Source organism: Myotis myotis, unplaced genomic scaffold, assembly GCF_014108235.1.
Source record: "Myotis myotis isolate mMyoMyo1 unplaced genomic scaffold, mMyoMyo1.p scaffold_m19_p_1, whole genome shotgun sequence".
Classification (NCBI taxonomy): Eukaryota; Metazoa; Chordata; class Mammalia; order Chiroptera; family Vespertilionidae; genus Myotis; species Myotis myotis.
In genome coordinates this window covers 158,926,757-158,997,165 of record NW_023416313.1, presented here as the reverse complement: position 1 = coordinate 158,997,165, position 70,409 = coordinate 158,926,757, and the positions used below count along the sequence as shown (strand labels likewise).

The 70,409-nt window shown below is 50.2% G+C and overlaps 2 protein-coding genes across 8 annotated transcripts; both read right to left on the bottom strand.

The window, feature by feature from the left end:
- Positions 1–36,972: 36,972 nt before the first annotated feature.
- Positions 36,973–40,513, bottom strand: CHST14 (carbohydrate sulfotransferase 14). Its single transcript, XM_036297362.1, has one exon. It carries the CDS (start codon positions 38,869–38,871, stop codon positions 37,741–37,743), a length of 1,131 nt encoding a protein of 376 aa, XP_036153255.1. The 5' UTR covers positions 38,872–40,513; the 3' UTR covers positions 36,973–37,740.
- Positions 40,514–40,655: 142 nt separating this feature from the next.
- Positions 40,656–67,546, bottom strand: BAHD1 (bromo adjacent homology domain containing 1). Of its 7 annotated transcripts, none has more exons than XM_036297332.1 (7): positions 67,359–67,546; positions 49,420–50,859; positions 46,977–47,359; positions 45,885–46,044; positions 45,422–45,498; positions 44,626–44,726; positions 40,656–44,185 (listed from the first exon to the last, which is right to left on the bottom strand). In XM_036297332.1, the coding sequence occupies exons 2-7, from the start codon at positions 50,843–50,845 to the stop codon at positions 43,996–43,998; spliced, it is 2,337 nt and encodes a 778-aa protein (XP_036153225.1). In that variant the 5' UTR covers positions 50,846–50,859; positions 67,359–67,546; the 3' UTR covers positions 40,656–43,995. The 7 variants fall into 7 exon arrangements, with proteins under 7 accessions (XP_036153225.1, XP_036153206.1, XP_036153196.1 ...); XM_036297313.1 differs by lacking the exon at positions 67,359–67,546 and adding an exon at positions 67,092–67,330 and having other exon boundaries at positions 46,977–47,356; XM_036297303.1 differs by lacking the exon at positions 67,359–67,546 and adding an exon at positions 67,092–67,329.
- Positions 67,547–70,409: the final 2,863 nt, after the last annotated feature.

The following is a 70,409-nucleotide window of genomic DNA, read 5'->3' as shown; positions in this document are numbered from 1 at the left end:
ATAAAACTATTAAAATAAATACTTTAGAAGAGAATACTCAGGTAAAATACAATCATAACAAACTCTGGATCCATCTTTTTTTAATAATATGTTTTTATTTATTTCAGAGAGAGGAAGGGAGAGTGTGAGAGATAGAAACTCAGTGATGAGAGAGAATCATTGATCAGCTGCCTCCTGCACGCTCCCTACTGGGGATGGAGCCCACAACCTGGGCATGTACCCTGACCAGGAATTGAACCGTGACCTCCTGGTTCATAGGTTGTTGCTTAACCATTGAGCCACACTGGCTGGACTGGATACATCTTAGTTAATAAAAAATAAATAGATATTTAGTAGGTGCCTGCTGTGGGGAGGCACTGTTAGGCACTGTGGGTAATATAAAGAAATTGAGGGGTCATTGTTCATGTTTACCCTTTAACATTTACTATAATTTTATACTTCTTAATATGACAATTTAGGTATTAAGCGATCTTTCTAAGTTATTTAGCTGGAAAGTCATCCAGAAACTTTGGCCAAGAGAGAGCAAATATGAATAACCATTTAATTTTTGTTACTGAAATTGAAAAAGGAAGAAAGATGACTACTTCTTTACCAACTCGAAGGTTTATAAGACAGAGACTACAGCCTTCCTTGAATTGATTGACCTTTCCTCTTTCTGCATCTGCCCCTTTAATGCAGGGAAAAGAGGTAGAGGCTGGTCATCTTGTCACTCCCTCCTTTATCCTCCTATGACTAACTCATTCCGTCTGGGGGTACCCTTTTATGATCATTGCCTTTGGTGCAATAGCGCAGTGTCCCTCTAACATATAAGTGGTTACAGTCTTTTATTATTTCTGTTAGTTTATGCAATGCATTTTAAGTGTTATTTAATGTGTTTGAGGGCAGTGATAATGGGTAATGTTGTATGCTGAAGTATGAAAATACATCTAGACATTTTTGCGTTAATTCTTATGGAAATAATTACCATTTATTAGGCAGTAGGAATGGAGAGCGGACTATCAGACTTCATGATCCTCTTTCACAGTATAATGTATTCTAGAAAGGGGCTTCCCACACAGGAATTGTATTTCTAGCTTCCCTTATGTCGGGTGGGACCGTGTGCTCCATTTGCATTGATGGAACGTGAACAAACGCCATTGTATACCACTTTCAGGCCCGGCTGAAGGACTGTGGTGCTTTTCCCAAGCGCTCTCTTTGCTGGTCGGCTGAAGAGGAGGACAAAGTCCTAGGAGATGGCAGAGCCAGGCGAGGGAAGAAGCGCCCGGGCCTGAGCCACGGGAAGGAACTTTAGCACTGCCCTGCTACGTGAGGGAGAAGCAGCCTTCTGCGTGTCCAGCCTCTGCAGTGGCGGGCTTTTGTGTGACATAGGTAGTGTTGCCCTCGCTACAGCAAAAATAGTTTCCATGTAAGTTGCGATGTCCTGTAATAGAACTCTAATAGGGCATGTAGATCAGTCCTCTTTTTAGCTCTGTGAGTGTGGCCCCCTGTCCTAACGGAGGCTTATAATTTAGTTGCTTGTTCTGTCTTGAGTCCTAGTCTCATTGACTGACCTGAATGAACAACAGGAGGTTTAAAAGAAATCTCAGAGGGACAGCACGATGCTTAAGCAGAGTATCAGGACCCAAAGTGATCTAGACTGGAATGATGGGTCAGAAGTAACAAGATGAAATGTAGGCATCACTAATATGATATGCTTTGATAGGCTGTGGTTTGAAACAATGATTCAGATATTTCAGATATTATGACTTGGGACAACCAACATTTGATTAACAGTAGAAGACAACATTTGATTAAATGGGGATCATTTCTATTATGTGTAAGGGAAACATGATTCTTGTACTCCATGACATGCAGCTTACTGCCCAGTTACCTGAATAAAGAATCTGGGTCAGGCCTGGCCGGCAGTTGAGCATCCAGCTAGGGCCACATATGTTGTTTTAACTTTCTAGCAGCCACATTTAACAAAGGAAAAAGAAACAGGTGAAATTAATGTTAGTATGCTATCATTGCAACATATATTCCATATGAAAAATTAATAAAATACTTTGCATTTTTCCTCATACTAAGTCTTCAAAAATCCAGTGTATATTCTACACTTGCAGCAAATCTCAATTCAGACTAGTCACAGTCCAAGTGTTTCGTAGCCACATGTGGCTGGTGGCTGCTGTATTAGCACAGTTCATCCACATTGCCTCTTTTAATCCTCACAGAAACCCTCCACCATAGATAGCATTTACATTTTGCAGATAATAAAACTGTTTGGGGGTTAATTCTCACTAGGATATTTTTCCATTATTTTTTTAGAGAGAGTGGAAGGGAGGGAGAGAGAAAGAGAGAGAGAGAGAGAGAGAGAGAGAGAGAGAGAGAGAGAGAGAGATTTGAAAGAGACAGATCAAGTGGATCAATTGGTTGTCTCCTGCACAGCACCCGACCATGGCCAGGGATGGAACCTGCTACCCAGGCACATGCCCTTGACTGGGAATCAAACCTGCAACCATTCATGTGAGGGATGATGCTCTAACCATTGAGAAACACTGGCCAGGGCAAACTTTCATAGAACTGAAGTAATTATTCCGAGGCACACCGCCGTAATGGAAGAACAAGGGCTCAAACCCAGCTTTCCTGATGGGCAGTGAGTGTGTCCCAGGGTTAAGTGGGTCCATGTGGAGTCAAACAGATCTGGTTTCAAATCCTGGCTCTGACATTTGCTCAATGTGTTATCTCAGGCACACTTTTTTTCACTCTGACTCTTGGTTTTATTACCTGAAAAAAGGTGATGACCAGAACGAACCCTCATAGGCTATTGTGGGATTAAATGAGATAATGCATGCAAAGTGCTCAGCGCAGCAGTCACCTATGGCAGCCCATAACCTTGACCACATGCTCCCAGGAGCTTTTCCTTCCATTCCCCGGGCGTTCATTCTTGAGGTGTGACTTGTACTGAGAACCAGTGAACTGGATAATGGTTCTCACTCTAAGGCCAGCCTCATCCCTCTACATCACAGCTGCTTTGTTGTCATTTGGGGTCAAACATATTGTTGTCATCTTCCAGCAACACAGGGTGTGATGACTCGACAAACCACAAGGCAAATAGGGAAATGTTTGAAGCCAACCACAGTTCCCTGCTGAGATCCCTCCAAAGGGCCACCTCATGACTGTCGGGATCGTAGGAATAGCTGCCAGTTGGTTCTGGAACTGTCCACCCCTTCTTCAAGTCCTCTGCCATCCGCACAGCGGAAGGAAGGAGGTAGAATGTCCCCAGGCGGGAGCGAGGGCCCCTTGCAGCCTCCTCCCCGCCTGGCACTGGTGCCCTCACTTATCTGCAGTGCCGTAACATGACCCTTTCCCCCAGAGCCAGGTTTAACTTCCCGCCAGCAAGCCGGTACCAGAGTGTTTTTTACCATTCTGAACGAAATACTTTAATAAAATATGGGGCTGGAGTATCAAACCCACACGTAGCAATATTGTGGTGCTAACGCATGCAGTGCATGCTGGTTAATGACTGCTCCCCAGAGCGTTTTGTTCGCCATCATAGAGAAATGGGTTTATTGAAGACAGGCACTCAAAAGATGGACACATCATGAAGAGAATCATGGTTTATCCACTCAGCCAACACATGCTTATGGAGCCCCTATCATGGCCAGATGCTGTGCAGGTGGCTGGGGACACAATGGTGGGCAAAAGAGACAGAATTGCTGCCTTCGATGACCTTATCTTCTAGAGGGGGATGTAGATAGAAATCAAATATAGAATTACAAACTGTAGTAAGAGCTCCCGAGGAGAGGAGAGCAAAGCACAGAGCGATCCGATCTGGGCTGCGGGTCAGAGGAGGCTCCCCGAGAAAGTAACCACTGCGCTGAGGAGGCACAGACCGCGCGAGGGTGAGGGGACAGGAGAGTCTCCGCAGCGGGAAGAGTGCAGCTTGGGTTGTGCTGGCCACCGCAGGGTCTAGGGTAACAGAGCTGGTATCGAAGATCTCCCCCCACTCGAAGGCCCAGCTGTGTGTCCCGGGGGAAATAGCAGAAGCCTCTTGGGTTCAAGGCTGGGCTCTGGACGCTCCAAAATTAACTCTCCGGAATAAGAAAGGTGGAAAAACGCTGCCCCAGCCCCACCTGGTTGCTCAGTGGTTAGAGCGTCGGCCTGAATTCTGGTCAAGGGGTACCTCTGGAGGCAACCAATCAATGTGTCTCTCTCACATCGATGTTTTTCTCTCTGTCTCTCCCCCTCCCTTCCACTCTCTCTAAAAATCAATGGGAAAAAATATCCTCGAGTGAGGATTAATTAAAAAAAAAAGGAAAAGAAAAATGCTACCCCAATCTTCAGAGAGAAGCAAGCTGGGGGGGTGGGGGGAGAAGTGGGGGCAAGTAGGAGAGGGTTGGGTTACATGGACAGTATCCAGGGAAATTAGCTAGTGTTCTGCTCACAAGCCAGACTGTTCAGGGTTTGGCCCAGACTCAAGAGAGCTGGGCTTAGTGACGGCGAAGGAACCATCGCCCTCCCCCACAGTGAAGGGGGAGGGCAGCTGCAGCTGAGTGTCAGTTGAAAGGGTAGTGGCCCTGGTCTCTTTTTGGCAGTCAGTGGCCGGAGCAGTAAGAAAGTGGCAGCTACAGACTGGTAAGGTGGGAGAGGCAAGAACAGCGAGGACAGTGCCAGCTGGGTATCAGCGCGTGAGCTGACCCAGGAGAGAGGGCGGGCGTGGTATGCTGGGTCCACACCCGGTGACTTCAATGTATCAGGTGCTTGTCATTAGAGATCATTGCATTTTTTATGCCCTTGATTGACCTCTGGGTTGTCAGGTTGTGAAAACATGATGATAAAATGTTCAGCCCGGCTGGCGTGGCTCAGTGGTTGAGTACCGACCTATGAACCAGGAGGTCATGGTTCGATTCCTGGTCAGGCACATGCCCGGGTTGCGGGCTCAGTTCCCAGTGGGGGGCGTGCAGGAAGCAGCCTATCAATGTTCTCTCATCATTGATATTTCTATCTCTCTCTCTCCTTCTTCCTTATTCTATGAAATCAATTTTATATATATACTAGAGGCCCGGTGCACAAAAATTTGTCCCTCAGCCTGGCCTGTGCCCTCTCGCAGTCTGGGACCCCTCGGGAGATAACGACCTGCTGGCTTAGGCCTGCTCCCGGGTGGCAGAGGGCAGGCCCAATCCCTAGGTGCAGCCCCTGGTCGGGCTCAGAGCAGGGCTGATTGGGGAGTTGGGGCGCCGCCCCCTGTCATGCACAGAGCAGGGCGGATTGGGAGGTTGCGATGCCACCCTCAGTCACGCTCAGGGTAGGGCCGATTGGGGGGTTGGGGCACCGCCCCCTGTCACACTCAAGGCAGGGTCGATGGGGAGGTTGCCGTGCCACTCCCTGTCACACACAGAGCAGGGCCCATCAGGGGGTTGCAGTGCTACTCCCTGTCACGCACAGGGTGGGGTCAATCAGGGGGTTGGGGCGCTGCCCCCTGTCACGCACAGAGCAGGGCCGATCAGGGGGTTGAGGAGCTCCCCACTGTCACTCACAGAGTAGGGCCGATAAGGGAGTTGGGACACCACCCCCTGTCACACACAGAGCAGGGCCGATCAGGGGGTTGGGGCGCCGCCCTCTATCATCCACAGAGCAGGGCTGATCAGGGGGTTGGGGCGCCGCCACTGTCACACTCAGGGCAGGGCCGATGGGGAGGTTATGGCTCTATCCCGTCACACACAAAGCAGGGCCCATGGGGGTGGTATTGGGGCATCGCACCCTGTCACACACAGAGCCGCAGGGCGATAGGGGGTTGGGGAGCTCCCCCCTATCAGGCACAGAGCAGAACTGATCAGGGGGTTGGGGCGCCTTCCCCTGTCACGAACAGAGCAGGGCGGATAGGGAGGTTGTGGCCCCACCCCCTGTCACACACAGAGCCACAGGGCGATCAGGGGGTTTGGGCGCTGCCCCCTGTCATGCTGATCCCAGTGCTGGGAGGCATATTACCCTTTTACTATATAGGATAGAGGCCTGGTGCATGGGTGGGGGCCGGCTGGTTTGCCCTGAAGGGTGTCCTGGATCAGGGTGGGGGTCCCCACTGGGGTGCCTGGCCAGCCTGGGTGAGGGGATGATGGCTGTTTGCAGCTGGTCACACACCCTTCAGGGTGGGGTCCCCACTGGGGTGCCTGGCCAGTCTGGGTGAGGGGCTGAGGGCTGTTTTCAGGCTGGCGGGAGACTGAAGCTCCCAACTGCTCCTTTTTTTCTTTTTCTTTTTTTATTCTGGGCCAGCTTTAGCTCTGGCTCCAGCTCTGATGCCTCTGCTGCTGAAAGCAGGTTTGTTTGGGTTCTATAATCGAAACACTGTATCAACTCCAGCTCTGAGATCCCGGCTGGCTGAAAGCAGGTTTCTGGGGTTTTGTTTAGCTTCTATATTTGTAACAATGTTTCAAACTGCAGGCTCAGAGGCCAGCAAGGCAGGTGGGGAACGTTGGTTTCCTCCGTCACTGAAGCAAGCAAGCCTCATGTTAGTGTCAAGCTGCCTGGCTGCCGGCCGCTATCTTGGCTGGCAGTTAATTTGCATATCACCCTGATTAGCCAATGGGAAGGGTAGCAGATGTACGCTAATTACCATGTTTCTCTTTTATTAGATAGGATACATACACACACTAATAAAAGGGTAATATGCTAATTAGACCGATAGACCGGACATCTTCTGGACATCATTCTGGACATCCTTCCTGACAAAGCCAGAGCCTGGGTGAAGCCGCCTGGGGTTCCGAGTGCCTGCGGCCAGCCAGAGGGAGGGAAGCCTGGGTCCCGGGTGAGGGGGCCGAGGCAGAGGTGGTTAGGGGCGATCAGGCAGGCAGGCGAGTGGTTAGGGGCATCAGGCAGGCAGGTGAGCAGTTAGGGGCGTCAGGCAGGCAGGCGAGTGATTAGGGCCAATCAGGCAGGCAGAGGGGTTAGGAGCGATCAGGCAGGCAGGCGAGCGGTTAGGAGCCAGCAGTCCAGGATTGCAAGAGGGTGCAGGCTGGGCTGAGGGGACCCCCCCCCCGCCATGCACAAATTTCGTGCACTGGGCCTCTAGTGTGTGTGTGTGTGTGTGTGTGTGTGTGTGTGTGTGTGTGTATTTTTTTGAATGTCCAGAATTGGGAGGTATGTGTGGGTAGCATGGTTCACAGTCCCCTGAAACAAGTGGCAGTCTCTTGAGAGACATTCGTGGAAGCAGTGAGAACCAGTGCCACAACCACCTGGGACATTCAAAGTTTAAATATGACCTGGACATCAAAAGTACCACTTACTGCAAACTCTGACTTCTTGGGTACCCACCATGCCCTCATTTTTGTAGATCCACCCATGACTGAAACACACACCAAAAGAAAAGAGGTAAGAGTAGGGAACCTCCACATTTCGATCATTTAAGGAAATGTAAATACAAACCCATTAAATGCTTCCTTAAAGCAAAATGGAAATGCTACTTTTGTTGTTAAACATTTTCAATATTTGTAATAGGTAAGATTCCCGCACTCAGCTGAGGGTACAGAGGTAAGCAGGATTAGACACAGCCTCCACCCACTGGCTAATGGGGAGACAGCTATTAATTAAATCACTGCACCAGTAGATAGATGATCACACAGAGACAGGAGTGCCATAGAGATGAGGCACATCTCATTGTGAGAGCTTATGACAGGCCAACTGATCTACTCTAGGGGTCAGGGAGGCTGCTCCCCTGAGGAAGTCACAATAGAGAAGCTCCAAAGAATGAGAAGTTACATAGGCAAAGTGGGGTGGAGGCAGGGGAGGGGGAGCATTAGAGCATTTCCGGTAGAGGGAGCAACACGTGCAGAGGCCCTGTGGTAGGCAGGGAAGCAGGGCTAAATAAGGAACTGAAAATCGTATGTGAAGGGAGAGTGTTCTGGGAAATGAAGATCAGAGAGGAGGACAACAGCTGGACCATGCAGGGCCTATGGCTGTGTTGAGGATGTGGGTCTTTATCTGAAGAGCAGAGGGAAGCTATTGAAGGATGCAAGCAGTGTTGGGTTGGAATGAGGGCAATGGTGGTTTGGGGAAAGGAGGTTATTGCAATAGTCCAGGCACAAGATAACGTTAGTTATCACCTCATTTTGGGCACTAAGGAGACTGAGTAGAAATAGAGAGAAGAAGAGGCATTTTGGAGGTAAAGGGAGCAGGACTGGTGATTGACTAGAATCCCGGCTTGGGGAGGAAAAGGTGTTAAGCAAGAATCCCGGTATGTGGCCTGTGGAGCTGGGAGGATGGCGGTCGTGTGCACTGTGACAGGGATGGAGCCCAAAAAGCCATACTTGCTTGTTTGTTCCTTCCTTTCCCTTCTCCTCCCTTCCCTTCTCCTCCTCTTCCTTTCCTTTCCCTTCTTCTTTCTCCCACCTCCTTCTTTTTCACCATGAGTTTTGGACATTTTGAATTGGAAATATCTTTGAGACATGCGAGTGGTGATATTGATTAGCAGTTGAATACAAGGGCCCATAATTCAGAGGGTGAGGCCTGGGCCAGAGATTTGTGTGTGAGATTATTGACATATGTGATACTTGGAACAGTGAGCAAGAACAGGTGGCTGGTGGATACAGCATACAGTAAGAGAGAAAGAGGCCCAGGAGAGAGCGTGAGTACCTCAAACTCAAGGACGGAATGGAGATGAGCCCACAAAGCAGCCAGAGCGGTTAGGTCAGAAAGTGAGGAGGAATATTGGTAGAGGGGATTTTCAAAAAGTTAAAAAATGAGGGTGTTTCAGGAAAGAGAGGGTGCCCCGCTGGGTTGAATGCTGCCGGGAAGTCAAGAATGAAGCCTCGCCTGGCCGGCATGGCTTTTAGTAGTTGAGCGTGGAGGTCACGGATTGATTCCCGGTCAGGACACATGCCCAGGTTGTGGGCTCAATCCCCAGTGTGGGGCGTGCAGGAGGCAGCCGATCAATGACTCTCTCTCATCATTGATGTTTCTATCTCTCTCTTCCTCTCCGAAATAAATAAAAATATGTTTTTAAAAAAGGAATGAAGCCTGAAGATACCCACTGGGTCTAGTGAGTCAGAGGACCCTAGATCTGACCTTGGAGAAAGATGTTTCTATAGAGTGATGGGGGCCAGAGTTGAGGAATAAATGGGAAGTTATGAAATGGAGACAATGGATATAAACAATTTATAGAAGCTTGATTATCCTGTTGAGAGTATGCAATTATGATGTCGAAACCTGTACATTAGGATTCACCGAAGCAAGTACCATATTTCAATGGAAAGAGAGCCATCGTTTGTCAATAGGATCCACACACTAACAGAGTCGGTGGCCGCCTTAATGAATCTTTGGCCCATTGATGCTGGTGGATTGCTACATATATCACGGCAGCAACAGACAGATGTTAGCTTTGGGTATTCACTTGTAAACCTAAGCGGCGTGATCTCTGTGTGCAGATGGCCTGGTAACAGTTACTGATATGGGGGCATTTTTAGCCCGTTGATCGACTAGGAACAGGAAGTGGCAGGAAAAGAGACTAATCACCGTGATGGATGTGGGCATCAGAATTCCCGACTCACAGCACCCGGGTCTCAGCCTGCGATGCTTCACACAGCACCGAGGCCACCTACCAGCCAACAGGAAGCTCTGCTGTGGGAACACGGGCACAGGGAGTTCATTCAAGAGACAAACGAGAACCAGGAGGGACAAGGGACTTAGATGCTGAAATGTACAATAATACCCACAACTTTGATACCCAGACAAAGACAGAGGATTATTTCAGTCATTTTGGATCTCAGTACTTCAGTCATTTTGACCCATTTGAAGACATTAACAACACTCACTTGGAACTGAATAGAAATCAGCTTTTTTAAAAAGTTTTTTTTTTAATTTTTCAATTTCAGTTGACATATAACGTTGTTTTAGTTTCAAGTGTACAACATAGTGATCAGACAATTATGTAACTTACGAAGTGATGGATCACCCAGATAAATCTAGTACCCATTTGACACCATACACAGTTATTACAATATTATTGACTATATTCCCTGTACAGTCAACATTTTTTTAATCTGTGTGCATATGCCCCAAATCTCCTAACTCTATTTCTGATACCCAAAAGCCTCATTTTAGAGGTGTGTACCCCTCCTTCTATTTTATCCTTTTTACCTTGAAAGAAGAGAAACCCCAAAAGTTGAAATACATATCAGGAGAATAGAGAATGTTTGCAACTTTCAAATTGGTGTTTGTGTCTCCTCGGCACAATCATACTGACAGCAGACACTCTACACCAAGCATGTCAAACTCACGGCCCACAGGTCCCATGCAAATACAAATATTGTATTTGTTCCCGTTTTGTTTTTTTACTTCAAAATAAGATGTGTGCCGTGTGCATAGGAATTTGTTCATAGTTATTTTTTTTTTAACTATAGTCTGGCCCTCCAACGGTCTGAGGGACAGTGAACTGGCCCCCTGTTTAAAAAGTTTGAGGAGCCCTGCTCTACACCAAGCATGTCAAACTCACGGCCCGCAGGCCACATGCCTCCTTTATTTGGTGGGTGTTAGCCTTTGAGTTTGCCATGCTTGCTCTACACCAAGAGTGCTGCTACTTACTTAGAAATGGCTTTGGGTCAAAACCGGTTTGGCTCAGTGGGTAGGGCGTCGGCCTGTGGACTGAAAGGTCCCAGGTTCGATTCCAGTCAAGGACATGTACCTGGGTTGCGGGCACGTCCCCAGTGGGGGATGTGCAGGAGGTGGCTGATCGATGTTTCTCTCTCATCGATGTTTCTAACTCTCTATCTCTCTCCCTTCCTCTCTGTAAAAAATCAATAAAATATATTAAAAAAAAAGAAAGAAATGGCTTTGGGCACACTTAACCCATATTTATTTATTTTTTTTAATTAAATCTTTATTGTTCAGATTATTACATTTGTTCCTCTTTTTTTTCCCCCCCATAACTCCCCTCCTCCCAGTTCCCGCCCCTCCCTCCGCCCTCACTCCCCACCCACTGTCCTCATCCATAGGTGCAAGATTTTTGTCCAGTCTCTTCCTGCATCTCCCACACCCCTTTCCCCCCCAAGAATAGTCAGTCCATTCCCTTTCTATGTCCCTGATTCTATTATGATCACCACATTATTTATTCACTTGATTCTTAGATTCACTTGTTGATAGATGCATGTTTGTTGTTCATAATTTGTATCTTTACCTTTTTCTTCTTCTTCCTCTTCTTAAAGGATACCTTTCAGCATTTCATATAATCCTGGTTTGGTGGTGATGAACTCCTTTAGCTTTTCCTTATCTGTGAAGCTCTTTATCTGACCTTCAATTCTGAATGATAGCTTTGCTGCATAAAGTAATCTTGGTTGTAGGTTCTTGGTATTCATCACTTTGAATATTTCTTGCCATTCCCTCTGGCCTGCAAAGTTTCTGTTGAGAAATCAGCTGACAGTCGTATGGGTATTCCCTTGTAGGTAACTGAGTTTCTTTCTCTTGCTGCTTTTAAGATTCTCTCTTTGTCTTTTGCTCTTGGCATTTTAATTATGATGTGTCTTGGTGTGGTCCTCTTTGGATTCCTTTTGTTTGGGGTTCTCTGCGCTTCCTGGACCTGTAAGTCTATTTCTTTCTCCAGGTGGGGGAAGTTTTCTGTCATTATTTCTTCAAATAGGTTTTCAATATCTTGCTCTCTCTCATCTTCTGGCACCCCTATAATTCTGATGTTGGTACGCTTGAAGCTGTCCCAGAGGCTCCTTACACTATCTTCGTATTTTCGGATTCTTTTTTCATTTTGCTTTTCTGGTTGGGTGTTTTTTGCTTCTTCGCATTTCAAATCTTTGCCTTGATTCTTGTGCTCCTCTGGTCTGCTGTTGGGAGTCTGTATAGTATTCGTTATTTCAGTCCGTGTATGCTTAATTTCTAGTTGGTTCTTTATCATAACATTGAGGGTCTCATTAGATTTCTTGAGGATCTCACTACATTTATCGACGGCTTCTAGACAGTTCTTAAGAGACCTTAAAAGTGTGGTTCTGAACTCAATATCCTCCATTGACAGTTTTGTCCTGTTTCTTTGTCTCCACATTTTTTATGCTTTCTTGGTGCACCCCCTAGTGGTCTTTGTGCGCAGTCTTGTTGTAGTTAAGCCTTGATTGTTGTTGGCAATACCGGGGGTGATTTGACCTCCAGGCTAACTGGCTGTGAGAGTCCGCTGTGTCTGCAGTGGGAGAGCTTCTGTGCTGGATCTCTAGGGCGGTGCTAATCTAGCGTTTGCCTGAGGCTATCCGGCAAATGGCTCTGCGCAGGGCTTGGGCAGGGCGGGTCCCCGGGGATCTACAGGGTGGGCCGGAGCGAGCAGTTATGGCTGCTCTCAGTTCCATCCCTACGGGTTCTGCCTCACAGAGTCCCAGCAACCGCTGCAAACCTGGGAGAGAAAGCTGCCTTCGAGTTCCGACCGAAGCCAGACAGTCCCGCTTCTCCCGTTTGAGTCTGGGTCCCCAGAGACTCGCCCGAACCTGGAGCTCAGAGTCTGAAACTCCCTCCCGATTGAAAACAACAACCACGCCCTCCGCCTCCAGCCCGCTCCGCACACACTCCACACCTCAGTATTTCACTTCAGCACTGCGCCTCCTCTGAGTCTGGGTATGATATTCTCTTTCCTCCTAGTTGTAGAATTTCCACTCAGCCAGCCTTCCTGTGGTTCTGGATGATGTCTGTTCTGTCTTTTAGTTGTTTTTTGAAGTGGTTGTTGGAGGCAGCAATCTCCGGCATTAACCTATGCCGCCATCTTGGTTTCTCCCTTAACCCATATTTATTCATAGACCATGCAAATATTAAAGGAAGGGTTTTCGGAGATAGTTATTTGACAGTGACAGTTATATATGTTCAGACATCTGGTGCTTGTTTTTCCTAGTACCCGAGTTCCTTGTTGGGTTTAAGAAAAACTCCAGAACTGCCAAAATATCTCCTTTATGCCACAATTCACTTTAATACATATCGATGTTTCCATGTCTTGGAGGAGGAGAAGGGGTGGGTGGGTGGAGGCAGGATGCTAAGTGGACTGGCCAGAGGACGCCAGGGCCTCCTGTTGGAGCCACTCATAAGCTGGGGGAAGAAGGCGAACGCCTGGGGTGACTTTCCCATGGAAAGGAGCCTCTGGGAGAAGGGTGGGAATGGTGACAAATTACAATCACACGAAAATGCTTGCAAGTCTGGAACCACAGTGGAGATAAAGTGTACATGCCTATGACCCTGCAGAAGGTCACTCAGATTTAAATTCACCCACAAGCGTACATGCTGCTTCCGGAAAAACTGGTTGGGCCTGAAGGGGAGTGGGAGCAAGATCCATGCAGGTGCTGCCAGGCAGGGTCTAGGCAAGGCAGACAGAACTCACATGCTGGTTTTAGCTCAGTGCTGGGTCTGACAGGAAGGGAGGGGAGAGGGACACTGTGAGATAGGAGTGGGTTCCTCCTACTCTTGGGAGCCTACGTAGAATAGTGGGCATGTCAAAAAAGATGCCACACTTTGGCTGCTCTCTCTGCGAGCCTCAGGCACTTGCTTCCACAAGGCTGCCTCCAACATCTTTTCTTCAGTTTTGACAACTACCTTAAAATCAGTTTTGACAACTACCTTGTTGCAAGACACCCTTTTTGGAACATATGCTCAGAAGAATCAATCTTGTCCACCACCTTCATTTTCTGAGAGAATCAAGGTGATAGTTGGTTGGGACCAAACCAGATTTAGGGGGAGGACCCCACTGAACTCTTCTACCCCTAGTTTAAAATTAAGGTTTTAGTATTTGCATGTATCTTCTTAAATAACATTTAGAATCTTAAGAGTTTGTATATGTCTGTGTATGCACGGACTTGCCATTATTATCCTATATAATAAATGCCTAATATGCAAATTGACTAAACAGCGGAAAGGCTGGTGGAACGACGAGTGGCTATGACATGCACTGACCACCAGGGGGAAGATGCTCAACACAGGAGCTGTCCCCAGCCCACAGGCCCCATGCCAGCCAAGGCGGGTGCCAGCAGCCCCCCCCCAACCATGCACGAATTCATGCATTGGGCCTCTAGTTATCTTATAATTTTAAAAAATATATTTTTATTGATTTTGGAGAGGAAGGGAGAGGGATAGAAAGATAGAAACATCAATGATGAGAGAGAATCATTGATTGGCTGCCTCCTACATGCCCCCTACTGGGGATCAAGCCCACAACTCGGGCATGTACCCTGACCAGAAATGGAACCGTGACCTCCTGGTTCATAGGTTGATGCTCAATCACTGAGCCACACCAGCGGGGCTGCAGATGAAAATAATAATATGAAATCACAAATTTGAATGCAGCCAATGGTCTCAATCAGTTACAATTATTATCCACTTGAAGTTAAAATTGTCTCATTTTTGCCTGGTGGGAGCCTTTAAAGTTGGATCCTGAGTCTTTTGACATGATCACAGTAGTCTTTGATCAATTCCTCGCTATCCAGTAAAACAGATGTTCAGGCTGATCTTGTTTATTTCCTACCCCAGACCTAGAATCAACCATTCTCCAAGAAGCTTATCTAGAAATATCTAGAAAATGATATTTCAAGACTACAATCTGAATACTATAGGTACTCATTGCTACTGGGTTGGTTATTGTTTCTAGGCCTCTTTGGATGATACAGCTAGGATAGAGAGATTGATTGATAGATTGATAGATCAGTCAATAAATGAAAATATAATATCTCATGAGTTCCTACAGATACTTTCAACTCAAAATCAAGACTTTGTTTCTGTTTAGAAATCTTAGGGCATTTTATTAGTCATATATACTTTAGTAAGAATTAGCTAGACCTTTTCCAAATTGACAGGTGAGAACAAATTCTCAAGAAAGTTTAAGCAGAAAAGGGAAGCTTAGTATGAGAACACACAGAGCCCTTGCTCTGGTGGGTATGGATCAGTGGTTAGAGTGTTGGCCCTTGCACCAAAGGGTCACGGATTGGTTGCCAGCCAAGCGCGTGTCCCCGGGCTGCAGGTTTGATTTCCCGCCCAGTGGGGCATGCTCGGGAGGCACCCATCGATGTGTCTCTCTCACATCGATGTTTTTTTCTCTCTCTCCCCACCTCCCTTCCACTCTCTCTAAAAGTCAATGAAAAAAATATCCTTGGGTGAGGATTAACAAAAACAAAACAAAAACCCACACAGAGCCCAGGAACAAAAACCCATGCAGCCAGGCCCCCGGAAGGGAGTGGAACCAGGGATAAGAAAGTTGTCAGGGATCAAGACAGTCCTTCTCTATGGGGCAGCTTCTTGTTTTTCTTTCTCCAGACCTACTTCCTCCACTTCATCATGCATGTGGTTAGTAAAAGGTGTTTAAACACTCCAGCTGGTGGGCCTTTCATGTGTTATAAGCATGGCATCGGGAGTGGAGGCTGGGGAGGCAAATGGAAGGGCAGTTCTCAGGCGAGAGGAATCTCAGTAAGCTGGAGCCCTGTCATGCTGGGTGCGAGAACACACAGGACGCGGGCACAAGGGAAGGCCACCCGGGCTTGTGCAAAGAACGCAGGATTTCAGGGTTCTCACTTAACCTTCTGTGCATTGTATCAGGGTGTCTTTTCTTCTAGCCAAGGAGCCTACTTCTCAAGAACAGAGGGCAGGATAAAATGAGAATATCACATTATTAATAATCTACTTTATCCCACATCACATACACAATAGTCTCAGAATAACATGAATTCTACCACCATTGCTAAAATTACTGAGAACAGTTAAAATTGCTTTTTTGAATATGCTCTCCCCATTCCTTCCCCCCTTTTGTGCTGTTGTCCTATAGCTACATTATATGAGCTTCTGGCCTTTACACATTGTATTTTCTCAGTTTTAACCCTCACTCCATCCTTGACTTCCCGCCCAGTGGGGCGTGTTCGGGAGTCATGAGTAACTGTATATTTTACGCTCATACCAGTCCTGCGGTTGGTTTTCTAGTCATCTTGACTATCTTAATTGTAATTTAAAAATATCCTTCAAAAGTTGTTGAGGGTTCCTCAGAGAAACAGAATCAACAGGGTGTGTGTGTGTTTATTAGAAGGAATTAGCTCAGACCATTATGGATGCTGAGAAGTTCCAAGATCTGCAGTTGGCAAGCTGGAGACACAGGAGAGTTGATGGTGTAGTTCTAGTTCAAATCCAGCAGACTCGAGACTCAAGAAGAAGAGCAGATGTTTCATTTTGAGTTTGAAGGCAGGAAAAGACCAGTGTTCCAGCTCAGGTAGCCAGGCAGGAGGAGTTCCCCTACTCTCAGGAGTGAGGGTGTCAGCCTTTCTTTTCTATTCAGCCAGCCCTTCAACTAGTTGGACGAGGCCCTCCCAAATTAGGAAGAACAATCTGCTTTACTCAATCTATTGATTCAACAGTTAATCTCATTTTTAAAGACCCATAATAATATCTGAGTGACCCAAATTGACACATAAAAGTAACCACCAAAAAGTAGAGGGTGGCAGCTAGTGTGGCTCCGTGGTTGGGCATCAACCCAGGAACCAAGAGGTCATGGGTTAGATTCCCAGTCAGGTCATATGCCTGGGGTTGCAGGCTTGATCACCAGTAGGGGGCGTGCAGGAGGCAGCCAATCAATGATTCTCTCTCACTGATGTTTCTATCTCTCTATCCCTTTTCCTTTTTCTCTGTCTAAAATCAATAAAACCATATTTTAAAAATTCTAAGTAGAGGGTGGGAAGACTTTTTGCTGCCCAGAAAATCAACATTCATTCATTCTGCCTGCTAGTTCACAAGGCCAGACTCAGTAATGGTGTTGGTAGTACTTTATATGATTGGCTATAGTTTATAGAGCATTACATGCATTATCCCATCTAAACCTTCAAACAAACTCTGTTCCACAGATCCAGAAACTGAAGCTTTGAGAGGTGAAGGAATTTACCCAGGATTATACAGGTAAGAAATGAAGCGGGGATTTGAATACAGATCTTGATTTCCAACTGTGAGTTCCCAACCACTATTCTAGATATCCTGGAAAGAACACGACCTTACATAGAAGGTGAAGTTTTCTTCTCTGTGGCACACAGTTCAAATGAGTGATATTTACAGGCGTCCCAAGACTTATAATCTCTATATATTTTGAAAGAAATAGATCTAAAATAGTACATAAGTTAAATAAAAATAAACCTATTCTGAACAACTTTTAGTCTTGCTTATTATTAATTAATTAATCTTTTTTTAAAAACAAACATTACCCAAGGACATGCTTAGAGAGAAGAAGGGAGAAAGAGAGAGAGAAATATCAATCTGTCTGCGCCCCAACTGAGGATTGAACCTGCAACCCAGGCCTGTGCCCTGACCGGGGATTGAACCAGCAACCTCTTGGTGCACAGGATGGCACCCAACCAACTGAACCACTCCAGCTGGTGCTTGTTACTATTTAAAACTTCAGGAAGCTCATTTCTCCATTTCTAGAGTCAACAAATAATGGTATGTGAATTATAAGAGCCATGATAGAATTAAAGCAAGAGAAAAATAATTTTTGGCAAAATGTACATACAAAAGAGTACACATAAAATATATGTACAGTTCAAAGAGTAATAAAATAGACACTCATTTACCCACCACCCATCTTTCTGCCTGAATCATACCTATTAATTTGTACTTTTTCTAGAAATTAGAAGTGGATGGAAACACTTATTATATGTATTTATTTGTAGGAGAAACTCAAAACAGCAAAGCTGATATAGGAGCTGGTTTGTGCCTCCTAGATGCCATCTTTCACAATGTGGATTTAGAGGAAGCCCAGACCTGTGAGAAAAGGGATTATGTAGTCAAATAAGTTTGGAAGAACAATACATGTTCTACTGTCTCCACCTTCTGCTCAGATCTACAAGACATAGTGACATTTCAGGGGGGAAAAAATGATCTTTTAAAATTCTGTGTAATTCTGGATGCCCCCAACACATCCGACCATCAAAACTTTTCATGAGCCAAAACCGGTTTGGCTCAGTGGATAGAGCGTCGGCCTGCGGACTGAAAGGTCCCGGGTTCGATTCCGGTCAGGGGCATGTACCTGGGTTGCGGGCATATCCCCAGTGGGAGATGTGCAGGAGGCAGCTGATCGATGTTTCTCTCTCATCGATGTTTCTAACTCTCTGTCTCTCTCCCTTCCTCTCTGTAAAAAATCAATAAAATATATTAAAAAACAAAAACAAAAACAAAACAAAACAAAAAACTTTTCATGAGGCCTGTTACCTCCTGAAGCAACCGGTGCTCCTCCGGGGAAATGCCAGTGTGGGCCTGGCTGGGGTGAGCCCCTCTAATGCCTGAAGCCCAGCGATGCTAGTGCCAGCACACTCTGAAGAGTAAAATACCTCTGGACGCCTGAGTAAAGTAGAGGTTCCGGAGGGAGGGGAAGCGGGTCAAAGTTATAGCCACTCTCATCAAAGGGAGAGGAAGGGGGGAGCCAACACAAGATGGGCAACCTTGTTTTGCTGGTCCAAGGAGACATTGCCTTCAAGTTTGCAATTCAGGTGGCGGTTTCCAGGAGGAAAAGGCTCCTTGAATTAGGAAAAGTAAAGTGTAAGATCCTGTTAACTGACTGTGTTTTAATCAGGAAGTGTCTCTTAGTTCAGGCCACTATCACAGAAAACCACAGACTGGCAGCTCAATCAGCACTCTCATTTCTCACAGTTCTGGAGGCTGGGAAGGCCAAGATCAAGGTGCTGGTAGATTCAGTGTCTACTAAGAGCCCCTTTCCTGGGTTTCAGACAGCAGCTTCTCACTGTGTGCTCCCCTGGTGGGGAGAAAGAGCCCTGGTCTCCTCCTCTCCTTATAAAGACACTAGTCCCATCCCAGGGTCTCCACCTTCATGACCTCATCTAAACTTAATTAGTTCCCAAAGGCCCACTTCCTAATACTATTACACTGGGGATTAGGGCTTCAACATTTGAATTTTGAGGGGACACGTTCAGTCCATAGAGGTCTTTAACAATGATTGCATTAACAATTATTGTAAAAGATTTTTGTTCCATTGTGCTTAAGAGTACATGCTGCCCTGGCCGGGTTTCTCAGTGGTTAGAGCACTGGCCCATGGATGAAGGGTCTTGGGTTTGATTCCTGGTCAAAGGCTTGATACCCAGCCGCAGTTGGGGCACGTGCGGGAGGCAACCAATCAATGTGTCTTTCACATCAATGTTTCTCTCTCTCTCTCTCTCTCTCTCTCTCTCTCTCTCTCTCCTTCTTTCCCTTCTCCCTCCTCTCTACTCTCTCTTAAAAAATCATTGGAAAAAATATCCTCGAGTGAGGATAAAAAAAAAAAAGAATGCAAGCTGCTGAACAATATGTGTCAACACATGTAAAGCTGTCCCCCAACCTGCTTAGACACCACCAGGGAACAGGCACAGTAACAGCTTCATCACCAAACTCCCACACTAACATGACGAGACATGAACAATTAAAAATGACACTTGTCCTGTTCCTGTGGGGCTTACAGTCTGAGATGATAGACCACCAGGGACCCAAACAGAAAAGAAAGATAGGTTTTGAGAAAAACAGGTATCTATTTTAGGACAAAACACACTAAAGTGATAATCATTTGATGGAATATTGCTTTCTAATTAATAAAGCCTGCAAGGGTGCAGATCAAGACAGCAACATTTTCCCCAAAGTGTCAATAGTGGTAACTGAAAAATCCAACAGCAACAATACTAATTAGCAATCAGGCTACATTTGTATTCCATGCTCTCCTTTGGATTTGATGCCTGTGTGTGACTTCCCCTGTATCATGACAAACCCATTGCCCATGGCCATCATTTTGACCTTTATGGAATGTGTGATCAGGAGCCCAATCTGCAGGCTCCTGGGAACCCTCCGATGTCTGAGCAGAGACCAAGCAAAAATGACTGGAGGCAGGCACACACAGTTCCAGGGGACCCTCAGCACCCCAAATGCCATCCAGGGATTCTGGGACCACTGGTCTACGAGTGACATCATTTCTTGCAGAAACAGAAAGAAGCTATACTAAAATTCACATGGAATCACAAAGGATCCTGAATAGCCACAATAATCTTGAGAAAGAAGAACAAAGCTGGAGGCTGCGTAGTTCCTGATTTTAAAACTTATAAAGTTATAATAATCAAAACAGTATGGTACAGGCATAAAGACAGCTGTAGAGGTCAATGCAACAGAACAGAAAGCCCAAAAATAAGCCCTTGTGTATATGGTAAGTCATTTTCAATAAGGGCGCCAAGACAACACAATGAAGAAAGGGCAGCCTTTCAACAAATGGTGTTGGGAAAACTGGATATTCACATGCAAAAGAATAAAGACAGACCCTTATCTTATGCCAGCTACAAAAATTAACTAAAAAATGGATTAAAGATCTAAATCTAAGACTTGAAACTACTAGAAGAAAACATAAGGGAAAGCTTCCTAATATTGGAATAGACGATGATTCTTAGATACAACACCAAAAAAAACATAAAGCAAAATAAAAAAACAGACAAATGGGACTACATCAAACTTAAAAACTTATGTGCAACTACAGAAACAACCAAAATAGTAGGAAGGCAACATCCGGAATGGGAGAAAATATTTGCAAAGCACATATCTGGTAAGTGGTTAATAGCCAGCCTATATACTAGTAAAGAGCTTGTACAACTCAGCAAAAAAATTTTTTAAATGGGCAAAGGACTTGAATATACATTTTTCCAAAGAAGACATGCAAATGGACAGCAAGCACATGAAAAGATGCTCAACATCACTAACCATCAGAGAAATGCAAATCAAAGTCACAGTGAGATATACCCATTAGGATGACCTCTATCAAAAAGAAAAGACGTGTTGGTGAGGATGTGGGGATATTGGAAGCCGTACACACTGCTGATGGGATTGTAAAATGGTGCAGCTGCAATAGGAAACAGTGTGGAGTTTTCTCAAAAAGAAAACTAGAATTACCATGTGACTCAGTAACCTCACTTGTAGTTATACATCAAAACTGGCTGGTGTGGCTCAGTTGACTGTGCGTTGTCCAGTGCACTGAAAGGTTGCTAGTTTGACTCCTGATGGGTGCGGGAGGCGACTGATAGATGTTTCTCACATCAATGTTTCTCTCTCTCTCCCTCTCTCTCTAAAAATCAATAAAAGCATATTTTTAAAAAAGAATTTAAAACAGGCTCTTGACGAGATATGTGTACCCCCACGCCCACTGTAGCATTAGTCACAAGAGCCTAAATGTGGAAACAACCTACATGTCCATCAACAGGTGGATGGATAAACGAAACATGGTATATGCCTGCAACGGAATATTATTTAACCTTACTACAGGAATCCTGTCACCCGCCACAACGTGGATGAACCTGGAGGACATTATGCTAAGTAAATAATCCAGCCACAAAAAGACAAGTACTGCATGATTCCACTTAGAGTATATGAAGTATCTATTTAAAGAACTTCAACTCACGGCGTCAGAGAGTAGAACAGTGGTTGCCAGGCACTGGGGGAAGGGAAGTAGGAGTTGTTTAATGGGCATAGTTTCAGTCATGAAAGATGAAGAAGTTCTGGAGATTTATTGTACAACAATGTGCATACAGTTAACAATATTGTACCGTGATCTTTAAAATTGTCAAGAGGGTAGACTTATGGGTTTTATTTGTTTTGTTTTGCCTTGTGTTTTTGTTACCACAGACATACACAAAAGCGCTCCTAGTCCAGGGGCCTCATCTGATGTGCTCCGAGTGATATTCTCCAAGCAGAGGCCCCAGTCACGTCCGGGGAGACTTATTTTCCAAGTTCCTTCTAGAAAAGGAAATTAAAACTGAGCTTTCTGGGCACTTCAAGAGCCAGAACTGTGGAGCGCGGCTACAGCGTTTGGACAGGTTCAAGCCTCGGACTAATGAGAGGGCACCGTCCTCTCACGGCCACGTGCAAGTCCCAGCTTGGAGGGCAGGGCCTTCCCAGCACAATTATAGCCAGCAGCTGTAGTTGTAAGCTTGAACCTATGGTCTGAACACGTGGCCCCACGTGCCTGAGTGATGTGGGCTTGATAGAGTTCAGGTGCGTGTAATTGAGTAGGATTCAAACCCACGAGAATGTTGTAAACATCCTGACCACGCCCTCACTTTGCCTCGTGGAATCTGCTATAAAATAAAGACACGGCTTGTAGTCTGTGGCGCTGTCTCTCTCCATCAGAGAGGGCAGCGTCCCACCCAGACCCAGCTTTCTTCTCTTGCCTGTCTTTTCTAATCCTTCACCGCCCCCTCTCAGGCTCACCCTTGGCCGTGCTGGCGCGGCACACAGAACCATGGACAGGAAACCATCCCGACCTCAGAGTCAGACATGGCGGCACGGGGAGCTGTACTTGTAAGGACACGACAGCACGGAGCACACGCCGCTGGGCGGGGAGAAGGCCGTGCCGAGAGGAAGCTGCCCGGAGGAAGGACACACGCTGGCCATCACTCCTCCCGAGGCTGTTGGGGAGCCTGGAAACACAGTGGGGTCACAGGACACCTGGGAAGGCCCGGGCCGCAGGGGAGGGCAATGTGAGCAGCTGGGACTCAGAGAGGAAGGCTGAGCTCTGAGGCTGACATTGCCGTACTGAACGGGGCTCAGTCCAGCAAGGGCTACACACCGTTTTACTGACACGGGGCGGGGGGTGTCTCTGGGGCACCCCCAGGCTTTCGTCCCTTGCAGGTGTGCACCTTCACTTTTCTCGCCTAAACTCCCAGGGTTCCCACAAGACTTAAAGCCAGGGGAGCAACGGGCAGGGCAGCTACTCTGGGTCCACCCCCTGAGCCTGCCTCCAAGGCCCCTTTTCTGACTTTTCAGTGAGCTGACAGCAGCCCCATGGCGGCTCACTGCTTTCTTCTAACGTTCCTGGCGGGCCAAAGCAGAGCGCCTCTGGGCTCTTTCCTGTTGCCTTTCCTTCCCTAAGCCCTTCCTTTGTTGCACTGTTCCCAGCTTTGATAAACGTACTCTTGCCCTGGCTAAGTGGCTCTTTTGGTTGGAACGTCGCCCCGTGCACCAAGAGGTTGTGGGTTCAATTCCCGGTCAGGGCACATACCTAAGTTGTGAATTGATCCCTGGTTGGGGGATGTAGGAGAGGCAACCGATAGATGTTTCTCTCTCACATTGATGTTCCTCTCTCTCTCTCTCAAATCAATAAAATAATATTTAAACAATAAGACACGTTCAAAAAATAATAACTTAAAAAAACAAAACACTAGCATTGGTAAACTGCTTGATATTTGATCCCTAAGAGGGTAAAAGTTAATCAAAGTTGAACCCTCTGACACTGTAGGTTTTCTCATTTCAGGCCTTGCTACAAAAAAGAAAAAACACACATATACCACATATATAGCAAATATATAATAAGTGATAGAACCTTAGAAAATGTGACTTAAATGCTTTCTAGAGTAGAGCAGGAAAAAAGGATCGTTTCATATGCACCGTATGCTCAGCGTGGCCTGTCAGATGCTCCCTCAGCCTCATTATTAGTGCTCACGTCACAAGGAGGCCATGTCGTGAGGACGTTAAATGGTGTAGAAAGCTCACTGGGATAAAAACCACCCTGATTCCAGTCCTCACGATGTGATAGTGACTGGACAAATCAAGGAATCATACACTTCACATCTCCAGAGATGACTAAGTAATTTGCGATTTAATCGTGTATCTGGGAAACCTTTGAAATCAAGTCACTCTAAAGCTTGAGACCTTCACTCATCATTCTTCCGTGGAAAGGGGTAGGCTAGAGAAGGAAACACGAGGAGCGTCGGTACGTCCCTGCGTCCAGCGTCTCTCACCTTTGAGTAACATGCCCCCTTTAAAGGAAAAGTGCTCAGTCGACTTGTTTTCCAAGCAAGTACAAAAAAATGAAGCTAAATATATGTATGCTAATAGTTGTTATACTACTGTGGAAACCAAAACAAAATTACTACGAAAAACAATCCATGTTAAAGTAATTATTTTTATGTGACAAATGAGACTGTGTTGCCGCAGCTGAATTCTGCTCACCTGACAGTGGTGGGGTGGGGCCCCAGACTGCAGGTTCTTTGAGTTCAATACACGTCCTCCAGCTGACTTCCTCGCCATTGTTGCTGGTTTTTGTGCCATCATCATTTACATATCTAATCTGTCTCTGTTCTTTTCTAATCAGAATGGAACTATTCCGGTGAAGCTGCTTGGCACCACCTCTGTTGTAAATGCAAACCCGGAATCTGAGGCAGCAGGGCAGTACTGGATTGTAAAGTGGTCGCTCAAACCATCAGGAAACCCAGCCGGTGTGGCTCAATGGTTGAGTGTTGACCTATGCACCAGAGGGTCACCATTTGGATTCCCTGTCAGGGCACATGCCAGGGTTGCCAGCTCAATCCCCAGTGGGGGAAGTGCAGGAGGCAGCGGGTCAATGCTGATGTTTCTCATCGATGTTTCTATTTTTTTCCCCCTCTCACTCTCAAATTAATGAAAACATGTTTTAAAAACCCCACATCAGCCCTGGCCTGTTTTCTCAGTGGTTAGAGCTTGAGCCTGCACACAGAAGGGTTGCGAGTTTGATTTCTAGTCAAGGGCATGAGCCTCAGTTGCAACTCAATCCCCAGCACAGTAGGGGTGCATGTGGGAGGCACCCAATCGATGTATCTCTCACATCAGTGTTTCTCTCTCTCTCCCCCTCCCTTCCACTCCATCTAAAAGCCTTGGGGGAAAGTAAACACAGCGCACCTGTGCTAACTTCGTCCCAAAGGGCCCGAGAAGTTCAGGAGGCAATTGTGCAGCTCTGAGAATTGTGCTTGAGGTGTAATAAAATGAATAAATCCACAGAACGTGTGATAACAAATAAAAGTAATGGGAAATATGCTCGGTGAGGATAAAAAAATCAAGAAGTTATAGAGTGGTTTGTGTAAGTTAGTATCAACACTGAACATTCAAATTAGAAGACTCCCCCAAATATATACGTGAGTCTTAGTTTAACAAAAACTTCCATGGTCTAACCCTGAGCCTCTTAACCCTTTTTTGTACCATAGCTCCCTTTGGCAGTTTGGTGAAGCCTCAGAATAATTTTTTGCATTAAAAAAATGCATAGGACTGCAAAGGAAACCAATTACATTATAATTTAGTTTCAAAATATTAAAAAGCAGCCCTAATCGGTTTGGCAGAGTGGATAGAGCGTCGGCCTGCGGACTGAAAGGTCCCAGGTTCGATTCCGGTCAAGGGAATGTACCTTGGTTGCGGGCACATCCCCAATAGGAGGTGTGCAGGAGGCAGCTGATTGATGTTTCTCATCAATGTTTCTAACTCTCTATCCCTCTCCCTTTCTCTCTGTAAAAAAATCAATAAAATATATTAAAAAGCAAAAATGTGATATTGATGTGTGCTTCTTTATGAACACATTACGGATCTAGTGGCAGGTCTAATAATTGTCATAATTTCTAAAGAGCTATTGGCATAATCAATAGTTTATGATATCTTCAACAATTGCAAAATGATATAAAAGTATTTCTATAGATGACCAAGTCACCAATGTTACTATTTCATGAAACTATGAACTTACAACATTTCACACATTTCAGAAGAGGTTTGTGAAAGTAGTAACTTTCCCCCAAGTTTACCAACCCCCTGAATTCTGTCCACGGACCCCTAAGGGGTCCTGAGGATCCCAGACAAGGTCCCTTGGCCTAAATCTTACCTAAATAAAGTGGTTAAACTTATACATACACATTCAAGTTTAGCGGCGGGTTTGGACAATTAAGGAGCTGCCCGTGCATGGACCATCCGCCAGCTCCTTTCACAGGGAGCATGGCCGGCCCCACACCCACACTCTGGGCCAGCAGGTCGCTGGACCTCTGTGGCGCCACACCACAGGCAGCGAGGCTGTCCTGGCACATCTCCTTTCCCCGTTTCTCTTCAAAGATGCGCTGCCTGCCCTAACCGGTTTGGCTCAGTGGATAGAGCGTCGGCCTGCGGACTGAAGGTCCCAGGTTCAATTGATTCCGGTCAAGGGCATGTACCTTGGTTGCGGGCACATCCCCAGTAGGGAGTGTGCAGGAGGCAGCTGATCGATGTTTCTCTCTTATCGATGTTTCTGACTCTCTGTCCTCTCCCTTCCTCTCTGTAAAAAATCAATAAAATATAAAATAAAAAATTTTTTTTAAAAAAGATGCGCTGCCAGGTGCGGGGTGCGTCCTCCCTTCCGTAGCCAGGCGCCCCTCCCGGGGAGGAGGCCTCGTTCTGCGCGTTTGTGCGGAGGAGGAAAGGCCCCAAAGGCTCTGCTCTCTCCCCACGAGGAGGAGGGTAACTCCCCAGAGCACCTGGCCGTCAGGCGCTGGTCGGGAGGAAGGAAGCAGGCCAACAGACTCCACAGCAAGCGACCCCAGCCAGTCCCATGGTTGCCCTCTCTACCCACCGTCTGGCTGGGAAGGGCAGAAATACCCTGGGGTTGCTAGGCAACGGGACAGAATTCACCTATGATGGTAGCCAGAAAATTGTTATACCCGAGCAGTGTGTGTGTGTGTGTGTGTGTGTGTGTGTGTGTGTGAGTGCTGTGTGTGTGTGCTGTGTGTGTGTGTGTGCTGTGTGTGAGTGCTGTGTGTGTGTGTGTGCTGTGTGTGTGTGAGTGCTGTGTGTGTGTGCTGTGTGTGCGTGCTGTGTGTGTGTGTGTGCTGTGTGTGTGTGTGTTTGCTGTGTGTGTGCTGTGTGTGTGTGTGCTGTGTGCTGCTGCGTGTGTGTGCGTGTGCGTGTGTGCTGTGTGTGTGCTGTGTGTGTGTGCTGTGTGTGCGTGCTGTGTGTGTGTGTGCTGTGTGTGTGTGTGCTGTGTGTGTGCTGTGTGTGTGTGTGCTGTGTGTGCTGTGTGTGTGTGCTGTGTGTGTGTGCTGTGTGTGTGTGTGCTGTGTGTGCTGTGTGTGTGTGTGCTGTGTGTGTGCTGTGTGTGTGCTGTGTGTGTGTGTGCTGTGTGTGTGGGTGTGCTGTGTGTGTGTGCTGTGTGCTGCTGCGTGTGTGTGTGTGTGCTGTGTGTGCGTGCTGTGTGTGTGTGTGTGCTGTGTGTGTGTGAGTGCTGTGTGTGTGTGCTGTGTGTGCGTGCTGTGTGTGTGTGTGCTGTGTGTGTGTGTGTTTGCTGTGTGTGTGCTGTGTGTGTGTGTGCTGTGTGCTGCTGCGTGTGTGTGTGTGTGCTGTGTGTGAGTGCTGTGTGTGTGTGTGTGCTGTGTGTGTGTGAGTGCTGTGTGTGTGTGCTGTGTGTGCGTGCTGTGTGTGTGTGTGTGTGCTGTGTGTGTGTGTGTTTGCTGTGTGTGTGCTGTGTGTGTGTGTGCTGTGTGCTGCTGCGTGTGTGTGCGTGTGCGTGTGTGCTGTGTGTGTGCTGTGTGTGCGTGCTGTGTGTGTGTGTGCTGTGTGTGTGTGTGCTGTGTGTGTGCTGTGTGTGTGTGTGCTGTGTGTGCTGTGTGTGTGTGCTGTGTGTGTGTGCTGTGTGTGTGTGTGCTGTGTGTGCTGTGTGTGTGTGCTGTGTGTGTGCTGTGTGTGCTGTGTGTGTGTGTGCTGTGTGTGTGGGTGTGCTGTGTGTGTGTGCTGTGTGCTGCTGCGTGTGTGTGTGTGTGCTGTGTGTGCGTGCTGTGTGTGTGTGTGTGTGCGCTGTGTGTGTGTGCTGTGTGTGTGCTGTGTGTGTGTGTGCTGTGTGTGTGCTGTGTGCGTGTGTGCGTGTGTGCTGTGTGTGTGTGTGCTGTGTGTGTGTGCTGTGTGTGGTGTGTGTGTGGTGTGTGTGTGTGCTGTGTGTGTGTGTGCTGTGTGTGTGTGCTGTGTGTGTGCTGTGTGTGTGTGTGCTGTGTGTGTGTGCTGTGCTGTGTGTGTGCTGTGTGTGTGTGTGCTGTGTGTGTGTGCTGTGCTGTGTGTGTGTGCTGTGTGTGCTGTGTGTGTGTGTGTGCTGTGTGTGTGTGCTGTGTGTGTGCTGTGTGTGTGTGTGCTGTGTGTGTGTGCTGTGTGTGTGTGTGTGTGTGTGTGTGTGTGCTGTGACGCACCACTTCCCCTGGAAGTCTAGAAAGGGGTGGAAAAAGTCAAATTTCTAAAACAGCCTAAAGGAGTATTTGAGGTTCCAGCCAGCCTGACTGTGGAGACTGGGCTCACGGCAGAGTATGTTGGAGGTGCCCCTGTCCTGAGACATCACTCCTCTTCCCACGCCAGGTCCTGTCAATATCTGCTCTCCATTCATGGTCAAGGTTCCAGAAGGGGCTGATAAACAAATCCATCCTATAACCCAACTGGTAAGACCTCACAGCTGCTCCAGGCAGTGTGGAGCCTGCACAGGCTGAGGACCAGGCTCCGCATCCACCCTTTGGGCAGCCCCTCAGTGGCTGTGAGACAATCCTTTCTGAGCCTTGGCCTCCATTCCTGCAAAATGAAGTAGTAAAATCCATCAGGAAGTCACAAGGAGAATCAAATATGCAAATCAACCTGAATCTAACCACGAGGAAAACATCAGAAAATCCAAATTGAGGGACATTTTGCAAATAACTAATTTGAATTTCAGCTTCAAAACGTTAATGAGCCTAGCTGGTTTTGCTCAGTGGACAGAGCGTCAGCCCATGGACTGAAGGGTCCCGGGCTCGAATCCAGTCAAGGGCACATACCTCAGTTGCAGGCTCGATCCCTGGTTCTGGTCAGGGCACATGCAGGAGGCAACCAATTGATGTATCTCTCTCACATCGATGTTTCTCTCTGTGTGTCTCTTGCCCTTCCTTCCACTCTCTCTCTAAAAATCAATGGAAAAAAATATTGACAGGTGAGGATTAATAACCACAAAAAACCCATGTTAATGGCATGAAAGACCAAGGTCAGGGGTGGGAGACTGATTTAGATGAAAGAAGACTAAGAAGTCATGAAAACTAAATAAGCATGATCTTTTATTGGATTTTAAAATAGAAAGTTAAAATACATTATCTGGACAATTGGGAAAATTTAAATGTGAATTTACATAATACTGTTATGTTGCTGTAAAATGTCTTAGGTTTGATTATAGTATTGGGTTACATAGCAGAATGTTTTTTCCTTAGGAGATATATGCTGAAATATTTTGGGGGTGAAGCATGACAAAGTCTACAATCTATTCTGAAATGGTTTAGAAAAATACATATACAGAGAGATCAAACAAATGCGGCAAAATGCGAACTGGTGAATCTAGGTCTATGGGTGTTCGCTGTACTATTTTTACAGCTTTTATGTAGGTTTGAACATTCTCAAAATAAAACATAGGAGAAAAGGTGTACAGACATACACACAAAGAGCCAGTTAATAAATGACAGCTCCTTACTATGATTGTCGGACTTTTGCATCTACGTGGGATGCTTTCTTAAACCGAAAGAACGACTGTGGACACTGGAATGACTGCCATGGGATGGTGGCAAGACTCAGGCTGCGGGAGCTTGCTGGGGCCTCCCCACTCTGCCTGGCCCCTTAAGGGGTGGTGACCATGTCCCTGACACCGAGAGGGAGCTCGTCTCACACTCTGGGAGGAGGATGTCTGGACCTACCCAGCCCAGGTTATGGGCCATGTTCAGAGCCTGGTCTTCAGACTTCTCCACTGTGGAAGGTAAGAGATTAGAGCTGGAAATGACACGTTTTAAAAAAACTTGTTGATATATATATATATAGCTTATTTCAGAGAGGAAGGGGGGAGAGAGAGAGAGAGATAAAAACATCAATGACGACAGAGAATCATTATCAAGTCCACAACCTGGGCATGTGCCCTGACTGGGAATCAAACCGTGACCTCCTAGTTCATAGGTCAACACTCAACCACTGAGCAACACTGGCCAGACAAAGAAATGACACTTTCAATCCCAGGCATGGAGGAGGCAGCCCCCCACTCCTCTGGGAGACCCAGGCTGTGTCCAGGCGCCTGCTGCCAATCGCACACAGCAGCCCTGATTAGTCCCTCTATGTAATAGTAACTTCCATTTATCGAATGCCAGGCGTATTTTGTGAGTCATTCTGAAACCTCACAATAACTCTTCAAGATGCTATTTTGCTCATTTCACTTGTGGGGAAACAGGCTCAGAAAGGCTTAGAGGCCCAGCTAGTGAGTGTCTGAGCAAGACAGACGTATCTGAATCCAGAGCTTCTGACTCCTGCAAGTCCCCATAAGCTTAAAGGTAGTAAAGGGGAGCAGACTGAGACTTAGAGAAGGGAACTGCTCACGATCATCGGAGGCTGGTGGCAGAGTCTGAGCTGGAATGCAGGAATCGGGTCACTCTGTGTCCTTAATACCCCAAGGAACTCCCTTCCTAATAACCATTGGTGACTGAGACCCACCCCTCTAGGAAGCCTGGGTGCATTAGGAACAAATGAATGCGGCCCCCTTTTACCTCTGCTTTAGTTAGGGAAGCCATTGGATTGCTGGACGTTTCTCCCTTTTGGTAATTCCCATGGTCACTCCTCAACTCCCACTTTTCATGACACCTGCCTCTCACCCAGCTATCGTCCTGCCCATTCATGCCCTCCCCGCTGTGCCTCAGCAAGCCCAGGACCCAGCCTGCCTGGGCCACTTCCTCCACCTGCCAAACCTCTGCTATTGCTTCCTGAGTGGAGCACCTCCCATTCCCTCCAATCTCCTCCTTTAAAAAGCAGTGTGCTAACTACCAGATGTCCGCTGTGATCCCTGATTTCTCTTCCTGCAGAAGTTCCTCTCCCTTTAGTCCCCTTGATGCCATTTACTCATCCATCCATCCATGTACTCCCTCATCCGCCCATCCACAGCCCATCATCCACCCATCCAATCATCAGACCTCCCACTTCCTCAGCCTTTATTGAGCATCATCTATGTACCAACAATAAAGATAAACAAGGCCAGGCTCTTGCCTTTGGGAGACTCCTGGCCTATAGGCAGGGGCAGGAAAGGAACCCTCTGGGTTAAAGCTCTCCTAGCAGTGTGCGGCGCTAGGACCATGGGACTGCAAAGGAGGAGAGCTAACTGTTCGGCAGCTGGGAAAAGCCTCAGGACCCAGCCTGCCTGGGCCAGGCATCTGAGCTGTGACTGAGGCCACTTTCTTTCTTTTTTTAAAAAATCATAACCTACAGATATTATTTTTAATTGATTTTTTGAGAGAGAGAGAGAAAGATGTGAGAAAGAAACATTGATCAGTTGCCTCCTAGACTCACCCCAACTGGGGAAAGGACCTGCAACCTTTTGGTGTGTGGGACAACACTCCAACCAACTGAGCACCTCAGCCAGGGTCAACTGAGTCCCCTTTCTTGTTCTGTTCCTCCTCTGTGCCCATTGCTCCCCAGTCCTCTGTCTATGTGTGTTGTTATATGTGGGTGCTTGGGCTTAGGGTAGTCTCAGTGAACAAAAATGAAAGAGTCCTCCCCAAAAGTTGCCGGCTTTTCCTCCCAGCTTCCTGCTTTAGTGAAACCAGCTCTCTCTTCTATCAGAGCAGCTCTCTTTTTATGACTACACACTTGCACCCAGACAACAGGTGACCCCTCCTACCAGGGGACGGGCCTGCCATTGTGTCCAACAGCTTCTGCGGAAGAGGCTCACTACAGCTTCTCACTGGGGGTGTCGGGTTGTCAGTTGTCAGCTAACCCCCAACATGGTTAGCTTCTCAACCAGAACACTTGGCCCATTTCCCCTGCCCCTGCCCAGCCAGTTCTGCTGTTCTTCTGCCTGCCTCCAGGCCTCCCTCCAGACAGCCTGTGGCCCTTCACTCAGGGGCCAGCCTGACGTCCAGTTGCCATGAATTTCTCTGCTCTGATGGCCTCTCTGGACACAGTGCTTGGACTCTTGGGACTCTGCTGCCCTGGGGCACTGGCAGAGGCCCCAGGGGCAGCTCAGTCTCTCCAGGGCAGAGTACAGAAAATGGATCCAGTGGATGCCCCCTGGGCTGCCGTGAGGCAGAATGTTTGGTTCCGTCCAGCTGCACACAAGTGGACACTCAGCAGGTCTGACACTGAGCCAGTGGCAGCAGTGACACGACAGGCTTCTCCTGAAGGCCCTCAGTCTTTCTGTCCCCCAAGCACCACCTCAAGGCTGAGGCTGGCACAGCTTTCCGACCTGGGTCCTCTGTGTCCCCTCACAATGGCACCATCAGGACTGATGCTGTGATTCTCTTTCTCTTTGGGACTCCTCTGCCGACTGGTCCAGAACCGGGATGTAATAAGCTCAAAAGCTCACCATGGGGCCCGGCTGATGTGGCACAGTGGTTGAGCGTCAACCTATGAACCAGGAAGTCACAGGTTTGATTACGGTTGCGGCTCGATCCCCAGTGGGGGGCATGCAGGAGTCAGCCAATCAATGATTCACTCTCATCATTGATATTTCTCTCTCTCTCTCCCTCTCCATTCCTCTCTGAAAATCCATAATATATTCAATAATAAGATCAATAATATATATATATATTTAAAAGCTCAGTAGGGGGATGCTATAGAAGACCTGGTGCTATGGGCATGCGGGTCTTTGGAAACTCCCTTTAGGGAGACTTGCGTCCCTCTCAGGCTGCCCTGGTGTGTATGTAAATGATCAGACTGGGAGGAAGCCTAGACTATACCCCTTGGGAGGTCTGGGGTTCCAGCACCCAGACTCAACCTCTGGGTGAGTCTGCTGAGCCTATGAGAGGTGGAAGCTAGGCAAAGGTGGTCATCAATATTTACCCAGTTAATGACAAAGGCACAGACCAAGGATAATCAAAACCTGCAGCAAGTTGGATAAACTGCAGAGGAAATACCTTGAAAATGACAGCATGGGCATTTGGCATGGTGATGGCACATGTCCTCCAATGCCCAAGGCAGGGGCCGTAGTCCCACTATAAAACCAAGGAATGGCTGTGGGAAGAGTTAAGTTCAGGATCCCCCAGACAACTTAGAGGTTCTTACTAGGGCAACAGCTGTTTTCTGGTTGTTGACCAGGTCACAAGCCAACAGAACTTTGGGGGACAAATGCCCGTAAGTCAGAGTAACCAAGTTGGGCCTGTATAGTGGCCACAGAGGTGCTGAGTTCACATCTTCCTTCAAGAAAACCTGCTGTGAGGAGTGTAATTGGCTGACAGCCCCCAGCTGCTGCTACAACTTTCTCTCTTTGATCTGCCTCCTGTTTGTGCCGCCTTCCCATTTCTGCTCGAGGGAGGATTCCCCCAATAGGTACGCTTTGCCTGGGCTTCCCCATTGGTCTTGCAGAGGCTTTCTTAGAGCTACACTGTAACCTGAGGCTCTTCCCACACAATTTTTCCTTCCATCTCTCCTTTCACACGTGTCAGGCTCTTCCAGCCGATGCTCCCTTCCCCTTTATCCTTGACAGCTGTTTCTCCTATAAATCTCTTGCACGTCGAATTCTGCCTTAGTATCTGCCTCTCAGAGGAGCCGAGCTGAAAGTCTAGCTGCTAGACTCTAGCATAGTCAGGACCTGGGCCCAGCACTACTCAGGGTGGGCAAATCTAGAGAATTTTATAATAACTGGAGAGTTCTGTGGACAGAATTGCTTGTGGAGCGTTGAAAAGAAGAACTGGGAATGGGTGCAGAAATCAGAGAAAATGAACACAACGCTTGTCAGCAAATGCAATGAGCTGGGTAATTTATGATGCATTTACAAAGGAGCAAACATTAGATGGAGCTGGGTTTTAATCCCAACCCCTTCATCTCTTTGGGCAAGTCACTTAGGCGTAATTTCCTCATCTATAAAGTGGAAATAATTTTGCTTACCTTGCTGGGTTGTTGTTAGAATGGAGAGGATACATGTAAAGTACTTATCAGCATGCCTGGCACAGGTGCTCTGATTTCAGAGTAGCTATTGTTAAATATTAGTATTTAACTTCAGGCAGAGAAAGAATGTCTTTCCTCTTCCTTGAAGCCAGGCAGGGGCTGGTTCAATATTAAAAGCACTGGATCTGCCCTCGCTGGTTTGGCTCAGTGGATAGAGTGTCGGCTTGCGGACTGAAGGGTCCCAGGTTCGACTCTGATCAAGGGTACATGACCGGGTTGCGGACTCGATCTCCACTGGGGGGTGTGCAGGAGGCAGCCAATCAATGATTCTTATCATTGATGTTTCTATCTCCCTTTCCCTCTCCCTTCCTCTCCGAAATCAATAAAAATATATTTTTTTTAAAAAGCATTGGATCCACCCTGGGAGAAGGCCAGGAGGCTGGCCCTCTCTGGTGATGAGCCCCTGGAAAAGGTGAGGGTTCCGTGTTCACCCAGGGGGAGGGTCAGCTGCTCCACTCAGATCTTGCTTCCTGTACAGCAAGCATGTCAAACTCAAAGGCTAACACGAGCCAAATAACATGCTTGCTGTACAGGGTACATGTGGTGGGAACCTCCTGGAGGGCGGGAACAGAGGTATGAGAAGAAAAGGGAGAGGAAACCATCTCAGAATTTAAGGTGAGATGGTTTCTGGGCAGTAGTAACAGACAGGATGGAAAATGAACCAGAATTGGAGCCTGGAAGTGGAGTCAGGGTCCAGACCTGGAAGGCCAGGCCCCTCCCAGCCCCTCCCCTTTCCTTTGTTCACGGCCTTCAACCGGTGAAAGAAGTTAAATAATTGCCAGTCCCCCTGTGTCCAGAGAACTGGGTTGGTTGGGAATGGAGTTATGAAGGGGACCCTTGTTTTCATAGTCAGTGGTGGAGAGCTTGACTCCTTGTGGGGATGAGAGCTGGCTCAATGCAAAGGGAGAACCCTAAGAAGACACAGTCCAAGTGTCAAGTCCTGAGAATGCCCCTGCCCCACCCCTGGCAACCCAGAGCTTGCCAGCTCTCCTGCCCTCAGCTCTGGCCTAGGTGCCAATCTAAAGCAGGCTGCACTCGGGCCAGCTGGACCTCACAACTCTCTGCCAGCTCCTTGGCAGCTTCTGTTAAGAAGCCTATTTTCCTAAAAGGAGAGGTATATGACAAATTGATTTCCTCAGGGGCTGACTCTAGAGGGAAAAATGACAGTAGGTGGCCATTTGTCTCAGCGGTCCCCTCATCTTCTTTCCTCAATCCCTCCTCCCCACACCACAGGTGTCTGATACTGGCTGTCAAGATGCTCTGCGGCCGGCCACTCTTTAATGCAGTGGTTCTCTACCTTCCTAATGCCGCGACCTTTTAATACAGTTCCTCATGTTGTGGTGATCCCCAACCATAAAATTATTTTCATTGCTACTTCATAACTGTAATTTTGCTACTGTTATGAATCATAATGTAAATATCTGATGTGCAGGATGTATTTTCATTGTTACAAATTGAACATAATTAAAGCATAGTGATTAATCACAAAAACAATATGTAATTATATATTCAATATGTGTTTGCCAATGGTCTTAGGCGACCGCTGTGAAAGGGTCGTTCGACCCCCAAAGGGGTCGCGACCCACAGGTTGAGAACTGCTGCTTTAATGCCTGAGAAGAGTATTCAATAAGCTAAGCACATCAAGGACTTCATTTGTCTCCTACTCCTTCAGGGAGGGGACTGGTAAATGTCAGCTGGGCTAAACTGGATTCTTTGCAAATGAAGGAATGAAAGAACTGAGGGAGAATGTGTGCAAATGCCCGTAATATGACCTCCCTAGCTGCCCTTCATCTTCTTAACCTCTGTATTCATTCCTTCTTCCCTCAACCCCCACCTCTCTCTCTCTCTCTCTCTCTCTCTCTCTCTCTCTCTCTCTCTCTCTCTCGGCTCTGAATTTGGGAGCACACAGACCTGGGTTGGACTTTGGGCGGGATACTTACCCTCTTTGAGCCAGTTTCCATGTCTCTAAAGCATTGGGCTGTTGTGAAGACTGAGATGAAGTAAACATAGCAGCTGGCCCAGCATCCTCTGGGTTCTCTGGGTTCTGAGAGGCTGCTATAGGTCTGAAGCGGCAGTTCCCAGGCAAAGAGGAAGAAGTTGGGGCAGAGTCGGTGTGGGGCCCATGAGGGGCAGAAAGCTCAGAGGACTGACTGGCAAGCACAGGAAGTGAACCCATTGGTCAAAGGGGCTCTACCCAGAGGCAGCTCTGATCTCCAGTGCTGGGCGGACACAGTGTCCTGGCTTCTCCCCTATCCACACAGGCCACGAAGGGATCAGATATTCAACTAGCATCTCAAAGAACAATCACTGAACCAAGTGCTGGGATGGACCCTTTTACTCATTTTGTTTTCATTAATCCTCACAGCAATCAGCATAACATAGGTGTTATTATTCCCATGAGACAGTGGAGTATGTGAAGGCTCAGAGAGGTGGTTAGGCAGCTGGTGAGCAGAGGTGGGACTTGATCGGTCTGGGTGACTCCAAGTGCAGTGCTCTCTGTCCTGTAGTAAGATATACACCTTGGTTCTGTTGAGCCATGTACATGCGTATTGTGGGCCAGTCCCTTGGCTAGGTTCTGGGAACAAGATAGACATGGTCTCAGCTTCACACAATTCAGTCTCAGTGGGGAGACTGACAAGTAACTGGGCCATTACAACAGAGCATGGTAAGTGCTGTCTGAGGTGGAGTCCCCTGAGCCAAGGGGGCCCTGAAGAGTGGCACCTGACCCAGACAAGAGATCAGATAAGGCAAGTAAGGCCTCCTGGTGAGTCAAGGCGAGTGTCCATAGAAGCCCCCTTTCCCAACTTCTCCTCCAACGCCAGGCCAATAGCAAGGCTAGCTATACATCCTCCCACATCGCCCACCACTTCCTCTGGACCTAAGTCAGCAAGAGCCTGCTCCTCACTCAACCTCCTTGCCTTCCTTGTAATTCTCAAGGCCAGGAATATAGTAACCTCCCCTTGCTCACAAAGCAACCCCCCTTTTCATCTGGGGCATCCTTAGTCAAGAACTATTCCTGCCTAAGAGGAGTAGGAGCCAGTGTCTCATACCCACCTCCTTCTTTAGGGAATAAGCCATGGGGGTGTGCCATTCCTAATGGGGTTTGCCCAGCCAGCGGTGGCAGCCCAGAAGCTGAGTCTGTGATCAGGTATGGCCTATGGGGTGCTCCCAAATTCTCCATGCTATGGCAGTGGCCCACCAGTCTGGCCCAAACAAGTTACATTTTGTCTTCCTTTCTGTACCTGTAAGCTCCCTCTCCTGACCTGGGGAGATGGACATTTGGGAGATTTGCTCGATGCAGAGGAACTCAGAAGGAGAATCAGAGATGCTGACTTTGTGTACAAAACATCTTTAATAAAAATGCAGCTATTAGAAAAAACAAAGCTTTCACAAGGGTTCTATCAAAAAGTACAAATTTTAAATAAATGTGTCAGAAAAGTGACAGCCAGATACACCAGCCACAGTCACAGCCTTGGGGGAAGGGAGGAGGTGCCCAGAGCTCCAAGAAGAGGCTGGGCACAGGGTTCTTTGGATGCCTGCAGGGGTGGGTCCTGGAGCTACCAGGCAAGAGCCCTAACTCAGTGTTCCTTTCCTTGGAAATATAGAAAGGACATGGCAAGTGTAGGAAACTGAGTCTGAAGCAGAAAGGCACAAAAGTTATTTGTAAGGCATGACGTCTAACTCGTAGATGAACGGGTGACCATAGCCACAGGGCCCCTGGCTCTGGTTGTGCTCCTGATGGGTGCCACCTCTGGGTTTGGCCACAGGTTAAGGTGAGCCAAGTGCCCAATCCGTCCAGTTAGTCTACAGAACAGATGTGTTACTTCACTGGCAAACTAGTATCTGGCTCTGCCAGGATAAGAAGGATCATACTGGCCCCAAGAAATGCCCCCAATGGGAGAGCACCAGGCCTCCTGTCCAACCCCGTCCTCTGAGCCATGTTGGGCACGCACCCTGGACAAAAAACTTCCAAGGGCCGTCCCTGTCATCCAGATATCTGGAGAAGCTCCAGGCTCAGAGCCAGGATTTCTCTGAATGGCAGGCATGAGAAGCTGGCACTGTCAAAACCAGCCTCCAACAGCTGCTGGCCCCTTCCCATGGTCACTGGTGACAGGCCTCCCTAGTGACATTGGGCAGTGGGTAGGCAAAGAGGGAGAAGTCCAGGATGTACTTAGGCAGCAAATCCTGCAGCAGGGACCGTGGGGCACTGCACAGGTGGTAGTGCAGGCTTTCCTGGCTGGCAGGCCGGTACCAGGCCTGGCGAGCTGGGAATCGGACATGGGGTGGTGCCCGCACCCACTCCAGCACCTGGTTGGCATCAGCCTCCAGCCTTTCATAGGAGCCTACAAAGTCATAGCGGACAGCACAAGGCTGGCACAGGTGGTACACAGGCATCCAATGCTCATTCATGCGCTCAGGGTCCTCGTCTACTAGGTACCTCAGGAATTCAGGGAAGGTGACATCGTCCCCTGCAGGGCTGGGCCCAGCTCCTGACCTGTACCTTCTCACGATCTCAGCCCCATAGCGCTGCTGGTACTCTCGGATCTCACCAAACTTATTGCGGTAAGCAGAGAAAAGGCGTTCCAAGGGGTCCCGCACAAACAGGAACTTGAAGTAGTGCTGCAGGCGGTAGCGGATCTCCTCAGGCCGCAGGTCGGCCAGGAACACCAGGTCATTGCGGTGGTCCATCTTGAGGCGGACGTCCACGCTGTCCAGGACGCCCGCCAGCACCTTCAGCACCCGCTTCCAGTTGGAGCAGGCCACTTTGGGGACGTAGCAGTAGAGGAAGTGGTAGCGATCACTCACGAGGATGTGGCGCAACAGGGTGCGCCGCTGTCCCACTGGCAAGTCCCAAGGGTCCCGGGGCATGCCCGGCTGTCCGCACACTGCCCGCAAGGTCCGGTTTCGGATGTCCTGCCTCACCTGCAAGTCCGAGTCCCCGGCATCCAGGGTCAGCCCCCCAGGCCGGCGGACCGTCCCGCGCCAGGCTGCGCCCTCGCGGTTGGAAGGGTGCAGGGGAAGGGGCTTCATTTCGGCCAGGATACCCCGCTCGATCATGAGCAGCAGCCCGCTGGAGGCCACGATCACCGCGAACATCAGCATGGACGGCAGCAGCAGGGGCGGCGCCCCCAGCCCGGCCCGGGCCCGGCCCAAGGGGGCCCGCCTCAGCGCCCGGCCCAGGGGCTCGGCGCCATTTGGGGCCGCCAGCGGGGTCAGCGGGCGGGGGAACATGGTGCTCCGGTGCTGGGGGCCTGCGCGGGCCGGCCGATCCCGGGCTGCCTGTCGGGGAGACGGGCTGCGGCTGGGACCCGGCGCCGATGGTTTGGGGCCGCAACGCGGGCCGGGGTCCGGGAGGGGAGCGCTGACCCGAGACCAAGGCGCACGCGGAGGCGGCGGACTCCCCAGCGGAGGCGCCGGAGCGGGAGGCGGGCGGCGGGAGAGCGCAGGGAGAGAACGGCCGGATGTCCCGCCCGACAGCTCTCCACCCCCAGCCCCGCGGTGACACAGGCGCGGGGGCGGGCCCAGCTGGAGGCGGAGAGAGGGGCGGACACCCCAGCTGGGAGCGGGCCGGGCGTGCGCGAGCAGACCCCTACCTGCGCCTAATGCAGGGCCACTCTGGTCCTCCGGGTTTGGAGGCAAAAACTGACGAGGTCCCGAAGGCCAAAAAGATCCAGGCCCCGGCGAGTGCCTCCAGGGAGCTGGACGGAGAGGGCCTGCACTCTACACCCTGCCGCACACGGGGGCGTGGCTGAGCCCTTGCCTTCTAACAGCTGGAGGAGCCCCCACCCCCTCCCAGCACTCGAGTCCAAACTATTGAGAGGCCCGTTTCTAGCTTGGAGTAGGGCCCCCAGTGTACTCCCCCTGTCCTGGCCACTCCACTGACCAGGGGCTCCTCTCCATGGGGACCCTTAAATTTAACTACCTGGCCGATTAGTGTTTATCCACTGTAATGCTGAATATCCCTCCCCCAGGCATGAAGAGGTGGGATAACTAGTGAGGAGCCAATGACAAGTTGGTGCCTTCTGACCAACCATGTGGTCAGCACACATTTTGAAGGGTGAGCAGCTGCAGGGACAGAGCTTCCTTGCCTGGAGCCAAACACATGCTCAGGTTGGCCCACCTGGGCTAGAGGCTGATGGGGGAATGCCTTGGATGTCAGTGGCCAGCCTTTCCCCACCTGAACTGGATTCTTTGCTAAGTACCCAGACTTCACCCTGTCATGTGTGGAGAGCCAGGGGGCTCTGAAGCACAGTAGTACTGTTGAGAATCCACACTTCTTGAGGCAGGTCTTTGTATTCTCTCCATTTGTCACAGTCACCCTCGGAGTGAGATGTCATGGGCATTTCCCACTGTGCAGCTGAAGAAACAGGCTCCAGGAAGCTGAGACTATGGATGGGCCTGATTCTAAAACCTGAATTCCATGCTTCAGAGATGGAGTACAAAAGTAGAATGGTTGGGAAGGAGGAAGTAGCTGACCCAGGACACACTGTACTGAGGGGGTGGGTGATGGATCAGTAGAGGCCAGAGGCTTTGAGTTTAGTGGGAGAATGGCACTACCATTGATCAGATGAATTCAGAAGGATGAGGGGTTGAGGGATGAAATGAAGCTAGAAGTCTCTTGGTTGCCCCCCAATCCTAACAATATGAGCACATAGGATGAACCATCATTCCCTCAGCAGAGTACCAGTACCTAGGTATCGGCGCTCTAGGCCAATTCCTGCTGGCCAGCTTCCCAAGGGAATGGCCTAAGGTGATGAGGTGCTATCTATCTTCACTGACCAGTTCCCAGGTCACCAGCCTGATGAGGGCTGGCAACACAAAGATTTCAGTCCAAGGAGGTGGCTCTGGCCACCACGGTGCTAACAAGTCAACTCTCATTCCGTCTCCTCTCCTCCCTCTACTTTCTTGATCTCTAAGCCCCTGCACTGCAAGGGTTAAAAGGGACCCCCAAAACAATGAATGAGCGCCCCTGTACCCACACTCAAAAAGATGACAGGACACACAGAAAATGATTCTTTTCTAAATCAATACAATTTCTCAAATTTATTTTTCTTAAAGAAGTACTTCTAATCTCTGTCAAAAGGGAGGTGAGGAAAGATCCTCCCTCCCTTGTAAACACTGAAATACAGATCTGAGAAACCAGGGTCGACACACACAAAAAGTGCATTTTACAAAATTATCAACTAAAATATATTTTACATGAATTATGCTCCATTGAAATTCTACCAGCTGCATTTTCAGGTTCGAAAAAATATTTCCACATCTAAGAGATTTCAAAAGCATTTAAGTTCTGGGCAGCAGACCCTGGGAGGAAGGACCTTGATTTCTCCTGCTGGGTGGGGCTGGGCTCCTAGGTGGCAAGGACCCAGCACCCTGGGAATCAAATCAGCAGGCTCCAAGACTGGCTCTTCAGAGCCCCTACTCTGCCAACCTCTCCTACTGCACAGCCCTCCTAGACCGATGCCTTCCTCCAAACAGCTTATTCCATTCAAGGGAACCTGAGTCCCTTCTCTTCAGGCTTGGGATTGGGCTTTCCCTGTGTAAATTCACTCAAGCATCCAGGCCTCCCTCACCTCAATGACCAAGCAGGAGCAGCCCAGTTTTCTCAGGAAGAGCATAGGGTCAGGATTGCTGGAGTGCTCTCAGGATTCACTTCCATCTTCTCCAGACCTGGCCTGACCGCCCCCCTCCCAACCCCCCAATGCCACCTACTCAGCCTGCTGGGTCCATGTCTGCCCATGTGGGGGTAAAGGACCCAGTGCTGCCCTCCTTGTCTCCTGCCCCCAGGGATGTGCTCACAAGCAGGCTCCCAGTACCAGGCCCAAGCCACACAGGGCTCTTCTCCCTCCCCACAAACTCCTCTTTGGTACAAACAGGGAAGAACCAGGCTGCTCCAGCCCTCCCACAGAGAACTTCATGGTAGGGCCTAGCTCTGGAAATGACAACAGGGGGCTGAGTCTCCTACTCTACTCTGGGGAGCAGTCTGAGAACAGGTCCCCTGGGCAACAAGAATAAAAATGGGGTCTTTAGTTCCTAGAGTGAGTGGCTGCAGCTCAGCAGGTCTGCGGACTGATTCAGTGTTGTTTTTTCACTGGGATGTAAATTAGTGCAATCTACAAAAGACTAGGGTGAGGGGTGGCAGGGCAAGGGGAACACCAGTGTGGCCTCCCTTCCCTACATGGAGAGTATCTTTGAAGAAGTATTCAAAGCTCTGAAGCCCTCACCTGAGTGTGCAAGGCAGCCCATGAGGCTCTGGGTCAGTTCTGCTGTGCACTGCACAAGGCCTGTCAAAGCTGCCCCTTAGAACCCAACACTGCTGCTCTGCAGGCCACCCTGGCCGAGGTGGTACTGTCCTACACGCAGGCAGTATACGGGGAGTGGGAGTGCCAAATGGTGACAGTGCTGATGGCCGTGCTGGAGGCCCTGACGGGTGCTGAGCAGCTCTGGGACCCTCACATTGCAGCGCCCTGGGCGCTTCAGTGAGCTCTGCAACATGCTCAAGGCCATGCTGCAGAGGAAGACAGCCTGTCGGGCGCTGATGAGGACGAGGACCAGGCTGAAAACGACGCTGTCGCTATAGAGGACGCTGGTGAGGCCATTCCTGCCCTGGCAGCTGCGGCTGGGGAAGACGCTTTCGCCCCCTTCTTTGCTGGGTCTTTGCCATTATTGCTCTGCAAGACGAAACGGGGCTGCACAGTGGCAGGTACGTCCTTTGCAGTGGGGAGTCTATTAAGGGCCTGGGTGCTGCCTCAGACCAGTTTGTGTCCCACCTGTTCCCCATCCTGCTGAGTGCTGCCTGGGAGGCAGACTCCGAAGTGTAGAGCAATGCCATCTTCGGGCTGGGTGTGCTGGCTGATCACAGGGGCTGCCCTGCCCAGGAATACTTCCCCAAGCTGGTGGGCCTCCTGTGGGCCCTCCTGGCATGGGAGCATTGCAATCGTGTCCATGTTATCTTATCTGTGGGGCACTCACCCATCTACTGATGGCCAGTCCCACAAGAAAGCCAGAGCCCCAGGTGCTGGCTGTCCTGCCGCATGCCCTGCCACTGAAGGAGGACTTGGAGGAGTGGGTCACCATAGGGCACCGCTTCAGCTTCCTATACCAGAGCAGCCCTGACCAGGTTGTAGATGTGGCTCCTGGACATCTGTAGCCTCATTCAGGCTGATGACAAGATCCCACCAGACACCAAGGCTGCAATGCTGCTGCTCCTGACATTCTTGGCCCAACAGCACACTGACAGCTTCCACTCCACTGGGCTCACCGCCTGGCGATAAGGCTCAGGAGCTCCAGGCCATTCCGAGCCCTCACCTAGACTGTGGGCTGCAGCTGGGCCAGAGAGAACAGCCTTCTCCGGGCCCAAAACCACCTCTCAGCCCAGTTCCACCTCATGCCTTACCAGATTCTGGGGTCCCAGCCCTGCTTGCTGCCTTATGGGGCTGTCCCTGGGGCTGGATCTGCTATGCTGTGGGACAACACAAATGGACTCATGACAACATATTGTAATAAAGGCAGGTTTGATTTCAGGTGGGTGTAGCTTGAAGAGTCATGTGTGAAGTTCTGCAAGAGGTTTCCTAGAACCTCCAAGTGTAAGGCATGAGGAAAAGTCTTCAATAAATCAGGTAGCAATTTTCCTTGCCCCCTGTCCCCCACCCCCTCCTAGCTCCCTTTTGCCCTCCCAGACATGAAAAACCCCATGTTGATCAGTTAACTTCAGGGAAGCCAGACCTGCTGGGTGGCAAACAGGAAGCTGACACCCATGACTCTGAGGGCCAGGTAACTTGTCCCAGCACCAGGGGCTATTGCAGGGGCAAAGGAGGAAAGCCAGGGAAAGGCCCTGAATCCAGGAAGAGGAAGTCAATGCTCTGGAAGCCAGACTCTGGCTCTCTATGCCTCAAAGGAATGAGCTGGGAGCAGTACTAGAATCTGAAAGAGGCTGGTCCCAGGCTGATGGGGAAGCAGCAGGTCACAGTGGGTGAGGTAAAGCTGGCTCCCACTATCCCTTGAAGGGCCCAGAGGAGGATAAAGAATGGCCTGTTGGGCCTGGTTCCTGAAGGACCTCCTCCTCCCCCCAGGGTCCCATGCCCCTCAAGCCTGGCCCAGGCTCAGGGAAGACTGCCTTCTTCAGGAGTCTCTGCCCAGGGACCACAGAGAGGTACGCTGGACCAAGCTGTGGGCTCTGATGCTTTTCTTATATCCCTTCCCTCCCATAAGACCCGGAACCCACAGGGGCCCTTGCCCTCCCCCCAAGAGAACCACAGGCCAGCAACCTCGGGTCCCTGTGGCCCCTTAACCAAGTGCTGTGCTTCAAGCAATGCCCCCTCGCCCGAGCCCCACTTGCCCATGGGCAGGAGGAGGCTACTGGGGGTTTTTGAGGATGCGGCCATGGCGGAAGTCATAGACGTGGCGGCAAAGAAACACCAGCTCAGGGTCCGTGTCCTCGGGTACTGTGCGGTGTGGCGGAGTGGAGTAGTCTGCAGAGGGGGGCACCAGTGCTGTCTTTCGGCTGGGTAGACCCTCGCCTCTGCGCTTGGCCATGGCACAGAATCTGCAGTGACACATCATTCACCTTTATCAAAGCCACCTTTGCAGAAAGACCTTCCCTTCCCTGCTCAGAGAGCTGAAAAGTAGCCTTCGACCCCCCACTTGGGCTGGTCCTGCCTCACCTGTCCTAGGGGCTACACCCTCTCTGCCAATTGCCAGTCTGTCACTGGGGAAACAGACCTGCCAAGGCCTCCCTCGTGACCACCTGCCAATTCTCCTCGGTATTTTCTGAGAGCCGTACTGTAACTACCCCCAATTCTGTCCAACCACTCTGCCTCAGACAAGCAACAATTATTTTTTTCTTCTAAAAATATTAGATGGCAGAAGCAGGCTGTAAAGAAGAACGTTCTGGGAGGTCAGGCCCAGTGAGATTACAGGCAGCCCCCAAATAGCCCTGAAGAGTCTGAGGGGAGAGGCTAGCCAGAGACACAGGCCACCACCCACCTGCAGTACTCTGCAAAGGTCAGCACATAGCACTTTTCCTCGATGCAGGCCACACTGTTCTGGTCCTGATGTCTTGATGCAAAGACTTCATTCTGCAAAGGCTCAAGGGGAGAGAGGAGATCAGTTACCGGGGTTGGAAGCACTTAATTCCAGGGAAAAAGTGGACATTAACGCCAACCCCTCTGCTGAGACTCCTGACCTGAGATCACTCCAGCTAGTGCCCAGAAAGCCGGGGAGCTTCCCTGGAATGTGGGCCTAACATCTCCTCACCTGGAACCCCAAGGCATTCCTCCCAGATTCTGAGGGAGCACCTGGAGAACCCAGGTAACCCCTCCAGCCCCTCGTTAAGATTCCTAACCCCCAGCCAGGGAAGGAGGGGGAGTCAGTGTGCATCTTCCCAAAAAGTGCCAGAGGGACAGAGTGAAAGCAGGCTGGGGGGGGGGGGGGGGGGGGGGCGGGGCAGCAGGAACCACAGCCAGAGGGCATTACCACTTCTAGCACATCACTGGGTATGGTGCTAAGGAATGTTAGGAGCAGTCTTTCTCCCCCTCCCTCTCATGCTGCAGACAGCATCAAAGGGGGGTAGGTGTGCCACTCCACTTCCCCTAACTCTTTGAAACATGAATTGGGGAAAAGAGGCTGAAACCCAGGCCCTTCCCCAAGTTCTCTTGTATCCAAGGTAACAAGTCTAGGTACTTGACTACCCATGGCTGTCCACCCAGTATCACCTCCTTATGCTACAACATCTCCTTCTGCCAAACCCTGCCTTCCCCATTCCATTTGCCTGGTAACTCACCTCGTGCATGCTGGGACTGCGGCCTCCCTGTAAGTGCTCTGGTCTGTAATACCACAGGAGGCTCATCATCAGCTCTCCTGGGGGTACAAGAGAAGCAGTCAAGGCTTCAGCTGGCAACCCCAGAGTTATTTCGGCAGGCAGGCTGGCCACTTGCCCTGGAGGCTCATCCAACTTCAGTACTGGGCCAGTGCTGAGCCTCTGCCTCAAGCCAAGCCTGGCATTCAGAAGCCTGGAATGCCATTAGGTATGAAGGGAGAAGGGGGGAAAAGCAATGACAGGTGAGGAAGGGGGGGAGGTGCCCAGGTTCTGGTGGCTAGAAAGGTTAATGAGCTGATGCAACCTAAGCGACAAGGCCGTCTGTCTGTAGCCCTCGGTAGCAGACAGACCCCGGATGAGTGGAAGGCAAACTGTGCCAAAAACACGGGAGACCAGTGCCAGGTCAAACTCCAGGAAGGGGGGGTACCTGATTCAGGATTCTCCCAGAGGGCAGAGATCTTGGCCACATAAGGTGTAGACGTCTTTCGTGGGCCTGACTTGAGGAGGACAGTATCCCGGACTCGAATGGTCTCTCCATGTCGCTCCACCGCTTGGTAGCTCTTTCGAATGGCTGGTTCTGGTTCATCCTGTGCAATAAAGCAATGATATAAAAAGGCTTGTGTGGCTGCACCGACTACCATACCCCAATAACCGACTCACTCCAACCCCCAGCACTGGGTAGGTCCTCAAGCTTCCTAATGGGATAGTCCAGGTTTGGCCCTTCAACCACCACTGTAGGTGGTGTAGCCTTAGGTAAATTAATTACTACTGCTAAGCTTCAGTTTCCTCATCTGTGAAATGAGGATAATTATAGGAACATGGGGTATGTACCTCATAGGGTAGTGGTAAGGATGAAAGCAGATAATGCATGTAATTAGCACAGTTCTGGCACCTCAGAAGTGCTCAGTAAATTTTAGTCAACATTCTTTTCATCATCCCAGATGTTCCTATATCACTGATTTTCTCTGCCTATCCCAGTTTTCCATATACATACTTACCTAAAAAGCCTCTATGAAAGATATGTTTTATTGATTTGGGAGAGAGAGAAACATTGATTGGTTGCCTCCCACACAGGGAATTGAACCCACAACCTAGGAATGTGCCGAGTGGAAATCGAACCCGCAACCTTTTTGGTGTACAGGACAACGCTCCAACCAACTGAGCCACCTAGATGAGTGAAAGTCCTCCATTTTAAAATCCAGAATAGAAGGGACAGCATGAGCAGGGATGAGAAATGAAAACACTTCAGATAACTTCCCTGAGAGTCCAAGACAGAGATGGCAGCCACCAGCTGTCTGTGTGCATCCTCTGACCTCCCCGAGGTGCACAGTACAGGATCAGTACAGGACAGGGGAGCAGGCTGGGCCAGCATGACTGGTTCCTGGAGCACAAGTGAGCTGGAGCCCCTTGTCATCTTTCAGAGTAGCTAGAGCCAAGATTCCTGAGATGCAACTCACTTCAGGTCCTACGTCCCCAATGTCACCCTCTCTTCCCCCATCAGCTAAGAGTTGGTACTCACCAAGACATAGACCGCCTTCTCACAGGCAGCCCCAACAGGTACCCAGCCGTTAGTGCGGCGGCGGCGATGGCGGCGTGGGCGTGGGCGCTGGACACGTGGTTGCTTGGGGTGGCTGGGCCTGCGGGCAGCCTTGCTCCTCACAGTGTGCCTACAGCTGGAGCCTGTGCGTAAACCTGACTTGGAGCCACTAGGAGGCTTGGCGCTTTGAGGGCATGCACGGGCTACTGTCTGAGGCTCTGAGGTGGGTGTCTGAAGATGAGGGACGGGCTCTGCTGCAGGTGGCACGCTGGGCACAGGGCATCCCAGGAGGGGGTGGGCAGGTGAGGCTGGGTGGCCAGCTTCTGGAAGAGGAAATTCCAGCTGGCCCAGGGACCTGCAGCCTTCTGGGAAAAGGAGAAAGAAGGTCAGGACAAGTAAGGACAAGCAGTAACCCCACCCTGGCCTCTCTGCTTTCAGAACCTGCTCCTATTTTAATTCTAAGTGTGAGCCCAAAGGCTGCAGAGGTGAAAAGTTGGGTCAGGGGCCTTTAAAGTGGATTGTCAGAGTGACTAGCCAAGGGTGTTTCTTGACCTTGGAGACTGGGCCACAGTCATCTCCATCTCCCCTTCTAACCTGAAAGAAGGCGGTGGATAATGGGAACAGCTTTTCTAGCTCTGATTTAATCTCCTCTAAAGCTTCCACAGTGCTTAGGAGCAGAGGAGCTGGAATCAGACAGCTCAGGATACGAATTCCAAACCTGCCACTTAGTTGTGTGACCTCAGGCAAGTCCCTTGACCTCTCAGTGTCTTGCAATAGTAGTAGTTGCAAATATGTAGTCTGTTCTAGGTATTTTTCTTTTATATATATATATATATATATATATATATATATATATATATATATATAAATAATTTATTTTTTTACAGAGAGGAAGGGAGAGGGATAGAGAGTTAGAAACATGAATGAGAGAGAAACATCAATCAGCTGCCTCCTGCACACCCCCTACTGGGGATGTGCCTGCAACCAAGTACATGCCCTTGATCGGAATCGAACCTGGGACCCTTCAGTCCGCAGGCCGACGCTCTATCCACTGAGCCAAACCAGTTAGGGCCTAGGTGTTTTTCTTCTCAATGTATTAACTCACCTCATCCTTACAACAACCTTATGAGAAAGAGACCATTATTCCTATTATACAATTAAGGAAACTGAGACATTGAATAGTTATTGGCTTGTCCCAGTCACGTGACTAAGGAAGTGGGAGAGAACCTTTCGCTCCAAGTCTGGCTCCACAGTCTATGCTCAATTACATGCCAGGTGGCCTCCCATCTGTAAAGTGCTTTAGAACTGTGCTGGCACATGGTGCTTCCACACGGTCCCAGGACAAGCGGGTAAGGACCTTGGGTCCCACAGGTTAGGTGTCCAGACTTGGAAAGTGGTCCAAAAGAGAAGGAAAAGCCCAAGAAGAAGCATATTCTCATTTCTAAGAACTCCAACTCACACCAGAAGCTGAAACAACCAGTCCGGTCAGAGTCAACTGGTCTATAAAGTTGTTTTATAGACCCCCTACAAGAGGAGTGTGAGGGAGGGGAAGCCTGGGAAGGCCTGGCCTCTCACTTCACCAGCAGCAGGGCCAACCTGCCAGCCAGGATGGCTCTGGTCACCTTGTTTCCACTCAGGAGCCAGGAAGGGAGCCTGGAGAAGCATGTGAGGACACTGCTGCCAATTTGGGGGAAGAGAGATCACTGTGGGGGTGTCTCATCAGCTGTATCACGAGCCTCTCAGGTGTCTGGGTCTTGCCAGGAAGGCAGACACCAAAGCCACAGGCCCTGCGAGCACCCTGTCAGTGCCAGGGAACTCTGTTCTTAGAGTGTGCCCACCCTATCCACCCCTAGCAGGGTGATGCTAAGCCTGGGCACTTCTTCTCTTTCAAAGCCTGTATAGCCAGGGTAAAGCTGTTCTACTGCAGCTGGCATCACCTACTGGACCTTGTAACCCCCACCCTTTCTATGAATGCTGTACTTGGCTGGCATGCAGATGGTCTGGGCTCCTGGAAAGTAAGGAATTCTAGCTTTCTTCAAGGAGGACAGAAGGGACATGGAAACAACTTGGCAAAAGCCCTAAATTTTAATAACTTGCTACTCAGAGTCTAAGATTGGCAATCCCAATGGGGAGGGAAGAGGCCCCTCCTGTCCCCTCCACCACAATAATGCTACCTATGGCAGCCAATGCTGTCAGGCCAAGAAATCTCTCCATAGACAGTGGGGACAGAGCAGGGTTGCTAAAAGCTAAACACTGGCCCCTTTCCTGGAACTGCTCCTAGGCTTGGGGCACAAAACAAGGTAAGTCCTCCCCTTCCAAAGCCCCCTACCTCCCATGCAGTAGTACCTCAAGGAGCCCACAACCCACCCTCCTGGGACAGTGTCTCAGAGACTCTCTAGTACATCCCATCCTCAGGAAGGCTTACCTGCTGCAAAAGGCATTTTGTAGGAACAGCCGCCACAGGTAGTGCCAATGTGGGTAAGAGAAGGGGGCAACATTTCACAGATGCTATAGCCATTCACTTCAGCATCCTCACTGGAACAGTAGTGAGAACCCCAGGGAGGGTGCAGGAAAGGGGTGCCCGCAGGCACTGAGCTCGGGGCCACGAGGGGCCCCTCGGTAGGTGCAGCCACAGGGGACAGCTTGCCCTCGGGGAGCATGGGGCATGGGGAGTAGCCCCCACACTGCAGCCCATCTTGGCTGCAATACAGATAGAAGCTGCCTAGCGCAGTGAGCTCAGGCCGACCACACAGCCCACTGTAGTCGGCGGGGTTGCCAGGCATAGGCAGGAGGGACAGCTGGGGTGTAGGGAAAGAGGGCTGGTGCAGTTCCTGCTTGGGGGCAGGTGACTCCTCTCCTGGGCGCCCAGGCTCTGGCTTCAGGGCTGCCTGTCCACCCATCAGCAGGGGCAAGTGGGGGCGCAGCCCTAAGGGGCTCTCCAGAGCCTTGCTCAGGGGCTGGTAAGGTAGCTGGCTGGCTGGTCCATGAGGCGTTGCAGATAACCATGGCTCCTCAGGGCACCCTTGCCAGCTGGGTGGGCTTGCAGCCTCCCCAGAGCCAACCCCCTGCTGGGCCTTGGGATAGTTCTTGCCATTGACTTTGGCCCACTTTGGCCTCAGAGCCTTCAGTGCTGGTGGCTCAGTGGAGCGCCTGTCTGCTTCTGTGTGGGCACGAGGTGGCCGCAGGGGTAGCTCCCGCTCCTGGCTCAGCTTTAGGAAGGCAGCTGCATTCAGGCTGGCCAGTCTCTTGGGAGCTAGGTCACCATCTCGGCGGGCACCTTCATCCGGTGCTGGCTCTGGGGACAGATCCCGACTTTCTCCTCCGCGGTCCTCCAATCGTGGCCGCTTCTTGGAGGAAGACCAGCCTCCAGTGGCCCTGTCACGGTCCCGACTGTGGTGGTGGTCTCCGCCTCGACTGCGGCGGCTGCCCGCCAGGCTGCTGGTGTCCTCCCGCTCCAGCAGCAGGTTATTCAGGGCCTCGGCATTGAGGGAGGCCAGGCGCCGCTTGCGGGGCTGGGTGAGGCCAGTGTCCTCACTGGATGGATCCGGGCTGGGGGGTTTGGGAAGGTCAGGGGGCAGCTCATCAGCCTCATCTGCACTCCTTGGATCAGCCACATTTTCTAGGCGAGTCAGCAGCACTTTGCAGGCCTTGGGCTTCTCAGGAACCAAGGGACGCTTACGCAGTGGGTAGTTCTTGCGGCGCCCTGTGAGGTGCCCTGGGCTCTCAGGCATGCCTGGGTCCATACCCTCTGCCCCCTGCTCCATATTGCTGCCTTCCATTTGCAGGGGCTCCCGGCGGCCAATGGGGCCCGAACTCAGCATGGGAAGGGACTTCCTCCGAGTGTGTGTCATGAAGTACCTCCAATCTGCAGGAGAGAAGGAAGGCAATAAGAAAAGCCTGCCCTGCCCTGCCCTGCCTTTCCCCCCACTGCAGCCTATCCAGCCTCACCTACAATAACTCCGGCCTACCCTCACCCATTTCCAGCCTGGATTTTCACGGGATCCTCTTCCACAGTGCAAAAGTTCAATGAGGTCAGGGTATCAGCAGCTGTGCAAGGAATGGCTGCCCCATTCTTCTTTTATTTTTTAAATATATTTTTATTGATCCGAGAGAGGAAGGGAGAGGGAGAGACAGAAACATCAATGATGAGAGAGAATCATTGATTGGCTGCTTTCTGCACACCCCCTACTGGGGATTGAGCCCACAACCTGGGCATGTGCCCTTGACCAGAATTGAACCTGGGACCCTTCAGTCCTACACTCTATCCACTGAGCCAAACCAGCTAGGGCTGCCCCATTCTTCTTTTAGCCTAGGGCCCTTCTTTGAACTAAGCCCTGGGAGAGCCTACAGAGCAATGCAGGCCCCAGGGTCAGCAGACAGGAGCAACTAGGAGCTAAGCTCTTAATTCTCTGATTGTTTTTCTCCGGCTAGCTGCTCTTCTCTAGCCAGGAAGAGGCTCTGAAGACACTGAGCCAGGAAGGGGGCTTGGGTGGTGGGAGTCCATCTATTTCTTCAAAAATATTACCAACCCCCTCCCCCTTGATGGGGCTTCTGAGACTGGCCATAGGATGATACGGAAATGGACAGTGAGGAGTTGAGATGAGGAAGCTGCCTGCCGGGCCATGGAGGAGGCAGAGTCCAGCTTGTGAAGACACCCTGCTGAGCATGTAGGGCTGACAGCTATAATCTGGTCTTGCTGGAAAAGCCAAGGAAGGGTGAAAGCCTGGCTCTGAGAAGTCGGTGGTCAGGGGAAGTTTCAGCCAGCCCTAGGAGCCAGACCCACCTTGACTCAGGGGATTCCAGGGAAGGGCAGCCTAAATAGTGCTAGTGCCTAGGGAAAGAATGTCAATAAAGCCAGGTCCAGCAATTTTGGGGGGAAAACACAGAGACCACACACTAGTGTGGTACATCTTTAACTCCTCCAATAGCCACTAAGAGCTGGGAAAAGAAAACATCATGGAGAAGAACTAACTCAGGAGGCTAATGGGAGCTGTCTTATTAATCCTGCCCTATTCTGCAGGTCTTCTACCTGATAAGCAAGACTCCAGGCAAGAGGCAGGATGGCCCGAGTACCAGGAAGCCCAGAGCCCCTGACAAAAAAAAAAATGCCCATGCCCAGGCACCATCCCCTAACTTTGCTTGTCAAACACTTCCCCTCATCCCCAACATACCTGGGGCAGCCTGGACCCCATTCTGGGAGGGAGGCCAGAGCCAGGTGTGCACTAGAAGCTATTATGGCCAAGGCAACAGAGTAGTGGGGAGGAGAGTTGTCGGTGGTCAGAGACTACTGAGTGGCTCATTCCTCATATACTCCCTAACCCAAAGCAAGGTGCTGCCAAGTAAGGTGCCAGATTAGGCTCTGCCCTCCCTGGTACCCAGCAACCCCCTCCCCACCCAGTAGGCCTAGGCTTTCCAGCTTTATTTTCCCACTGTAATTGTTATTCACACTCACTCTACCTGGGGGGGGGGGGGGGGGGAGACTCCTGCTGGGCCAGGATTTAACCCTGAAAGTCCCAGGCCTAAGGGCTCCCAGGGATTCCACAGCCCTTCCCAGCTAGCCTCAGTGGCCTTGGGTCAATGGCTGGGGTCACTGAGTATCTACTCTCCCGAGACATACTGCACTAATTGAGACAGAGTGCTCAGTAAACCAGGGCAGCATGGGTGTCCCTCATCCCTGAGAAAGAACGTGGAAAACTGGAAAAGAGAAACAGCATGCCCAGGGTTGCTCTGGCCACAATGTGGGGAACCTGCCACTGCCCAGAGACCAGACCCCAGGCATGACTCACAGTCACAGAAGGTAAATCCATTCATTCCTGAAGCATAGACAGGAGAGGTCCTAAAAAATCCCAGGCATCTGCTAGACTCCTTTAGACTCCTGCTTCTAATCATGGTGACCACTCATCTCTGTTTGCTCAGCATGCTGATTAGCAATGTATTCTTTCATGCTTAAAAGCACCCCACTTACTTATAACTCACGAGCCCTTTTCTCAAATGCAGGACACCCCTGTGCCAGAGGTGGAGGAGCAGCAACAAGGAGCAACACATCTCTATTTCCTAGGAAAGCCTAGACCCAGCCCTCTCCCACCCCCAGAGGGCCTGTAGATGGAGGACAGTGAACAGACCACACAGCGGAGCAGGGGCCAAAGCCCCTAAACAGGCCCCAAGTTACCAGAGGAGTCAGGCCTGAGAATGGCGGGGAGCCAAGGCTGAGGTCACCTAGGCTTGTGGCCTTTAAGGACATGGACAAATACAAAGCAAGGAGGGGGTGGATGGGAAGGAGAGAGAGCACAGGGCGGTGCTTTCAAGCCTGGAAAACGAAAGAGCAAAAGAGCTGAGGGGAACTGGTCTGTCCCTACTTCTGCCCTGCCCTGTAGAGTAGCCCTCTCTTTACATCCAGTCCCTCAGGGACACCCACTGGCCCCCTCCTGCCTCCAATCCCTCCATACTGATGCCCTGATTCTCTGGCTGACTATCCAGGGAAGCCTCTAAATCATAGAGGACGAGTCACATTTCCAAATCAAGCATAAGAGCCTCTTGCTAGCCTCCCTTGATTCTGCCAAATCCCGTCATCCACTAAAAACACCCAAGGCCATCAAAGGCACATTGCAAAACAATTCTTAGCTTCCATGTGGTGCCTAAGGCTGCAATGTCACTCATCACCCTGAGAAGAGGCAGGGGTCTCTACTGCCTGTTTCATTGCACTCCAAACTGAGAGCAAGTGTGAGTCATGCTTTGAAGCTGGGGCTACAGCTTCCCCCTTCCCCAGATGGGACTGGGTGGAGGGGGCTCCTGGCCTGCAGGGGGTGACCCAACTCCTTGGAGAAAGAAAATCCTGGAAAGCAGTAGGCTTGGTTCCCATTCCAGCTCTGCCAATCCTTCTGCTCTCCTGCCCCTCCCACTTATACACCAGCTCAACCAGGAACTTGTCTAACTGCAAGAGACAGGGTGCCTGGGTTCTCCCAGCATTACCCTCTTCCTCTCTGGGAAGCCCTGTCTTCCCAGGCACAGGCAGTCCAGGTCCCCTTGGGGGAAGGTTCCTAGGAGGGATTTCCCAGGGCACATTACCACTCACTTAAGATCATGTCAAGCAAGCTCTCGCTGAAGAAAACCAGCCTGACTGTTCCCAGCTCTGAAGAGCAAATAGCCTACTACCATGAAGGATGGCCAGCAAACCACATGTTCAGTCCAAAATCCCAAGTGTACTCTATTAAAAAAAAATATTTTCATTGATTTTTAAAAAATTATTTTTTATTGCTGAAAATATTACATATGTTCTCCCTTTTCCCCCATTGACCCCCTCCAGCCACCCCCAGGTCTTCAGCATCCTATTGTCTGTGTCCATGGGTTATGCATATATGCGTACAAGGTCTTTGGTTGATTACTTCATTGATTTTGTGAGTGAGAGAGAGAGAGAGAGAGAGAGAGAGAGAGAGAGAGAAAGAGAAAGAAAGAAATATTGATGTGAGAGTGAAACATCAATCAGCTGGCTTCTGCATGTCTCCTACTGGGGATGGAGTCCACAACCCGAGCATTTGCCCTGATCAAGAATGGAACCAGAAACCTTTCAGTGCATGAGAAGATGCCCAACCAACTGAGCCACCCCAGCCAGGGGCAAAATCACAAGTGTACTCTAAAGACAGCCAAAGAGCCATCTCAGTCCCAGGCACATCAGGTCTCGAAATCAAGGGGGAGATCAGGCCCAGCTGGAGTGTCAAATAAGAGTCTGCTGGGGGAAGTCATCTCCACAGAAATAGAAAGGGAGGACTGGTCTTTGCCCTCAAGCTGCAGCAGCACTGCGCACCCACTCCACACCAGCCCAGGTGGAGCACATCCAAGGGGTGAGCAAAGGAGAGCCAGAAGCTTGGAGAAGTATGGCCTGTAGGGCTCGACTGAGGGGAAAACCTGAATAGGCAGTTCCAGAGGGCAGAGGCTGGTCTATGGCAGGAAAAGCCTCTCGGCCAAGGTTCTCCCTTTACTTACCCAGCTCTAGGTCACACTCCCACCCCCAGACTTGGGGCTCTGCCCTACTGCCCTTTCTGAAACCTTTCTTATCCACTGCATTTTACATTTTGCTTATTAGGCCCAGGCCAAGTAGCTCAGTTGGTTAGAGGGTCATCCTGACGTGCCAAGGTTGTGGGTTCAATCCCTGGTCAGCACACATACAAGAATCAACCAATGAATGCATAAGTGGAATAACAAATTGATGTATCTTTCTCTCCCTCTTTCTCATTCAATTTTTAAAAATTTTACTCTTAGGGCTTTTTGATTTATTTTTAATGGGAGTGGCGTATTCAAGAGGATCTTAGATAAAGACCCACTTGGTCACCGGAGAAAGGTCCAAGAAGAGCCCTGACTCAAGCCACCTCCCAATTATACCTAAAGCCACACAACTGGTACTAAGTTAAATATTGCCTTCCTCTGCAATCTCTCTTGAAATCACCTCCCGCCTCTCCCGAAGGAATAACACTTTCTCATGAGCACTGAGTTTCTTCAATCTTCTATCAGAGAAGAGCAAGAGCACAAAGGTAGGTTCCTGTTCATTTTAATTTAGTTGATGCTATTTCATGAGAAAACAGAGAGGGGAAGCTGCTGAAATTCTTATGATCATGTAAGTACAGAGATGTGGCTGGTATCCCCAAGAGCTGGTAGAGTAAAAAGAACCAAACCTTTTAGTCAGGCAGACCTGGATTTAAATGCCAGCTCTGGCCCTCAGAGCAACTTTCTTCTCTGAACTCCAGATTCCTCATCTAAAAAGGATACACCAAAATGAACCTTACTTAAAAGTGATGGTAAGGATGATAGAGTCACTGTGCACAAACCTACAAGGGTAGGAACCAACATCCTTCCCCGCTTCCAAACCCACAGACAGAGGTGGGTCTGCCCTGGGCTTCAGTGGTTCCCCACAGTAGGAGTCAAACTTCCTCTGTGGGAAATCTGAAAACCCAGGGTGCACCTCAACTCTGCTCTGCTACTAGTCCACTGAAAACCCAAAAGTGTCAACCTTAGAGATGGATGAAGACACTGCTTCTTTCCCATGCAGGACCCACTGTGGGATGAATTATGGGAGGTTCAATTTATAATACAGCAAGAGCACAGGGGCAAAAACTGTACCCCAAAAGACCCTGAACTACAACTCCACACCGAGAAACAACTACAGTGAAAGAGGAGCTCCTCAGATGCTAAAGGCCCAGGAATGGGATCAGAGCGTTTGCATCCTGCCTGTTCCCGCCATCTGACTGCCCCAGGGCCCCAGGGCCCCAGCTCCCTTGTGCCCATTCTGCCTTACTCACTACTTCAGGGTCTCAATTCACTATGAAATCAGGTTAGGATCCTACAAACACCTGGGCAGGAAGCAAGGGGCTCCCAACCGAAGAGAACTGGCCTGACCCCCCTGGACTCAGCTTGTGTTATACATGCCCTGAGGTCTGGCAGCCATTTGAAGAGCTGAGGCTGTCCCCCAGAGGCATCAAGCCTATCTACAGCCTGTCAGACCACCTGCTCCTCACACTTCACACTGGGGGATCCCAGGAGCCCAGTGACACAGGAGCAGCCCAGTTGGGAAAATCCATACCCACACCACGTGGGGTCTGGGGTGCAGCTGGCCCTGTCTTTGCCTACTCCTGTCCACTCTGGCCATCCCAGTAGGACAGCCCAGACACACAGGCCCAGAACTGCACCCAAGTATTCAGAACCTCCACTAACTCTGGCTCCAAATGCAAAACCAGACATCCCATCTCTTGTAACTGTAAAGCAGGTATGGGGAACCTTTTTTCTGCCAAGGGCCATTTGGATATTTATAACATCATTCACGGGCCATACAAATTATCAATTTAAAAATTAGCCTGCTATATTTGGTCAAACATTTTTGTTTGTTTTGTTAATCCTCACCCAAAGATATTCTTCCATTGATTTTTAGGGAGAGTGGAAGAGAAAGACAGAGAGAAACATCGATTAATTGCCTCCTTCATGAGCCCCAACCAGGGACCAGGCCAGGGAGGAGCCGGCAACCAAGATATGTGCCCTTGACTGGAATCAAACCCAGGACCCTTTGGTCTGCAGGCCGATGTTCTATGGGCTGGTCAAACATTTAATTAACTCACCTCCAATGCCCTGGCAGGGCCAGGCCAAATGATTTCTCGGACCTTATATAGCCCACAGGCCAGATGTTTCCCACCCCTGCTATAAAGGAACATAAATCTTAATGGGGAGAGAAGGGAGTTTTAACTCAGATTATAATAAAGTGGGACGCCCCCATTTTATGTAAGAATAGTAATTAAGTATAAACCTATAGGAGTGGGCAAAAGTAGGTTTACAGTTGTGAGTATTCAAAAGTTTAATCTTATATTATTTATTAATTTTTGTATTTTCCATATGAACAACTATAAACCTACTTTTGCCACTGTATATTAACATTAGAGTTGGTGGAATCTCCTCCTCACTGGAAACTGCCAGTGCCCTACTTGTAGGGCAAGGTCCTTCCTGCAGGTAGTGGGCTGAGAGAGAGACAGTGTACCCTCAGATCTAGACATTGATGTATACACACAGACCCCTGAGCTAGGACAGTGGGAAGAGAGCATTGTATTTTAGTCATACAACAGTGCTCTGCCTTAAGAAACTCTAACCTGACAAATTAGAAAGTAACCAGGTACAGTACAAAACTAGCCTTTATGGCTTTCTCTAAAGGTACATCCCCTTACTTGAAGAAATCTGCCTTCCCCTAGCTTCTTCCCAGCGCACAGCTCCTATATGGCCGAGGCAGACCTATACCTGCAGGTGTGGGTCCAACTAAGCCAGAGCACCGTGGCTCATTCCCAGACCTATGGCACCTCTGTGACTTTTGCTCAGTCAGCCAACATTCGATGACCACTTGGTGCTGGAATCCTCTTGGTGCTGCTGCTAATCCTAGTGGGCTTGGTCAATGAACTGAACTTCTCTGAGCTTTGGTTTCCTTGTCTACCCAACGAGGTTGTTATGAGGATCAAGTTAAATAAGAATGTGTTAAGTGCCTAGCAGAGTGCCTGGTATACAAAAGGTGCTCAATACAAGCTCATTCTTTCCCCCTATATTTCAAGTATTAGGTTAAGTGCTGAAAGAAAAATGCAAAAAAGCCTAAGAAATTGGGAGCTTTGGGCTGGTAGGAAGACAGAGGGCAAGAGAGTGTAACAGGGACTGTGATGAAGTGCTTGGAACTCAGTGGAGAGAGCTCTCTTCCCACTGCAGCTTCACAGAGGGCACACTTGAGCCAGAACTTCATTCAGACAGAGGTCCTCCTTCATGCCAGGTGTACTGGCAGAACAAAAGCCCAGCAGGGGCCCTGACTGGTTTGGCTCAGTGGATGGAGTGTCGGCCTGCGGACTGAAAGGTCTGGGGTTCGATTCCCGTCAGGGGCATGTACCTTGGTTGCGGCACATCCCCAGTAGGGGGTGTGCAGGAGGCAGCTGATCGATGTTTCTAACTCTCTGTCCCTCTCCCTTCCTCTCTGTAAAAAATCAATTAAAAAATATATTTAAAAAAAAAAAAAGCCCAGCAGGGAGTGGGCAGCACTCTGAGAAATTGGCTTCACAAACATTTGGATGCAGGAAGGGCAACAGACAAAAGCTGAAGTCTTTTTGAGGCAGGAGACAAATGCCCCTTTCCTCAGAACTCAGTCCTACTGGTTCCATGAGACATTTCAGGGACGTGCAGCCTGGCTAAGCTTCCTCAGACCCTCCCACCTAGAACCAGCAGTGCCCAGGCTGAGCCAGCAACAAATCTCCTCCTGAAGGAAGACCCATTTGTTCTGGGCAGTTAACAATGTGGGATAAATAAAACAGAAATAGGGCTGGGTTCCCCAAAGCTCAGCAACAGCTCTCCGCAGAATCAGGTGGAAACCTCATGTTACTAATGCACCATTCTTCAAAAAACACAATAGCTCACCAGCCTGCTCCAGGCCCATGCCCAGGAGTGGCAAAGAATATGTGTTGGTTTAACCGCCAGGAGACTCCAAGAACTAACAATTTAGATTTCTAAGAAGGCTTGCCAAGACTCGAGGTGCTCTCTTGTCCTGAACAGAAGAAACTGTCCAGCCAGGCAGAGATGGGAGCTCTGCCCTCAGCATCTCCAGCAAGTGTGTTAACCTCCTGAACCAACCAGCCATGAGGAACAAGACCCAAGACAGGCCTTCCCAATGCTCCACCAGCACAAGCAGAACCACAAAGCAGAGCCTACCAGAGTTATGGACACCCAACTGAGTATCTTACAACCTAACTAATTAACTAAGTTATTAGTGCCACCACCATTAGGATGTAACCTCTATGGGGACAGGCAGGCTCTGTTTTCCTTACCACTAAATCCCATCCACAGGACTTAATAAGAACTTAATCAATGAAGATCTGGCTGCCCACCTGTCCCATCCCATATAATATTTCTACTCTAGACCAGTGGTCGGCAAACTCATTAGTCAACAGAGCCAAATATCAACAGTACAACGATTGAAATTTCTTTTGAGAGCCAAATTTTTTTAAAATGTTTTTTATTGATTTTTTACAGAGAGGAAGGGAGAGGGACAGAGAGTTAGAAACATCGATGAGAGAGAAACATGGATCCAGCTGCCCCCTGCACACACCCTACTGGGGATGTGCACGCAACCAAGGTACATGCCCTTGACCAGAATTGAACCCGGGACTCTTCAGTCCCTAGGCCGACGCTCTATCCAGTGAGCCAAACCGGCCAGGGCAAGAGCCAAATTTTTTTAAACTTAAACTATATAGGTAGGTACATTGTTATTAACTTAATTAGGGTACTCCTAAGCTGGCCTTTGCTAAAAATGTCCTCAATCTGATTGAGGTACGTTCGCTGAGGTCGATCCCTTCCAACTCTCCCATCCACACTCGTCTTGTATACTTGTTTTAGGCTCTGCTTTGTGGTTCTGCTTGTGCTGGTGGAGCATTGGGAAGGCCTTTCCGAAAACCGACTTCTGCGCATGGCCCATGAAGTTTCAATTGCACTGTACATGCGCGCCCGCACGTGGTATTTTGTGGAAGAGCCACACTCAAGGGGCCAAAGAGCCGCATGTGGCTCGCGAGCCGCGGTTTACCGACCACTGCTCTAGACTAACGGCATCACTTGGAGCCCAGGACAAGAAACTCTGACACTCAAACTCTCCCCATCCCCAGGAGCCTCTTCAGTGTAAGCCGAAGTTCAATAGGACTACTTCAGGAAATCTCTTATATTTACACTGCACAACCCTCTTTCACTACTATCCTCTTTCTTCTCTCTCCCAACCTGCCCAGCTATCTTTTCAGGATTAATAGGCACTTCTAGCCATGAGCTGGCCCATCAAGTCAAGGCCAGGGACCTCATTCACTTCTTATCCCAAACCATTAAAAGAGCAAGGCTGGTGCTGGAGGCACACGTCTATCAAGACAAAGAATGTCATGAATTCTAAGGTGAACGCAGTAGCAAAGAACCAGAGCTAGCATTCTCAGTCCTGAATCCCCTACGTGTGCAAGGTAGGGAATTCCTGATCCACCAGAGGCTTCGGGTATAACCGATGGCTCATGTTTGTCAAGCACTCACTATGCGCCTGCTGCCAGCTAAGCACATTACATTCAGTCTCATTTATCCTCACAGGATAGTTATTTACCCCATCTGAAAAAGGAGAAAACAGTGGTACAAAGAGGCAAATTCTTTTACCTTCTGTACACCACCCCTGCAACAGAGGACAGCTGCTGGGTCACAGACCAACATTCAAGTTCAACTTGCAAATTCAATTTTGTTTTTCTGTGCTGTTTTAATTATTGGCATAACACATTAACAGTTTTTCCTAATTTTTCATCTTAAAGGAATTGAAGGTGTATTCCAATTAAATGGCATCAGGGAGCTACAAACATAAACATAATTTTACAGACTGTTTCTACAGAAAAGTCTGCTCAAAGAGCCCAATAAATTCTTACTAGTATATGCCCTTTTTTAAAAAAATATATTTTTTTATTGATTTCAGAGAGGAAGGGAGAGAGATAGAAACATCAATGAGAGAAAAATCATTGATCTTGGTTGCTTCCTGCACACACCATACTGGGGAATGAGCCCACAACCCAGGCATGTGCCCTTGACCGGAATCAAACCCGGGACCCTTCAGTCCGCTGGCTGACGCTCTATCCACTGAGCCAAACCGGCTAGGGCTTACATGCACTTTTGAAAACAAACCCATTTCATATCCTAGAAAGGGTTTTGCAAAGGCTTCAAAAGCATCTTGTCTTGATTTTACGGTAAATCCAGAAAAGTCTAGACTTCCCTCCCACATCTAACCACACCTCTTTAATCAGGTACAATATCCTTCTTCCAGCCTGAACTGCAATGAAGACTGACATTTGGTCATACTCCAAACAGCCACCTTAATGTGAGAAGACATAGTAACTGCCCCTTGGCCCCCTCCCTTGGGACCGAATAAATCCAAGTCCTTTCAATTTTCTCTGAAGATCATGTCTTACAGTCATTTCATCAATTTTATAATTATTTTTTACATTATGTCCAAACTGTATGAACCCCTCCAGGCACACAACAGGGGACACCCGTCACTTTGGAGGAGGGTCTATAGTGGAAATATGAATCTTCCCTTCTGGCATACTTGTCAGGATATCCTGGCATCAAGCAGCACCCTAACACCTTTCCCATGATTTCTATAAAGATCCTCTAAAAACGGATAAATCACCTTTACACTACTTGGCCAAGTAAGAATGTGATTAATAAACTGAAATCCCCCCAAACATTTCAGACAGGTAGCGGCAGTTGGAAAAGGGCCTAAGTGTAGTCCATCCTTCTCTGCAGGCAGGAAACTGAAAGCTGCATCGAGGGAGGGTGAAGGGCCCAAACAGGCAGTGGAGATGGACTGGAAAGTAGAAGCAGTCAATGCCACTCCAGGTGAGATCCCGGGGTCACTAAAATCAGAAATGCAACAGGTCACTTTGCCTTAACTGAGGACAGGGAAGCACCTTCTCCCAAACCCTAGAAAAACTGATGTGAGAAAGATGTAGACCCCAAATTCCAGCCTGCATCCATACTGTTAATTAAGAAAAGTCACTTGTCATTTTTTTTCATTCATATAACTTGGTCATTGTGCCATGGAAAAAAAGTTCCCATTTTACATCTCACAGAGGCTAAGAGACAAACCCATTCTTTTATTCCTGGTAAATCAGGCCTGCAGAGGACCTCAAGGACAGTTATCTTTCGGGGGGGCGGGGAGGCACGGACACTGAATCAGGTGAATAACCAACCACTCTTGCAGGTATATCACACTGGTATGGACTCTGGATGAAAATCCTTCTCAGGGCACAACACAAAGTCCTGGACATAACTGCCCTGAGGCCTGCTCACCAAACCTACAATTCTCTGGTCCCCAAGTTTCTAGACCAAGTTGCCTAAGGCAGGGTACCAATTCCCCTCACTGAAATCCAAGGGCCCTGTTGGTTGGTACTCAGCAGCTCTTCGTCTGGTCCTGAGTAGGCCGGCTGCCACTACTCTTCCTCCGTTAGCCGGTTTACTGCTCATTAGTGGCCATACCAGGAGGTGAGCAGGGGAAACATAAAGGAACTGAAATTCAAACCAGTCCATTTTACTCCAGTTAGGTGCCTCCCATAAAACCAGGCCAGATTTCATCATCCAGGTCCTCTCTGTCCCCTGTTCTGGGGAGACCGAAGCAGCACAAAGGCCAGGAACTGTAGAATCTCAGGACCCCAGGCGTCAGAGCCAGTGCTTCCAATCATCATGAACTTTTGACTAAACTCTGTATTTCCCATCTTTTCAGAGTAAACAGGCACTTCTAGCCATGAGCTGGCCCATCAAGTCAAGGCCAGGGACCTGCAGAGCAGGAGTGCTGGGTCCGCCCTGAGTATCAAAGCATACTCTCCTTGTCCCTCCAAAGCACATCAGCAAGTTCACAAAGCAAGCGAGTCCTGCCAGATTGTGCTAGCAATTCCCATAAATACTTAGACTAGGGTAGTGCTGCTTATGTAAAATGCTTCCCCATTGAGAGATGCTGCTTTATTTACATTCTTCCCAACCCATTCATAAAAAGGAGGCCCTTTAATGTTGGGGCTGTCTGTATAATGCTCCATAAACCTGGCAGCTTCGGCTGGCAGCCTTAGTTCAACACAGGCTACTTCTAAATTCCAGAGACATTTTTCCCTTAAGATTTTTTTTTCTCTTTAATGACTCACCTTGCAACAGGGCACTGAGGCCAGATGTTGCCCAAGCAAGGCCAACAGGAATAAGAACAGATAAAATAAAAATACACAAGTCCTCCTGAATATTGGGACAGAGAGGTAGAGATGAATGAAAATAAATAAATTGAAAAATCTCTATAGAACTCCAACGTAAAGTAAGTATATTGGTAAGCTGAATTCCTTTCAGGTTTACTGAAACTTCCTTTATGGATGTCAAAATGCTCCCCAACTTATACCCCTATATACCAGAGAAGGTGTGGAGGGTTGTTTTTTTTAACCCCAAAGAAAAAGTTAGAAGAGGGCTCTTTCTGGTTTTTAATTTGGATGGCAGACGAATAAAAAAATAGTTATTTTCTTTGCTTCTTCATAGAAGTATTTCAGGGTTTGTTGGATCTAAGAGGGGCACAATTTGCTCAGGGTGAAGAAACTCAGGGAAATCCCAGAAAGAGAGGAAGGGCTATGTTCTAGAACACACAGCAAAAACAGCCGGAGTAGCTGAGGAGAGAGCCCAGGAACTACATTCTGATGTAGCTTGTCTCCTGCTACAGAAGCAAGGAGGAGAGAAGTAGGAATTTTTTTTTAATTGACGGGGAGCGGTCTACATTGCCATGGCAACTGTGAGGGGTAGCCTTCCAGCTTGGAAGGGAAATGCTGATCCATTAATCATCAAACTGGGGCACAAAAGGGATGTTTGGGGGAAAGGGGATGGATGCAGAATTTATTTTTTCACTGTCTAGACTCAAACCAGTCACAGTCCTCATTCCTATTTCCCCCATGGTCCAAGGTTGATGGTAAACAAAAACTGAAGTTCTGAGGCAGCTGGGATCATAGCTCTCCTCTCTGAGGGGTCCAGTATGGGGCTACCTCCCATGTCAGCAATGCCCCTATAAACACCTCATCCAACACCAGTGCCCAAAGTCCCATCCATGGGTCAAATCCAGGAATCCTTTTCTTTTCTGTTGTCAGAACCCTGTTTTCTCCCAATTTACACCCAGGATTGAGAAGAGATAAAACATATGGATTCATTTAGCATGGACAACAGGAAGATTGCATAAGAGCAGCAAAGCCGGGTGAAGGGAATGGCCTGGTGAGGTAGGAGAAAAACAGGATTATAGTCTTTTTCCAATTCATATCTCTGTGGTGTCATGTGAGCAATCCATGACAGATTCTTCACCAGCCAGAATATCAGAAACAGCTAAATTTCCATTTGTTCCCCATGCTAAAGCATCCCAAAGATGCCCCATCTATAAACTTTTGACAGAAAAGGTTGGAAACCACACGAAGGGCTCGACACTGAGCATTGCTGGGAAAGCAGAAGGGAAGTCTTCCCTCTGTTCCCACCCAACTAAGCAGTCAACTGCATTTACTCATTCAATAAAAGCAATAGCACTCTACGGGGGCACCACACACACACACACACGTTTAACACTCAATATTGGCCTGGAGTGGTCTGAGTGACAGGGAGAGGATGGAGGAGTAGGGTTTAGGCTGGAGGAGAGGAAGGTAAAGGGCTCTTCACTGGGGACAACTGTGGAAAGCAGCAGGAACAAAGATGCAGGGAGATAAATGTGGATGACATGGCTAGAGGAGAGTTAGGGGAGCTGTCAGGGATCAGGCTGCAGGAAAATGGGAGCCACTGCAAGTCCTTGGATAGCGAAGTTACAGGGGGAAGAAGTGCTTTAGGAAGAATGACCTAGCAGCTGTGGACAGACTGGGTCAGATGGACCAGAGGAAAAGGGAGGCCATGACAACACAGGTCTGACACTGGAACAGCAGGACAACAGAAAGGAAGAAAAGGAGGGAGATATAAAAGACAGAAACTCTTCACTGGCCAACCTCTCCAGAGTAAACCCTCCTAAACACTTGAGCTGACTGACATGAGACTCCTGCCAGGTAAGAGCCTGTCAAAGAGGAAAATCACTGTTGTGGCAATTAATTACCCTTTACATCCAGTGGCCAGACCAGGTTACCCTCTTCTTACTGCCACCAAAAGAAATCACACACTGTATAGCTCCAGACCAGGCACGAGGGCCTTCATCATTCTCCGAATCTTAGACATACAATTAAATTATCTCAGAACAAACTTTAATCTCTCACATGAGGTAACACATCTCATCCCACAAGCCTCAACTTCACTCAGGCTGGGGTCTAGACCCCCCTGGGGAAGATGGAGAGTGGGCATAAATTAACTCCATGCCCATACTAAGCAAGGCTGACAGGCGGCTTTCCCAGAGTGAGATTACAGCCAACCACAGCTGGGAGCAGCTCTTAACCAACACCTATCTGAGGTGGGACTCAAACCCAGATTCTCAGCAAAAGTCTGCATTCTATACAGCCCGAGTCTCCCCGTCTTTGTGTTCCCAACTCTTCCATTTGGGGATCACATGGGGGGGAGCTCTGAGTGGGTTTTTACAAATGGGAAAACAGCATCCAGTTTAGAGATGGTCGCTGGTGGGGGTCAGAGGAACTCACAGCTTAAGCCACTGGTTCCAAAGTGTCCTCCAGCTGGCCAAGTACAGGGCTGCCCCTCCAGGACATGTTGTCCCTCTGGGGCCCTTTTGGGGAAGACATGGGATGGAGAAAAGTAGAAAGTAAAGTCCCTCAGGTGGCACAAAGGAAAAGGACTGCAAGCCTTTTTTTATCTAATCATTAAATTTCTGCCTGGATTTATAAACAGCTTTTCATTTCTCTATGTGGATACCTTCTTTGGCAAAAAAAAAAAAAAAAAAAAAAAGTGCCGAAAGCAGTGTGGATGGATTGCTGGAGCACATCTTGCAGTGTCTCCTAGTCCCCAATACAACTGATCTGTCCTCTTAAAACTATCGACAAGGGGTGACGGGGAGATGTCCCAGGTGGGATTAAACCTCTGCCCGTGGGCAGACTGCTTGCTGAAAGCCTCATTCCTGGCAGGCTCTAGGGGTTCACAGGGCTGTTGCCTAGGTGAGTTCAGCAACATCGTCGTTACCTGCCAGGCCCACCGAATTGGCTCCCTCACCTCTGCTCCTGCGCCCCTCCACCCTGACCGGGTCGACCCCCACTCTTCCTAGAACCTCAAGGCGATCCGCGGCGGGAGCGGTGAACCGGTGCCACAGCTCCTCCCGGCGGGCACCCCGGCCCCCCGCCGGCCCCGGGGCAGAGTACAGGCCTGTCGCCCGCCCCTCGGGGTGGGTCGTTCGGACCCGCTCCCCTCCCCGACGCCACCACCTGCGCCCGCTCCGGCGCCGCCTTTGTCCGGCGCTTCAACGCCGAGCGGGCCCCTTGGGCCCGACCTGACCCGGCCCCAGAGGAGCGGCGGCGAGGCGGGCAGGGCAGGACCAGGCCGGGCCGCGAGCACGGGGTCCTGCTGTCACTTAGAGGCGGTCTGACAACTTCGATCCCTCCGCCCCACCTAAGACTCGGCCGCCGCTCGGCACGGTCCCCGCCGGGCCTCCCGCGGCCCACACTCGCTCCTCGAACCGGTTCCCTTCCGTCTTCGGCGCCTCCCTTCCTCTCAGTCCGATCCGGTCGGGTCTACACTACCCCCCGCCCCGGTGCGGCCCCCGTCCCCTGCCCCCCATCCAGCAATAACCGGTCAGCTCCCAGCGCGGGAGAGCGCCCCCCACCCAGAGCGGGCAATCCCGCGGCGCCGCCCCCGGCCTCGGCCCCTAGCCTCGGGGACCGCGATGGGGGAGGGGGTGCGGCGGGGGAAGGGGGCGCGGCGCGGGGGGGCCGGGGCCTCGCCGCCCGCGCACTCGGAGGCGAGCCGGCTACGCCGCGGCGAAGAAACAACCGGCGTCCTCCCGCCCTCCGCGGCCCGGGACGCCCGCGCCGCCGCCGCACGGCCGAGCTGCCACCCTGCGGCCGCCACCCGCCCCGCCCCCGACCATCGAAGCGAGAGGCCCCCGGGGGCTGTCACCTCGAAGCGTGCCGCGCTCCCCGATGGCGGGACTGTGGCGCCGGACCCCGGGGAGGGAGGCGGCGCGAGTGAGCGGGCGGCCGCACCTGCTTCGCGTCGTCCGTCCGTCCGTCCCTTCCCGGGCTGGCGGGGGCGGCGGCGCGGCGCTCTCGGTGGGGCGCGCTGACGGGCGGCCGGTCATCTCCCCTTCACTCGTCCGCCTCCCTTGCTCGTTCTCTCCTGCCCACTCGCCCCTTCCCCCCTACTCGACCCCAGCCCTTAGCTCACCGGGACGGTGGCGCGGACGGCGCGGCTCTGGGCGCCCGCAGGCCCCAGCCGGGCTGGAATCCGGCGGCTGGAACCCCCCGGGGGCGCTCAATTCCCGGGCTCCACGCTGCTGCGTCAGCGCCTCCTCCTGGGGGCCGGGACCGGGCGGGCGGAGCGGGGGCCGAGGCCGGGCGGGGCCGTCGGGGGGGCGGGCGCGCCGAGGCGGGCGGACGGTGAGGGCCGGACGGGCGGGGCAGGCAGCCGGACGGGCGGGCGGCGGGGGCCGGGCTCCGGGATCCGTTACGCTGCTCGCGGCTCCTCCACAAACTCCCCAAGAGCGGAGCCTCCGCCACCCTCCTTCCTGCTTCCTCGTCCCCGGCCAATCAGAGGAGCGCCCCTCGGCCAGCTCCGCCAATCAGCCGCCCCGCCCTGCGCTGGCCCCGCCAGCCAATCCGGCCCTCGGCTCCCCCTCCCAGTCTCCGGCCAATCAGAACCGTGGGTCGGTCGTCCCAACGCAGGGGGCAGCACGAGGCGGCTGGGGGAGGCGGTGCGGGGAGTGGTGGGGCCTGGGGGGAGGGGTACGGTGCCAAGGGTGGTGGCGGGTGGTGGTTTTCTTTCCGGGCTTCTGGTATTTTTTTCTTCGTCTGCAGAGCCTGAGCCCGCATCCCATGGTGACCCGACCCTGAAGTCCCAATCCCCCAGCTGCTGCCCCCACCCGAGAAATCTTGTCCCCGCCCTGGCCGTAACCCCTCTGCATCCCTCTTCCCCCTTCTCCTCCCTAGCACCCACTGGAGAAAATTGCGGGCCAAGGAACACCCCCGCCCTCGCCAGCGGCTGCTGCCCCCAGGGCAAAGCTTCGGGAAGACCGGACAAAAATCAATCGAGGACAACCCCCCTTTCCTGCAGAAAGGGCCCCAGACTCCAGCGAAAGGGCCCCGACCGCTGAGAAGCCCCTCCCGCCCTTGCCTCATCTTTCCGACTTCCCTGCCTGCCACGTCTCCTTTCCTTTCAAGCAAGGTCGGTCCTGGCTCCGTAACCCCTTACCCGCATCTCTTTTTCCTCTTTCTCCCCTTTTCCTACCGCCCCCCACTCCAGGTCCTAATTCACCCTTCTCGGAAGCAGAGTGTGGAACCCTTATCCATTTCCAGCCGACAGCAGAGTCTGGTCTGAGAGTCCTTGACACCCACATACCCTCTCCCACCATCGCGGGGAACATCAGAGCTTTCCGCTGGGAGCGGGTCGGTGGCGGGCTGGAGGGTGTGGGGGGTGGGGCGGGGAGCGGCAGCCTGACAGCCCACGCTGCACTCCCTCCCTTTGGTCCCCAAGCTAAGATGGGACCCAGTTTGGACACTTACCTGGCTTCCCCCTACTCACCGAATGCTGTGGCTCCGTCTCACACCCACAGACGTGCCTTTCCAAGCCCGAGCATGCTCGCGGGGTCAGCGGGGTGGGTGGGCACAGCAGGCTGAGGTCACATGGAGGTGTGGGAGGTCCCTGTGAGGTGCGGGAAGGGGCTGTCTTGGGCACCTAGTATCGCCAAAGCCGGCGTAGGGCTTCACTTCAACCAGCATTGAATGTGCACATAGTAGGTTCTTGAGACATACTGAGTCCACCCCAGAACAAAGCCTCATTCCCCATTCAGGAGGGGGAGGGGAGCGTTGGGAGTTAAAAGGAGCAGCAACAAAAAGGGTAATGTCAAGTCATCAGAGGGCTGGGAACAGCCCAGGGAGGTACCTCCTCCAGCTGAGAGAAGCACCCGCAAATGCCGGGGCGCCTAGGCTGGAGGAGAAACCCAGCCTTAGAGTGTGACTGGGGGGCTCTTCCTGCCCTCACAGGCTCTCGCCTTTCCTAGACCTTGAAACTCAAGCACTCACCGGCAGGCAGCCTTGAAGACAATCAGGGCTATTTGCCTCCATGGCTGGAAAATGGAACCCTAAAGGATGGCTCCCCATCTGCCTCTACAGCTGTCAGTGAGGCCCAGACAGTTTGGGGTATGTTGGGGGAGATGTTTAAAGGAGGGGGCCACCCGGCAAGTCAACTGTGTGGATGGAAGCTAAAACTGCGTCAGGGAAACTCAAAGAATCAAGTTCTCCTAGGGCAACTGCCTCTACAAAGCAAAATCATCCAAGCTATAAAAAAAGGACACTAAAGAGTCTCCCCTCCCTGAGCTTCCCAGGACAAAGATTCCCCACCATCACCAGGCCAGCTCTATCCCCCACCTCACAAAATGCACCCTCTCCCTGCCCCAGTCTCCCATGGGCTGATGCCCCCATTGGCAGCCTGGAGCCAAGACAAAAGAGGGGACAGAGCTCCTGTCAGCAGCTCAACCTGGGCTGACCTTGGCTTCATGCCCACGAACTGGTAGAGAGGGGTTGAGGCTACAAGGGTCAGAAGAGAAATGTACTTGTCTCAGGGAAGGAGTCCCACGTAGCAGAAAGCCCCTGCTAGGAAGTGGTTGTAGGATAAGGTTGGAGGTCTGGGCGTTTCCTCAGCATCCAGTGGCCCTGGGTTAAGGGGTAGGGGAGAGAGAGTTGTCTTTATATGGGGCCCTCTTGGGAGGGAAAAAAGGGATCACTGACTGGAGAGGAGGCAGGGTGGTCGTGAGGACCCATTCAAGCCTGCCCAGCTTGCCCTGCCTGGCAGCTGGAGGAATTCTACCTGCAGAGCCTCCCCCATGTGGGTGGCCGTGTCCTTTCCCCCAGGAGGCTCGGACTGAGTGGGCTAGGTTCAGAGACAGGCTGGCCCAAAGCATTTGTTGTTCCTCCTATGCCAGTGCACTGGTTTACCCCTGTTCTCTCCCACTTTGTTAAAACTGGTCAACAAGCCAGGGAAGAAGAGGCCCTGGGCTGTACACCCTGCCTCTCCCCCAGGGACCTTTCGGCCAGGACTCCTTCACCTCACTTCCAGGGACCTCTGTGACCGGGCCTCCTTCCTTCCCAATCCAGAGCCCGTCTGCACCTGGAAAGGACTCCACCGCTTCCTCCTTCCTTCATCTCTAACCTTTCCTGAATGAGTGCTGCCCCCACCCCACTCCAAGGCACCTTGGCACACCCAGCAGCCCAGAGGTTCCCC

Excerpts from the sequence above, each read along its gene's own strand:
- BAHD1 (XM_036297303.1), bottom strand. The coding sequence starts at position 67,272 with ATGACCGGCCGCCCGTCAGCGCGCCCCACCGAGAGCGCCGCGCCGCCG. Across the intron at positions 46,045-46,976 it reads AGAAGGCGGTCTATGTCTTG|GATGAACCAGAACCAGCCAT; the intron begins GTGAGTACCAAC and ends TTTATTGCACAG. Across the intron at positions 44,727-45,421 it reads GCAGTCCCAGCATGCACGAG|CCTTTGCAGAATGAAGTCTT; the intron begins GTGAGTTACCAG and ends TCTCCCCTTGAG.
- CHST14 (XM_036297362.1), bottom strand. The coding sequence starts at position 38,871 with ATGTTCCCCCGCCCGCTGACCCCGCTGGCGGCCCCAAATGGCGCCGAG.